The 72,089-nt window shown below is 36.0% G+C and overlaps 1 protein-coding gene, 1 long non-coding RNA gene and 1 other non-coding gene across 5 annotated transcripts; 1 reads left to right on the forward strand and 2 right to left on the reverse strand.

Moving 5' to 3' along the window:
• Window positions 1-2,369: 2,369 nt before the first annotated feature.
• LOC141605857 (uncharacterized) lies at window positions 2,370-5,572 on the forward strand. 2 transcript variants are annotated; one of them, XR_012526509.1, is made up of 3 exons: window positions 2,370-2,695; window positions 3,203-4,494; window positions 4,701-5,572. It is a non-coding gene; the product is annotated as an uncharacterized LOC141605857 (long non-coding RNA). The 2 variants fall into 2 exon arrangements; XR_012526510.1 differs by having other exon boundaries at window positions 2,374-2,695; window positions 3,203-4,042; window positions 4,701-5,570.
• Window positions 5,573-37,512: 31,940 nt separating this feature from the next.
• Window positions 37,513-52,813, reverse strand: LOC141605858 (villin-4-like). 2 transcript variants are annotated; one of them, XM_074424772.1, is made up of 24 exons: window positions 52,512-52,813; window positions 49,827-49,946; window positions 48,987-49,086; window positions 47,907-47,975; window positions 47,346-47,582; window positions 47,070-47,247; window positions 46,602-46,734; window positions 46,164-46,326; window positions 45,935-46,082; window positions 45,710-45,810; window positions 45,285-45,440; window positions 43,540-43,608; window positions 43,350-43,418; window positions 43,109-43,246; window positions 42,267-42,395; window positions 41,785-41,932; window positions 41,656-41,666; window positions 40,835-40,975; window positions 40,338-40,463; window positions 40,193-40,258; window positions 39,221-39,542; window positions 38,783-38,985; window positions 38,023-38,196; window positions 37,513-37,942 (listed from the first exon to the last, which is right to left on the reverse strand). In XM_074424772.1, the coding sequence occupies exons 2-23, from the start codon at window positions 49,880-49,882 to the stop codon at window positions 38,083-38,085; spliced, it is 2,877 nt and encodes a 958-aa protein (XP_074280873.1). In that variant the 5' UTR covers window positions 49,883-49,946; window positions 52,512-52,813; the 3' UTR covers window positions 37,513-37,942; window positions 38,023-38,082. The 2 variants fall into 2 exon arrangements, with proteins under 2 accessions (XP_074280873.1, XP_074280872.1); XM_074424771.1 differs by having other exon boundaries at window positions 41,656-41,669.
• A 4,537-nt stretch (window positions 52,814-57,350) lies between these two features.
• Window positions 57,351-57,457, reverse strand: LOC141610406 (small nucleolar RNA R71). Its single transcript, XR_012528316.1, has one exon. It is a non-coding gene; the product is annotated as a small nucleolar RNA R71 (small nucleolar RNA).
• Between the last annotated feature and the right edge of the window lie 14,632 nt (window positions 57,458-72,089).

The following is a 72,089-nucleotide window of genomic DNA, read 5'->3' on the forward strand; positions in this document are numbered from 1 at the left end:
TATAGTTGCATTTCGCTCTGAGATTGGACTCGTTCCAATTAGGTCCTAGGACCGAGTCTAGTTTTTGCTTGGGGACAAGCAAAGGTTTGGTTTGGGGAAGTTTGATGCGTGTCATTTATATGATGTTTTACACCTTATTTTACACGTATTCCAGAGCTCAATTATGTAGTTTATGCTACTATTTTCCCTATTTCCGTCTACTTTCGTGTTTTTGTATAATATTGCAGAAATGTGAAGAATCTAGCGGAAATCGAGCCGAATCCATCCCCGAGTACTTAGCATTGCATTTGACATGGAGTAGTGACTCGGGAAGCGAACTTGGTGCTCATTTCAAAGCCTGAAAGATAGATTTGCGAGAGTTTCTGAAGCGGATTACCAGCTACATTGGTCTATAGACTGACCTACATGGTCTATAGACTGTCAGAGTGCTGAACAGAAGTCTGCAGGAAAGAGAAGCGGTCGATCGACTGACCTACATGGTCAATCGACCAGAGCGCGATTCTTAAATAAGATCAGAAGCTACTATTCAGCGAGGGTCAGTCGATCGACTGAGGTCCATGGTCGATCGACCACCCCACGAGCTGACGGAAATTAGAAGACGTGACAAAGCCCATCGTGTTTAGGTTTTAGGAATAAGAGTTACGTGACATTCCTATATAACGTAACTCATTCCTACTCTTTTATTCATTCATTCATATCAGGGTTGGGACTTATCATTATCTAGTTTACAGTTTTCTTAAGTATCTTTTAATAAAGTTCTTCTTTGCATCCGGATTTGTTCGTCCCGCTTCCCTTATTTCTAGTATCTCTTGTTCTGAATTTGTTCTTTCTTTATAGATTAGAATTGATTAGTTAGAATCCCTAAGCCCTAATTCCTCTTTTATGCGGTTTTACTATTTATTTAATTTAATTATGAATTCTATCATTTGCAACTTTAGTTTCGTTTTTGTTATTAATTCCGGTATGAGTAGCTAAATACCCTTTGCTAAGATGTAGGGGAGCTATAGCGTAGATGGCATTAGAATAGGTGACCCCGAATTAGGGTTTAGTCGATCGACTGGCTTAACTAGTCGGTCGACTGAGCCGGTTTGTCGATCGACTGGGGTAGCTGGTCGATCGACCGACTTCGCGTCTGATTAGCACCGTTTGTTTCGTTAAGTGCAATATTTAGCAATGAGACCGAGAGGAGACTTGTTAGATGCTTAGTTTTGACCAACCCATAGATCGTGAGATAGGGAAGGGCATTAATTAATGAATTAAGACGACTAGATTGTTGAGATCGAGAGATAATGTAATTTAGGCTTTAGGAATCACTAATCGGGGCGAAAGCTAGTATTAGTGAGACTTAGGGACTAGTAGCATAGTCCGAAAGGAGCTACTAGTTAACTTGGACCGAGAGGACTTGTTTTACCCATCCTGCGCGACTATATTTCGGACTTACCTAGGATTATGTGCCATCACAGCTATAGTGAACCGACCGTCTTAGCATTTCTTTTATCATTGTTTGCATCCTTCATTACTTTTATTTGCTTATTTAATTTATGTTATTAGACTTAGATTTAATTCATATCAAAACCCCCTCAAATTGTTACCCTTAGACTAAAAATAAAAGCAACTATTATCTCTCTACCTCCCTGCGGATTGACCCTTACTACCGCTTGCTAGTTGTAGTTTGGAATTATAAATATTATTTTTGATACTCACATCGACAGGTATTAGTACTCTTTATTTTTATTACTCCAACTAGCTAGCTAGGATATGTTACCTTTGGATTTTTTATTGTTTTAAGGGATATTCTACATGGTACCCCTTAATTTTTCGACTTTCTACACGGTATCCCTACACTTTTTAAAACATACATGGTACCCCTAATTGTTGTCATTATCACTAAGTGTACCCCTAAACTTTATTTTCCGTCAAATAAACTCAGTTTTACGCGTTAAGTGATTACTTGGACGCGTAACCAAGTTTGTCATTTATCATCCCGTGACATAAGGATTTTATTAGGCTCAATATCCATCTTTGGATGTGATAATTTGGCAGGGGATCAATAAATTTTCCGTCAAATTTTTTTTTAGCCCATATATGTCAATAAATATTAGGATCGAGATGGATATCGAGCCTAATAGAGTCTTTATGTTATGGGATAATAAATGACAAGCTTGGTTACGCGTCATAGTCATCATTTAACACCTAAAACTGAGTTTAATTGACGGAAAATAAAGTTTAGGGGTACACTTATTGATAATGACAACAATTAGGGGTACCATGTATCTATAACCTCTTAAAATGTAACAACATCTAAAATCCCCCCTTAGGAATAGTGCCAAACTATTCATTCTTGTGCAAGGCACATGCCTCCTAGCATTTCCTGCGTTTTGTTTCTGGAGACTAAACACAACCACACGTGTGAGCTTTGTAGTTCTTCACACACACACACACTACCTTTTTCCTTCTCCTCCACTCTATCTTCCAGTCTCCCATATTTTTTCTCTCATTCATCCATTTCATTTTCCAAATAATACTCATAGCCTCCCTCCTTCCTGCTCCTTCCAACTGCCCTTGCTTTCTTCGTCTCTTACCACCGACCCGTCACCTTCAATGCTCGATGATGAGGCTCAGATTCCTTTTCGTGTTCGTGTGTATTGCATGTGATCTAACTCGATGAATGTCCGTCTTAAGTTACGTCTGCTAGGTTTGATCCGTGTTCCGTTTTCTATTAATTGTTTTTGGTGTTGTAAGTCTGGTCTTTCTTTAATCAACATTAATGCCTCTCTTCTTCAGGTGTTCCATTTTTTTTTACTACTTTGATCTACGGTATATCAATCAAAATTACTTAGTATAAGTGGGATTTTATTTGTATAGAAAATAGTTAGCCGGAAAATGGATTTTGATTACACCTCTACTATTAGGGATTTAGATGGTTCAATTTGGAATGGTAAATGTTCCTTAAACAATCAAGATTGTAGAGTCTGAATCTCTACTGATTTGAGCGAACTCCAACTAGAATCCGAAGCCTTTAACTTGGGCTGCTAACAAGCCATGGCTCCCACTTGGATTCTGATAATATTGTAGACAGCCTTGTATGTTCAACAAGGTCTTGATTTTCTTTATTTAATAGAAAGTGGGCATAAACTAAGTGTTATGTTTGGCCTCTATATTTACTTCATACTAATCATTCAGTTGTCTTTTATCCTTGTAGGCTGATCTTGTGAGTGGCCCGAGAGAGAAGTCACTTATACAAACCTTCAGTTCTTGGCTTGAATGGAGAAACCATCGACGATATGGGTGAACGGTGAAGCTTGGATACCTCGCTAGCGATCATGTATCTGGCTGAGCTTAATTGTATGGTTGTCTATGGATTTAACTATTCCTTTACACGTGTTCCACAGAGGTGAAGATGAGCTCGAATTATATTGGACCTGCTCGTGCTGTATGCAGTGTTTCTTTTTATAACTATTGCAGCAGGTGTGTTTGATTTTCTCGCCCTTATAATCTGGGTTTTGTCAATTTCTTGGGGTTGTTAATAGTATGTATATTAACAAATGAGATTGCGGTTTTTTGTTTGTCAAAATCACCTGGGATTGACTTTCCTTGTGGATTTTGTTTAAACTTACGTTTTCTTTTGTTCAGAGGGGAAATATAGGGTACATAGACTACATACTCCTTCCATGTTTTGTTCTTTTTGTGAACCTATTCCTCCCAGTTGTTCATTTTGTGAACCCATTTTGTTTTATATTCCCGAGTATAGGGGAACAAGATTGTTTAATTTTGATTAGTCTAAATGGGAAATTCTTGCTTGCAAAGTGGAAGTGTTAGATGTTGGGTGAGTAATCCAAGTTTAGCTAAATGAATTGCGCATCAAGTAATTCAAGTTTTCCTTGAAAAAGTATTTTGAATAGTCTAATGGAATTCAAGTTTAGCGGCAGCGCTACTGGCGATGGCGGCAGAGAAGGTGAAAGATGCAGAGAAGATGAGTAACTCAAAGAATGAGATGTTGTTCATGGAGATACCAGAGTAAGAGGAAGCAAAGTGAAAGCAGGTGATTTTTTCATATTTTTGTACTGACAATGATGTCAAGCATAAACTATTGGGATTAGAATATCTATTGATTGTAGGCGCTTATCATGGTAACACTGATTTTCTCCGTTACATGGTTATTTGAAACCATCTAACTATTGTTATAAATTTTTCTCCTTCGATTGTTTGTTACAACTGACAGTCACTCTGATGTTGTTAGTTTAATTTTGAATTATGGTTTAATTTTTTTACACTTTTCTTGATATTTAAATGAGTCGTCAAATGCAAACATCTACGCTGTAATTTGATAATGTAATCTGACTAGAATGTTTTAAATCTGAGTCTTATATTGTCTGGGATTCCTTCTTACATTAATGCTCTTGTGAGGCTGATCTTGTCGGGGTTTCTGAAAGTTAAACTTTTTCAATGTTGGCGATGCCTCCACTCTCACTGAAGTGGGCTCAAAACACCATGGTATGTGTACATTTCTGTAAATACAACCTTTTTCCACTCACTACAATGATTGTTAAAGGTTATGGGAATTACACCTTGTTATTGCTTATTAGTAATGATGAAGCAAAGAGCCTAAATGTCTTTCGTAGTCGGTGAGAGGGAGAGACCTATTCTCAAAGAGGGAATGTTGTCAATTTGCTAACAGCTGTTTGTTTTTACTCTATCAGGTCACGAACTCATGACTATATTCATTTCTGAGCTTTTATTCTGCTCTGTGCACAGTTTGCTGCAATCCACACATATTTGCTGATATTTTTCTCGAGAAATCAGTTCTCTATTGTTGATTTGGAAAAAATGGTGTTTTAAACTGATTTTGAGGTTTACCAGCGGTGTTTTGAGTTAGACATGACAATGTAAAGATGAGAAGGGTTTGGATAATGCTGGACTTTTAGTGCAACAGTTGTGTTTGATGTGAGCACTTTGTTCTTTGGGGACTGGGGAGATATGTGATCATGGGTTCCTAGCTATCCACCGTACAATTGTCAATTAGGTAGGTTATCGATCTTCTGATAGCAAGGGCTTCTGAGGTTGGAGAGTTTACTGTTGGGGATCTAGCGGCATGTGATTCTTGGTGTTTAGAACGAATGTTCTTTGTACATTGGAATTGAGTACCTGCATGTTTTGGTGATAGGATTTTTAAATTAGCATATACATCAATCTTTTTCTTTAGTTTTTTTTTAATTGGTTTTTGACAATTCTGCTCAATTCGATATGTCTAATTTCTCAACGCTTATTTCGTTTGGAACTTTGAAGGATTTAATTTCCCTTGTTTCCTGCATGTTATCTTATCTACTTGTATGTATAGTCTAATGGCCTTGTTTATCATTCAATTTAGAGGAAAACTCGGGACTTTAAGAACGGGAGTAGCTCCTTAAGCATTTGCGGATTTAAGTGTCTGGTGATTAAGGCACACGAAACTTAGCTTCTTAGATGAATGAGTTAGATGATGAATAATATGGAGTGCCCATATGTCAAGGTTTGGGCAGAGGCTCTCCTGGTCTTGTTTTCATATGCATGCACCATTTTGTCGCATGTCAACCAATTCCAACGATGATAAGTCTTAATTTCATCTGGTTGGTTGGTTGGTTTCAAATTGAACTCTGGTTGATAATCTATGCTACTACTTTGACCAAGAGTACTTGTTTAAACTATAAACTCTTAGGTTCACCAACTTTTGTATGTGTTGAATCGTGTATATAATCAATACGACTAAACTGGTATTTTTCGTCGATATTTATGTGCGAAACATTTGGATTACGATTAACACAACCACGTAGGTTGACATTTTTGAAGGACTCTATCTTACTTCACTGTATATTGAAGAGTCCTTGTTTTTTCTATTTCTTATGGAGCTAAAATCACATTATGGTTTGGTTCCGGATTATGATGCAATTATGTATTATGACGCACAGTACGAATCATACTTCTATTTACTGCAAAGTAGCTATCGTTTATGCAGCTCTGGGTGCGAATTTCACAATAAATCAAATGTTGTGGTCTCTCCTTTATGTTAACACAGGGGGGGCAGGCTTTGTACACCCATGTCCTTACCTCATCGTTGGCAAGAGAATGTGTGGCACTACAGTTATATTGATGTATTGTCGATTCCTCATTCTTACATCTACTTAAAGCTATAGGGGGTATACACGCATACTACTCATAAACTGGAGTGATATTTCTATGTACCTGATTCCCTCATTTAATCATAGGGTTAACAGTGCGATTACTTGGTCTGAAAGATAAGTATCAAAAATTGTCTCTTCTTGATATATGTGCCAATGTTTTATCACAAGTTTGTCATAACATTGGAGTCAGTGAGCTGTTTAGCAGTGTAAACATGTTTTTTTAGAGAGAATATTTCCAATTTTTAACTATGCGGCTAAACAAGTTAGTTAGCCAGTAATGGAATTCTTGAACATAGTAACTAAGGATGCTTATATGTTATTCGGGCGAAAGCCATGGTGGAAATTGTCTTCATGTTGTAGTCTCTGTTAAATCGCCTTGAGATTCTTAAAATTTAGGTAGTATTAACGTTTAAGTCGCCTTGGTTTTTAGGCGGCTTTAAAAACCTTAATTGTCATCCTCACGCCTTAATGGAAGTCAGTCCAAACATTTATGAAGGCTCATAAACACTGAATGAAGCAGACCACGTGTTCAACATGTCACATGTCCGAATCATGTATAGATGGTCAACATTCCTGATTGGTTTGTGAAATGCAATACCAGATGGACAACATGCCATGTTTCCTGATTGCCTTGTGAAATGCAATACGGTGGCCGGTTTGGCTTCTAACTGATGTGGATGAAGCTCCTGAATGCAGTACCATGGAAGTTATGGAGGAGTAGTACGAGGGAAATGCGTGAGAAGAAGGGGTAAGGTGAGAAGGGTTAGCAATATGAGGAGAAGGGGGCTATATGGACTAAAAAGAATAGATTTCCTAAATTTCTCGAACTTCCTTTTAATTGAAAAACGTCGTCGTCATCTTCCATGCTCTTATGTTAATGTTAAGGACACCTTTCTCGCGCTCTACCCATGATCTGTTTTTTTAGCATAACTAAGCGTTAGCGTTAGGGTTGCATGAGACTAAGCATAACTAAGCGTATTGTGTTTTTGTTCGTCAGCGTTCATTTTGTCATCTCGTATTGTTATCATGTTCTTTAGGTCCGTTTGTCAACAAAAACATTGTTTGTCTTACTAGCGCGGCCATTATGCCTTCTATTCTCTCACAATTGTTCTCTAATTTTTTGACATTAGACACCGTGTTTTCAAGGAATTTCGTCATTTATGTAATAAATACTATGCTTATTCCGCAAATTCTAAATATATGCGGGATCATATTCATTTCTATTAAGATAATTCTAATTTATGTACGCTTATTATTGCGACAAATTGGGGCACCGCGCCCGATAGGGCGTGGTGCAACAACTAGTGTTTTAAAAAGTGTAGGAGTACCATGTAGAAAGTCGAAAAATTGAGGGGTACCATGTAGAATATCCCTTATTTTAATTATCTACATGTGTAGGCTGGTAGTAGTAGCACAAAATCAAAGAATCATTATTTCCCCGAACTGAAAGATGTTAGGAGTTTAAACTCCACAAATATTCTGGGAAGGATTACATGCTAAAAGTAAGAACGGTGACGATAAGGAAACTGCATGAAGAGGCTTGCAATCGCATAGAAAACGAGCAATTGATAATTATTCCGCTCGAGGAGCATATTCTAGGGGTTGAGCGCGAAGCAATGATGTCATGGGATATGCTAGCCATTTGGGCTGGCCTTGACGAGATTGATGTCCAACATCTATTTGTTTGGATGAAGTAAGTTTCTTAATAAATAATTTCATATTCTAATATTCTGACTACTAGATAGTGTTTTAAATACCGGAATTAATACCGTAATAATGTAGGATATTGAAATTAAGAGTGATCCCCGAGAACAAGATTCCATGTGATCAATACAGATTCTTGTGCCCCTATGTTTTATCTATGTTTATCGCGATTTTTTCGTTCGAACATCGGGTAGATTATATTGCTCAGCAATTGGCGACAACCAAGAAGTTGGTTTTGCCCCTTATAATGAAAGCGGGTAATAAACAAATTAATATTACGTTTTCCCCTACAATTGCATTTTCATAACTAATATATGTACTTGTTAATAATGATGATGTCTCTTGATGTAGGACTCATTGGGTGCTAGCGACCATCATCATGCGACGAAGAAGAAAGTTTTTTGGTTGGACTCTATACATAATCCACCAAGCGAGACTTTTAAGCGCTTGATTATTAAGTAAGTTTATAATACTAATTTATTTATAATAATATTTTCAATTTTTATTTATAGCAAAAAGCTCATTTTTGCCCCTAAAAAAATGAGTTTCTGCCTTCTTTTTTTTTAAAAAAAAAAAGGGTCTTTGAGAAGAAAAGAGCTAACGAGCAGGATCAACCCACGAAAGATTCTGATGATGGCCCTACTTTTATTACGATAACAGGGGTACGAGCTCAAATACAATACCTTAAGTGCAAAAATCTGTGTTTAATACTAATACAATACCTAAAGTTCAAGATTCTGATGTGAGCCTTCTCTCGTCTGTTTGTTTTTATGTAATAATAGGTCCCTCGCCACTTGATAATAACATACAATGTGGATACTACGTTTGTCGGTTCATGTTGGAGATTATTATGCGAAGATATATCCTTATTCCAGAAAAGGTTAGTAATTTAATAATGTGTTTATTACTTTTTTTAAATTAAAGCTGATGTTGTCTTGCTTGCTGCTATACCATGATGTTGCTATGCTGAATGATGTATGTTGTTACAATAATGTCTTGTCTTTGTTTTTTCCGCAGTATGTAATCAACGCGTCCACAAGACCTTCAATGGTACAAATGGCAACATATAGACGAGGTAAGGGACATGTTGGGCAAATACGTCTTAGAACATAGCAATGCTGAAGGCTAAATGCATGATACTCAGAGCTTAGATCAACTTATTAGTAAATTTTTTGTTGAAGTTAGGGAATGATTAGTTCATGTAAATTTAACTCCTTGTAAGTATATATATATATATATATATATATATATATATATATATATATATATATATATATATATATATATATATATATATATATATATATAGGTCGAGATCCTATGAGAACCACCCATATAATGAGAACCATGAGAACCACTAATAATACTACAATCCAATAATACACACGCTGTGTATTATCTCGAGACAAACCAAATTTTTTCGCGCGTCCCTCCCAAACCCACCTAATCTCGGTCATTTTTAAATTTTGCTTTCTCTCTCATCATTTTTTCTCTCTCTCTTCAACTCATATGTCGACTATTAAAACCTTCCGCCATCGCCTCTTCGTTAATCAAACCTTAACTTTCTCTACAATCGAACTATAAATTCTTCGACAATCAACCTTTCGACGTTGCTTCAATCAATGACGCCTTTAAATTCGAGGTAAAATTTCGATCTTTATGATTATTTGTTGTGAAATTAGTTGATTCAACGATTAAATTAGATTGTTCGTGAAATTAGGGATTGATTAACCGATTAGAATTCTGAATTGAACAATTATGCTTCTGAATTTAGGATTTCGTCAATTAAATTGGGGAAACTGAGAAATTAGGGTTAGGGGATTTGAGAAATTTGTTGAAACCATGAAATTAGGGTTTGATTCGTCTCTTAAGTTTCTGGATTGATAAATCATGCTTCTAAATTTAGGGTTTCATGAATTAAATTGGGGAAACTGGGAAATTAGGGTTGGAGACCGTTTATGTGCATCAAAATCTTGTTTATGTGCATCCAAATTCCTGTTTATGTGCATCAAATTCCTGTTTAGGTGCATCAAAATGTGATTTTGTGAATCAAATTGGCCTAATTGAGAAATTAGGGTTTCATGAATTAAATTGGGGAAACTGAGAAATTAGGGTTGGAGACCGTTTATGTGCATCAAAATCTTGTTTATGTGCATCCAAATTCCTGTTTATGTGCATCAAATTTCTGTTTAGGTGCATCAAAATGTGATTTTGTGAATCAAATTGGCTTAATTGAGAAATTAGGGTTGGAGAAATTGTGAAATTGCCTACATTTGTTAAAATCGGGGACTCAATTTCATGAATTATCTTTGTTGTATTGTTGCTTATTTAATTTTTGACATTTCTTGTTGCGTGAATAATGACAAAGACAACTCCTCAATACTATCACAAACTTCTTCAAATGTCATTACAAACGAAGGAGCGAATGTTGAAGCTAATGCATGTCAGCCTATATTAGAAATATCTGCAATAGCAGTTGAACATGATGTTCCTGAAGTTGTGACTTTCGAATTTGTTGAAGGTACAATTCTATTCATCCTGGTAGTTGCTTGATGTTTTCAGCTTTTTAAAGGTACATTTCATATGCTTTTGTATCCCTCGCCTTTCTTACTTTAATTGCACCACATATGCAGATATCATAGTAGAGGAGGCAGAGGACGAGGAGGCAGCAGAAGGTTCTTCAAGCAACACGAATCGGGTTTTTGAGTGTCTCAACCATCTTAAGCCTGTTATTGGTATGCTATTCGATAAGCTTGAACTAGGTGTTGAGTTTTATGAAGCATATGCTAAAGAATGTGGATTTGTGACTAGATTAAGCTCACAAAAGACTAAAAATGGTGTCGTTACGCATAAAAAAGTTGTGTGTAATAAGGCTGGAGTATGTGAAGCGAAAGGGAAAAATCACAGGAGGTAAAGGACTAGGATAGAATATCCTTCTTGTATTAAATTTAAGCGAATTTTGGAGGAAGGTCCTGATATGGGTAAATACCAAATATATGATTTTCATGAAGGTCATAATCATATGCCACAAACACCATCAACAATGGTACATTTGACACAAACGAGAGAGTTGAATGTAGTTCACAAAAAAATGATAATTGACAACTCCAAAAATAACATAGGTCCAGTTAAGTCGTATAGGTTGTTCAAGGAGTATGTTAGAGGTTATAGAAATGTGGGTGCGTCATTGGAAGATTTTAAGAACTTTTCTAGAGATATCAAAAATTATTTATCAGAGGGGGATGCTCAAATGCTTATTGAGCATTTTATGAAGATAAAACACATGTGTCCATCTTTTTATTTTGATTTTGAGGTAGACGAGATAGGTCGATTGTCACATGTGTTTTGGGCTGACCCTATTAGTATTAAAAACTATTTGCTATTCGGGGATATGACCTCTTTTGATACGACCTTTAGAAAAAACAAGTATAGGATGATATTTGGTCCTTTTACAAGCGTGGATAATCATAAGAGATGCGTGACCTTTGGGGCTGGACTTATTATAAATGAGAGTAAGAAGTCCTTTGCTTGGCTATTTACGAAATTCGTAGAGGCTATGGGGGGTCGGCATCCAGTTTGTATGATAACTGATGAAGATGCAGGGATAGAAGAAGGAATGAAATTAGCCTGGAAAGACAAGGTGCAACACACATATTGCATGTGGCACATACTAAAAAAGTTGCCTGAGAAAGTAGGGCCTGTAATATGTAAAGATACTGAGTTCCTGAAAAAGATAAACCGATGTGTTTGGAGCGAAGATGTGGAGCCGCCCAATTTGAGGAAAGGTGGACAACAGTAGTTGAATCTCATGGGTTGTCGGATAACAAGTGGCTTAAGGAGACGTACAACATTAGAAATATGTGGGTTCCGACTTACTTTCGTGATCCGTTTTTAGGAGGCTTGATGAGAACGACCTCCAGGTCGAGTCGAAAACCACTTTTTCAAAGAACTTCACTAATCCTAATTTAACCCTAGTTGAGTTTTGGATGAGATTTGAGAGTGCAATGGATGCTCAAAGATGGACTCATTCGAAACTTGTTGCACAATCAAAAAACTCCTTCCCCCGCTTGTCGACTCCATTAGCCCTAGAAAAGCATGCATCAAAAATCTACACTCCAACAATTTTCGGCGAGTTTCAAAAGGAAGTCGAAGCAGCTTGCTATTCATGTGGTGTTGGGGATAAAGAAAAAGATAAAACCTATCCAATTCTATACACAGATATCATAGATCAAGTTCGAAATAAAACGTATAAGGTTGGTTTTAAGAAGGATGATGTTTCAGTGCTATGCACATGCAAGAAGTTTGAAAGACATGGAATGCTCACGACATGCTCTGTGTGTCTTTAAAGATCGGGAATTCGAGAAAGTTCCAAGTGACTACCGCTTAGTCGGTGGATGGAGCAAACTAGAAACTGCCACCAATCGTCGACCCTAATGGCCGATTGCTTGCGATTGTACATCAATGGATGTACAGAAAAACAAAGTTGGCGAGTTATGGTCAGAGTTGTTTACTTGTGTGGCACTTGTTGAACAGAGTCCTAGGCATTGTGATGAGTTGCTTGGGATTTTGCGTGAGTTCAAGGAAAGGGTAAAAATTACCCCTGATGAAAGTGGAAATACTGGTATTACAAAGGTAAAGGACAAGAATGCTGAAATTGGGATGCTTTTAGGAACAAACATTCCTAGTGAGATTAAGGTTTTGCCTCCAAGACAAAAAAAAACAAAGGCTCGGGAAAAGGCCGATCTCAAAAAGAGAACGAGCTGGGAAGTGACGAAGAAAGCGCTAAGAAAATGCGGGGGGCTGTGGGGAGATGGCGAACCACGACAGTAGGAATTGTGACCGAAGGACAACCGACAATGAGTAGAGTAATTTTTTATTTTACCTTAATTAAAAATTCGGGAATTTTATTTTATTTGATAGATATTGGACATTTGCCTTATTGAATAATTCGGGAATTTTTATTTTATTTGATAGATGTTGGACTTTTTTTCTTAAAACGAATGAATGTAACACTTATAGAATGTAAAGCCTGAGTGTTTCTGTCACCATTATTTCGTGCACATACAACGGTATTTCATGCATGTGGAACAGTTTTTCATGCACACATTATGCGAGTATCAAGGAACCTTACCGCGATTAATTTGATCTACCACTACATCCTTCTTTGCTACCACATCCCCAACCGTCAAAGTTAATAATAAAATTCCAAAATATAAATTAAAATGCAACATTTTAAAAGTTCACTTGAGATTACTTTAAGATTTGACCTTGGACACATGAGTTACATATTTCATGCATGCACACTGTTATTTCATGCATGTGGAACAGTTTTTAATGCATTTACGATGTTTTCATATTTCATTACAGCCTTTTCGTTGTCCAAATTTGGAAATTGTCTCTCGTTTTCGTTGCCTCGTGACATGTTCGTTTTCCAATTTCGAAAATTGTCTCTCGTTTTCGTTGCCTCGTGACATGTTCGTTATCCAAATTTGAAAATTGTCTCTCGTTTTCGTTGCCTCGTGGCATGTTCGTTATCCAATTTTGAAAATTGTTTCTCGTTTTCGTTGCCCCGTAACATGTTTTTAGAATTAGTCCAGAAACATGACTTCATGTCTTACACGCCTTACATATTCCAAAATCTAATATGTACTCTCAAGACTTAGTGTACTACATATTCCAGAATAAACTCCACAAGAATCTAATATTCCAGGGTCTACTCCCTTTGTACATCCCTCGACTCAAGGAATCATATCAAAAAATGGCAGTGTTTCGAATTTTGGATTAGGTCATCTGCCACTCCCTTTGCACATCCCTCGACTCAAGTGTTTAGAAAATATCACCTAGGGATAATCCTACAAAAAAACGGGGGGGGGGGGGAATCTTTGTTACGTAAAAGTCACTCCGAGACAGAATCTAATGAAAAGAAGATTAAAATTAGGCAAAATTTAAATTAGGCATTCAAGGTTCTTTATATTTACCTTTCCCTTGTTTCGCTTCCATTTGATGAGACGTGCAATCATACTCGTACCATATTCATCCAAATCCTGCGTAAAAATTTTATTTAACAACAAATATTGAAATGCTTGAAATAAAATATACTGAATAATGTTTACAAAAGTTTGTTGAAAAATTTATACCTCGTAAGAACGCTCATCACTCCATGATGCTTGATCACACAAATTTTCTAGCCACTTTAACAAATAAACTCCACAAGAATACCCATTCTTTTGTTGAGGCACTTGCACAACCTCCCATTGAAAAGTCTTGATCTCCAACAACCTTGTGTATCTTGGAGAGTCTCTTGCGATGATCTCCAAAGCAGGCAGGAGCTATACAGAAACAAGTGAGTGAGTAATTGTGATTGTGGTATAAGGCTATTTAATGCACATGCAAGGGTATGTCACGCACGTAGAAGGGTATTTCATGCACATAAAGATCACCAACAGTAGTTTAATTCGACAATGCATTTTGGGCGATCAAAAACTGTTGAGCGACCTTCCGGATATAATAAGTGAGCGGTAACATGTTTTTGTGCAAAAACTAAATCATACCTGTTCAACTAAAAAATTTTGCCTGACTTCACGGCGCCTGGGCAGGTTGGAGTCGAGTATGAAGTTCATCCTTTTCCCAAAGTCAACAACGCATGCAAACCAATGTGATCTCTCCACACAATAAGGAAAGAAAGCCTGAAATATTACAAACTAGTCAAGTAGGATTTATCGACTTCAAATGAAAAAAAAATGCATTGGAAAAAATTTGCATGGAAAAAAAAAAGTAAGAGAATATTTATTTACCAGTTGGGTTGTGTTTAGATTGAGGGGCAAGTAGTCAAGTAGGACGTATTGACTTCGAAACCCCTTTTTACCGACAACTCCCTGAAATTTGAGAACATTTGTCAAAATTCTTTGTCATTTCAAAAACCAAAAACAAGCATTTGACATAATAAGGAATCTGAATACCTTTATGATTGTCGGAAAATACACAACACTTGGGTTTTCGATTGTAGTACGAATACCAACAAAGATCAATAACCATATCCATTACCCAATTTCCTGGCAAAGTGGTCTGCAGCGCGTCTTGGGTAACTTGCAACCAATCGGTTTCTACAACGACCTCACTAATGATGCACATGTTGCAATTAGATTAGAAAACACGGAACATCGGAGAGTGGACAAAAATCAAGTTTTTAGAAAGTCAGTATGGTCGATTAGAACTTACTCCTTGTTCTTCTTATTATTCCGAATATAATTGATCAAGTGTGCATCTGTATATGATAAATCATCATGTGGCGCTTGATTACTAAGAAAAGGGGAAAATAAAAGCTCCTTTATTAACATGGAAAAACGGAAAAACGGAAAACAAAGCTACTTAAGATTTCGCATTACCGAATCTGAACGCCATTCTTGTAGTCCTTTGCTGCAGCCGTCACTTGAAGTTTATAAGAGTTGTATCGCCAAGTTAGTATTTCATTGCAAACCCTCACAACATAACGTGTAACATCAACTCTCTGAACAATAACAACAAAAGAAATCATCAGTGACTTCATATTTAATGCACATACAAGGAAAAGTTGAATTAAATAATACAGACTTACTCCCTTTACGACCCACCTTTGAACCTAAGCGTCCCTTAGCCCCATTGTACATCTCCATATGACGCATGAGGTAGATTCCAGTATCATGCTCGACATCAACGGCAACGTGCGGAATATACAACTTAGGAATCAAAATCCATGAAGACACCAAGTTTGGAATCTTACTTGAAAGTGTACCCAACAAGTTCTTCTGATAAAGGTAAAACAATGACAAGTAAATAATCTCTCACAAAAATTAGACGAAAATCAGGCACTTTATTGCAAAAAGATCTGAAGATATACCACAGGTCTAACATGGCGGGAATAGTCAGTTGACGGAGGCATCAAGTGCATCACTTCTAAAAGCTTCTTACTAACATGGTAACAGAAGACAAATGGCAAGGGTGTAACTATAGGAATGAAAACCTGTACGACATTGAAAGCAAAGACAATAATGAAAAGAAAGACACTTAGTTGAGAACAACCATGAAAATGTGAAAATCTTGAAGGACTTACCAACTCCACATCTGCAAATTTGACATCCAATGAGTCAATCTGTTCATTAAATTAGGTGACACGTATTAGAGAATAAAAACTTGTAATAATTGGGCACTTATTTGATGCATGTTCAGTGTTGTTTAATGCACCTAGATTGGTATTTCGTGCATCTACAAGATTATTTCATGCATTCGAAAATCTAATGTAGCCCAAGGTTGAGAACAGCCATGGAACACTTACGTCAGTTGTCTCTGTGATAAATAGACGGCAAGGGCATTTACGATTTCTGAATTTGTTGGCCTCATTCAAATAATCACACCACACAGAAATGACATCTGTATGAACTCGACGATCAAGAAGCAAACTCTTCATATGACTTCGTGTGAGAGTCTTGCCTGCACAGCTAAATAAAATCTCCCTATACAGTTATGATAACATGAAACTTAGTGTTATACAAAGAAAATGTAATACATATATGCCGAATAAAATTAAAATATAGGAGAGTGATACATACTCTTCATCTAAGTCCTCTGAAAATGCATAGTCTCCTACCAGTTTTTCCGATCGACTCAAGTCACGAACCATGTCCACGTTTCTGATAAAGTAAGGTGACCGGTAAACATTCGCTACCTCAACACACCTCTTAGGGAGCACCCTTCTACCAGCCACCGCCTCTCAATGGCATAATCGAGGGGGCGGTTGGACAAGAAGGCTCAATTAGCGATTCATCCAACGATACTTGAGAGGAGATAACTACAAAGCGATGGTTGGGATGGTTGGGATGAGATCGAAATCGGCGATATTGGCGATAAAGGACGAACTCATCGGAACAGGCGTCGTAGTTGTTGTGCTTGAATGAGGAACACTTGAAGCGACCTGCAACCTGGACTCAAGGAACTCTTGAGAGTTATATGGTGCATCATCACCACTAAAAAGGCTGAAAGACGGTCCTTCCAGAAGCGCCTTATCCCTCTTTTCCTTTTCCTTTTTTTCGTTCCACATATTTTCATGATGTGAATCAAACACCTTGCCAACATGAGTGTATGCATTATTAAGGATCCCTTCTAATTCAGCCATGGCGACAAAGGGGATTGTCTAGAAACGCATCATCTGCACAACTCATGTCAACCTCCTCCTTCAACTCCTCCTCCTCCACTTTACCCTCATCCTTCTTCAACTCCTTCTCCACTGCCACCTCCTCCTTTCTCTCCTTCAATACATTCTTATCTTTCTCATTGTCCTTTTCTACTTCATCCTCCTCCATGTTCTCCATAGTAGCACCCTCCCTTTCACAATCAAGACCTTCCCTTTCACCTTCTTCTCGTACTCTCTGTGTGAAAGGGAAAATCCTTCAAATAAACAATCGCCAACTTTGACATTTGCGTGACAGTAGGAAATGCGGGAGCCTTACACTTAGCATTTCTAATTGCTTTGGTAAAGTCACCATAAATGTCTGCAAGTCGAATGGCTGTGCTTGCCAAAACCTTGATGGATTCTTTCCTCTCATCAACCGGTTCACTTCAAGTTCGAGTTCGAGTTTCGGGTTGAGGTTGAGGTTCAATTTGAGGTTCGATTTCGAGTTCGGTAAACGTACAGGTTCACGTTCATGTTGAGGTGCAACATAAGCAAATATGGGTTCAACAGAGCCCTTGCCAAAGCCACCCCCCTTCTGCTTCTCCAACTTAACCCTTTCTCTAATTTTCTCATCCGTCCAATTCGCTAATAAGGGAAATGATCGACGCACCGTTCTCGTCATGAAAACACATCTATCCAAGTAGATAATCTGGAAAATCAGAATCGGTCCCTTAAAATAAGTTTTAGGGGAATTAGCTATAGCCGCCTTCCACGACATGACGTTGTTGATCATATGGGTCCGTGCAAATTTGCACCAATTCATGTTAGGGACATCGGCGAGATTTGAAAGGGAGCTTAATATCCGAGGGCTAGGATGATCACCTACTACCCCCATCAAGAGAACATTGACGATATAGATGAGGAAATTCCTCTTGAAATCGTCTCCACCATCCCGTTGCTCCATCATCTTATCTAAGAGAACCTTTTTCGTAATATCTCGGGTGGTAAACCGAGCCTTATACCTCTTGACCTTCTCTGTGTACTCCTTTTCCTTACGAACATTCCACCGCAACAATGTCAATCGATCCCATAGGAAGTCCAAATTTACGTGGACATCCTCATCCGAGATAACAAGATCGCGGTTCATCAATGAACAATTGAACGGATTAAATGTCTCCACAATCCATCCGGCCGGATGGCCATTGATTTCTTCGACTTACGTTGTAACAACCCTCCGAACCCCATACCGTGTATGGCTTCACTTCTTTGTTCGGATGGCCCCAACTTGATGAAATTAGTGATCAAGGAAGGACTCATCCGAGTGAGGAGAGGCTTATACTTGTCAGAACGCTTTCTTCTTTTTATACTTTGCGTTGGCTCTTTGCTTGTTGATGCTGCTTTCCTCTTGTTCTTGTTAGGAGACAACTCTGGTGCAACTTCGTCGTGAACTTTGGCTTTAACACGCGGACTCCGTTGCCGCGGTGAAATTTGTTCTGCCTCTGCTTCTTGGTAGGGTTTGGTTTGGGAGAATTATCTCACAAAGTAGTCGCATTAGTAAGGTAGCTTATTTCATGTATATACTAAATTGTTTTATGCACATAGATAGTTATTTGATGCATATACAAGGTTGGTCAGTGAATTCATAAGACCATTGTACGCCAAACCAAACAGTGATTAGTTTCAGGAAGACAGTTTATTTCATGCATGTACAGAAGTTGTTTAATGCACTTAAACAGTTATTTGATGCATATACACTGTTGGTCCATTAATTCATAAGACTATTGTACACCAAACCAAACAGTGATTAGCTTCAGAAGACAAATTATTTCATGCATGTACAAAAGTTGTTTAATGCACTTAAACATTATTTGATGCATATACAAGGTTGGTCCATGAATTCATTAGACTATTGTACGCCAAACCAAACAAAGTGATTAGCTTCAGAAGACAAATTATTTCATGCATGCACAAATGTTGTTTAATGCACTTAAACAGTTATTTGATACATATACAAGGTTAGTCCATTAATTCATAAGACTAGTGCACACCAAACAAAACACCGATTAGCTTCAGGAAGACAGCTTATTTCATGCATATACAAGCTTATTTCAGGAAAACAAGATTTTAAAAAGGGGCCCGGGTGTCCCAAAACGGGACGGGAAAGGGTTTAGGGTTGGATTAGGCGGACCGCTACCGCGGGTCGCTAATCCAACCCTAAACCCTTTCCCTTGCTATTGTCATTCGAACACGAAAACCTAAAGACACCCTAGAAGGGGACGAGTGAACCCTTTTTTGGGGACGGGATTTTGGGAAGGGGCCCGGGTGTCCTAAAACGGGACGGGAAAGGGTTTAGGGTTGGATTAGGCGGACCGCGGTCCGCCTAATACAACCCTAAACCCTTTCCCTTGCTATTGTCATTCGAACACGAAAACCTAAAGACACCCTAGAAGGGGACGAGTGAACCCTTTTTTGGGGACGGGATTTTAGAAAGGGGACCGGGTGTCCTAAAACGGGACGGGAAAGGGTTTAGGGTTGGATTACGCGGACCGCTACCGCGGGTCCGCCTAATCCAACCCTAAACCCTTTCCCTTGCTATTGTCATTCGAACACGAAAACCTTAAGACACCCTAGAAGGGGACGAGTGAACCCTTTTTTGGGGACGGTATTTTAGAAAGGAGACCGGGTGTCCTAAAACGGGACGGGAAAAGGTTTAGGGTTGGATTAGGCGGACCGCTACCGCGGGTCCGCCTAATCCAACCCTAAACCCTTTCCCTTGCTATTGTCATTCGAACACGAAAACCTAAAGACACCCTAGAAAGGGACGAGTGAACCCTTTTTTGGGGACGGGATTTTAGAAAGGGGACCGGGTGTCCTAAAACGGGACGGGAAAGGGTTTAGGGTTGGATTAGGCGGACCCGCGGTCCGCCTAATCCAACCCTAAACCCTTTCCCTTGCTATTGTCATTCGAACAAGAAGAAAACCGCAAGGCATGGTTGTTTAATGCATATGGATTGTTTTTTTATGCATCTACAAGGCTACTTGATGCATTCATAAGGGTATTGTACCTTAAACCATCACCATTAATATTCGAACAAACGACATATACTGGAAATCTTTAAAAGGGACAAGAAAAGATAAACCCTCACCATTGTTGTTACCAGAAAGCATATCTGGTGGTACTTGCTCAGTAACTCTTGGTTGGATACGTGGACTCTGTCGACGTGGAGGAGGAATTTGTTCTGGGTTTGCAGCTGGAGTACTTGGGTTGGGAGGATTATCTGACAAAGTAAGTAGGTTAAGAAGGCAGCTTATTTGAGACATATACAGGGGTATTTTAATGCACTGAGATTATTTTTTGATGCATCTACAAGGCAATTCCATAGATCCAAAAACTTCATGTAATTATGAAACAATGAAAAGCTCGATGATTAACAAAATAAGGAAAAGAAACTTCATTAATAAAACATATATCATCCATACATGACAAAGCTTTACAACATTGAAAATGGGAAAACCCGACTACATAATTATACAAAGGTGGCTTAATACATGGAATTATACAAGAGTACCACAAAAGATCGAAAATAGGGCAACTTTAAGACTCAACCGTTAAAGGCCTAAATAGAGGAAAAACCGAAAAAGGCAAACCGCCCGAGTTGCTAAGTCTGTTGAAATGGCAACTGCTGTGTCACATGCAGGAGATGGCGTGGCTAAAGCATGAAGCAACTCATTCACATGTACACGTTCAGCATCATCAAGAGCATTTAGATGTTCTCTTTGGAAAATATTTTTCTCTTGTTGATGATGCAGGAGCAATTTAGTCACTAAATCTTCATCATAAAGCATTTGCATCTTTTATAAATTATTTTAGGACCCCTACGAACAATTCTTACACCATTGATATCATTGGTCCGTAGAGAAATGACATATGCATGTTCAATGCGAGGTGCAGTTGGGTGTATGAGGAAAAGCTGAGACCAATTCCTACAGACCAACGCCATATTTGCCTTATCTTCGTTAAAATCTAGTTGGTTAAATATGTTAGTCACTAGATCTTGATTATTGAAAAAATCATCAAGTTGGGCTTGATAACAGTTGTCGGTAAGCTGAACTTTGTCTAAGGGAGCAAATGACAAACCCATAGCCTCTTTTTTTTCTCTTACGTAATTCTTGACAAAAAGTGCTTTATCTTCTTCATGAATATTGACTACCCACCCCTTGCACCAATTGGTCATACTTGACTATGTATAAGTAGTTGACCAGTAAGAGAATGACCTACAAGCATCACAAATTGAACTCTCGAATGAAAAAACTAGAAATAGGAACTAGTAAGGAAAAGAGTACAAGCAGTCCGTCATTTGAAAATCACATAAAGCATGCAGGAAAACACTAAGATAAATTCAGGAAATATCACATTAAGCAAGCAATACAGGTATTGCATCCAAGGTTAGAGAGAGCATTAAAATGTAGTCTATCATTATTTTGGGGTAAGGAAGGGATGAAACATAAAAACAGACAAAACTAAGCAGATTTTCTTACAACATACTTTGGTCAACAACATCATTTAGAGTTGAATTTGTTGGGTTTGGTGGGAAATAATCTTTCACTGAACTACCTCCTTTTATTTGTGTAATTTTGACTGGTGTGTTTTTCTTCCTTGCAACAGTCTTTCGCCTCATATCTGTGAATGTATTGACTGATGTTAACACAGGTGAAATTAGAAATTTCGGCCAATGCACAACCGAGAACATTTAAATTTTGGTAAATATGCAGATTTTCCGAGTCAAGGGCCCTCTACTAATTAAGCATTGGCACCTTATCGACAATGAACGTACTGCTAATTTTAAAGTGACGCCGTGTTTGATGCGGACAGGGCCTTATTTGATGCACATTGAACCCTATTTTATGCACGCTGGACCTTATTTCATGCACGGACAGAGGACGGGTATCCTAAAACCTCACTTACTTGGCTAAAAATACCGAAAACAACAAGCAACTCGACTATTTTTTCAGATCCAAACAATATAGATCATTTAAAACCAAAAGACCCTCACAAAATACACAAATTCAATTATTTAAAAGTACTTGAACATGCAATCAGAATAAAAACTCACAAATCCGCAAATTCAATTATTTAAAATTACTTGAACATGCAATCGAACAAAAATGCGAAATCACTAAACTATAAGCAACGTATAAACTCGATTTTCTATGCAAATGTGTTCAACACATTAAAACTCAATTTACTGTCCCGAATCTAAGAATTCATTATAGAATAACAATTAAAAGACCTTAATTAGGGAAATTACTGCAAATTAGGGTTAATAGTTTAATATGAATTGATGAATCTCGGGGGAATTGATGAATGTCGAAGGAAAAAATACATGCATGATAAAATTACAGTACAATCGCCATTATCGGAAGCATAGTACCTGAATTTGTAGGAATGAGATTGATAAATCTCGCGAAAATGCTCCTGATGAATGGATTGAACCGTAATATGAGAAGCAGATGATCGGAAACGATGAAGGTAGGGTAGAGATGAGCAGCGACGACGATCGGAGAAGACGAACGGAAATGGCTACGGTTGGAAACGGGGATGATGAGGGTCGTAGAGAGAGAAGAAGATGAGTGAGAAAGGGAAAATTGGGAAATGATTGAAGTTGAAGGGTTTGGGAGTTGAGCGCGTAAAATTGTAATATTATTAGTATTATTAATTAGTAATGTTAATATTAGTAGTATTATTAGTGGTTCTCATGGTTCTCATCATCCTAGTGGTTCTCATATGATCCCGAATCTATATATATATATATGATGCTGCTGTTGTGGTTGAATTGAATCTATTGAGTTCTGATAAACCCAGTTATGATTTATGTTGGTGCTGATATATGGTGTTGCTGATATATGCAGGTTTTTGAATGGCATGAAACAAATTTAATTTTTAAAAACATTAGGAGTTCGTAATAAAAACGGTTACTAAAACAAAAACCGTTGTAAATACCTTTCACAAATATCCACCATAATATTCAACAACAGGTTTTAAAATAAGAACCGTTGTAAATACCTTTCACAAATACCCGTGCATAATATTCAACAACAGGTTTTAAACGAAGAACCGTTGTTACTACCAATTTCAACAACGGGTTTTTAGCGTATACCCGTTGTTAAAAGTCTTCACAATTTTGGTGGGAAAGTTACAACAACGGTTATTCATATGATAACCGTTGTTATATTATTACCACCATATTTTTGAAACACTTTCCACAACGGCTTACACGCAACAACGGCTTTTAACCGTGGTGAATACTTTCGACAACGGTTTAAGTAAATAACCTAACCGTTGTAAATACCTTATACAACGGCCGCTTTAACAACGTCCACCTTTTGTTTTTACAACGGTTTTTACCCGTTGTTATAGACTGTATCTGTAGTAGTGTAGTCAGAATGTAATCATATTAGTCAGAGAATTTAACCATTTTACGAATATGTTTTAATTATATTTAATTAAAATGGTAACATATAAGAATACAAATGGTAACATGAGCGCAAATATATAAAATGTTACTAACTTAGTCAAATATGTAACCAATTTACAATATATTTGATTTGATTGCAAATAATTTTAAGGTAATGACATATATGAATACATATGGCGACATGAGTAATGTAACAATATTAGTTCATAATGTTACCATATTAGTAAGTATATGTAACCATTGTATAATATGTTTGATTAGAATTGAATGAATCTTAAACTGGTAACATGTAATAATTAAATGGTGACATGAGACTATGAGAGTATATGTATAATATGTTACCATATTAGTCACAATATAAAACCATTTAAAATTATATTTGATTTGACTTGATTTGAACTCTAAGCATTTGTTTGTATGTTTCCATAACTAAAAACATTAAATATTGCTGTAAAATATGAGATTGTTTAACTTCTTTCTTCCACATTGGTAACTTGTAACTTGTATCCACATTGGTTATTCATTGTTATTCTCACCCGTCTTATATGAGAACAATTTCAAACTACATTGATACTTCTTTAGATAAGAATTGAGGTACAAAAAATAATAGTTGAGCATCATACAAAATGTTCAATAATGTATACGCATTCTTATATTAATAACATGAAAATAACAATAGTTTTAGAAAAAAAGTGCTGATAAAAACCAAATGTATACTTCCACATTACAATTGTTCACTAAAATCCAATACTTAAAACGTTTATGAAAATATAATTAACTTTAAACCCAAATCTTTCTTTAATCCAACATCAACAATATCCTCTATTGCACCTTGCACTATGTTGCGTTTCTTGACTTGCCCGTCGACATGCTCATCATCAATGTTAGGAACAACATGGCTCTTTTATGTTCTTTTTCTTCAACATGCTTGTTAAACTACATGATAATAACATTTTTATACAACAACGGTAATATTTGATACAATGATACTTTAACATATAATTTACAAATGTTGCGGAATTATATTTGCATCGTACATGGTAACATAGTGCACATATTGATGCGTGTATTTTATATAGGTATTTTGTACTTCGTTTGCACGCATTTCTATGCATTTTGTGTAGTTTTTACCTACAAATGTCCCCCGAATTGTCTACTTTGGTTTCTCTTGTATTATTTACAGGTATGAATCGGAAAGGAGTATAATCAAGCTTAAAACATGTCCTTATACATGCATTTATGAGGTGAGTTGAGTCGGAGCCTTAAGACTACTATTTTGAGATGCGCAAAGAAGTAAGTTAGCTAGGCGAGCAAAGGAAGAACTTCAAATTGCTTGTGCCTAATTTGAAGAGACATATCTCGAGTTCTACAACTGAATTTTAGGTGATTCTAATTGGAGATGAAATCTTGCCCTCTTAGCTTTCCAACGCCACAGGAAAAGCCCTGTTTGCCCAAGTAACGAAGAAATGGCAGCCGTTTGAAGTTTAGTGCGCGAAGCAGAAATTGTGCGCTGGAAAGTACTCGATCGAGTACAATTGTGTTCGATCGACTCCTTTTTCTACTCGATCGAGTAGTGCCTATTTAATAAGTGTTTGATCGAGTACCTAAAGTAGGTACTCGATCGAGAGGTTTTAGCTTGGATTTGTTCGATCGAGTGATATAAAGTTACTCGATCGAGTGACTAGCTTATATACTCGGGATTTTTAACCCGTGTTAGGTTTATTTTATGTTAATAATGACTTCCCTATATAAAGGAAGTCGGGATTAGGTCATAAACACACTTTTACTTACGCTTCTCTCATTTTCTGAATCTCTCTAATCTCTCTCCATTGTAACTTTGCTCTTCCTTTAATCTCTTGCTAGTGGATTTGTTCTTTACGCCGGAACTCTTGTGATTGTAATCTTTCTTCCCTTATTAATCTTAATCTATTATTTGTTGGAATATGTGTCCTCCGACAATAATGCGATCACGACTGTTGATCATGAAGATCACATGTTTAAGTCTCATTAAGATGAATACAATTGGGAAGTAATATTGTTACTGTCAACTGGTTAACATATATCGGTAATGATTGGCTAACTAGAGTTTGACATTACATGTCGTGTGACGGTGGTGATCGATTGACCCCTAGGTCATACCTAAAGGGCAATACTCTTAATTGATTATTTAATTAATCGTATAATGTTGCGAGTTAATTAAATTACTTGAAAATTGACGGACGATTTTGGAAGTAAAATTTACGTATCAAATTGAAATGTGATTAAATGAGATACGGTCTGAGTAATTAAATTGTATAATTACTCGGATGAAATAAATTGTTTAATGTAACAATTAAATTTGAATGAATTGTTATAAATACAATCTGTTGTGATTTATAAATGGTAAAATATTTTGGCACAGGTAATTATGAAATTACTAAGTCGATTTTTGTATGTGACGTATTTTTATCAATACGTTGATTTTTAATATGTTAAAAATTACATAACAAATATATGTGACATATGAAATGTTACATATAGACAATTGACAAAAAATAATATGGACACCATATTATGATTGTACCGAAATATTGGGGTATTAGGTTAATAATTGTGTTGATTAATTTATTAACTAAACATAATCATTACCTAATTGTCTAGCCATGCATGCCTATGGACTTTGTTTAGAACAACAACTTCATGCATTGGCTCCCCAAAAACCCCCTCCTCTTACCCGGTTTTGAGAAGGCAAAAGCCATCATGGCTTTTGTTTTATTTTTACCTAATAATTTACAAAAGTGTTGTAGATTATAATTCATTCATTCCTTAATAAAATTTTAGAGTTTTAGTGAGATAAAAAGCTCTCTTCTCCTCCCTCTCTAAACCGAAAATATTCAAAGTGTTAACAATATTTTTGGTTCAATTTTCTCATAGATTAATATTATACTAGTATTGTAATATTAATTAGATTAAGTGAAAGCCTTGGGTATTAAGCTTAGGGAGAGATCTTTCTCTTAGATCTTTGTTCTTCCATTGGAATAGCTCAAGAACAAGAAGAGATAGGTGATCTCTCTTGTGCCCTAATAGCCGAAATCCATTTTGTAAGGACATGATTTCTCCTCTATTTACATTGATGTTTGCATGCATAAAATCCGTTTTAATTTTATGACAAATTTTAGACATATATGAGTATGTTAAATATGTATATGAATCTACATTTCCTTCAATTGGTATCAGAGCCACGGTTGTTTGCATGCAAATTGGTTAAAAGTTTTTCCGAGTTATATGAATAACAAAATAAAACTTGTAAAATTTGTGTTATTATGATATATCACGAAATAATTACATGCATGTTAATATTTCTGGTCCTAAAATGTTTTAGGATATTTTGGTTAATTTTTCCGGATTTTTATTGTTCATATTTAATTATAATGACATTTAAATGTGATTTTATGAGTTAAAATGTCATTTTTGGTCGAAAATTAGCTATACTTCGAATTTTCACTTGGTTTTTGGATATGTTGTTACATATATTATTTTGAGATAACCTGTAATTTTTCATAATTTTTGCATTTGTTATGCTCGAAAAATGATTTTTCATTATTAAATATGGATTTAAGAGAAAAATAGGTTAATATGAGTTAAATTTCGAATCTGGTCATAGAAAATTTATATGTTGTCACATGCAATTTTACAAGATGTGTGTAAAATAATTGGCTATAAAGAAGTCTTTTAGCATGATTTATGAATTTTTGAAGAAAAATGACATAAATAGTGACATTATTAGTGAAAATTAATAAAATATATTCTATGACTTAGGAAAAACGTCTAATGTTGCATTTTAGTCACTTTTTCAGATCTAAAATTGAAAAGTTAGTGAAAATAATTTTTTTTTCATGTTTCTATGATTATTTTATTAAATATCGATAAACCGCAACATTGTTTTTCCGGAAAATTTTCGAAATTTTTAACCTAAGATTTTGAACATTATGAGTGTCATGGAATTTTTCCAGAATGTTCATGAATTTAAATTTCAAATTTTGAATTTATTTGAAATTTTGTGATTTATTTGAAGTTTAATAGCTTATTTTTGTAATTTTGGTCCTTTTATGAACAATTTTTGTAAATAAAAGTTAATTATGGTCAAATTACTAGTGGAGACTATATTTTGAGTCCTAAGAGGTTAGGGTAATTAACTCATGCATAAATATGAGTTTATGCATTTTTGTGATTATAAAATGTTGAAATCACGCAAATCCGTAAAAACCGAGTAATATACGATATTGGCTAATTAAAAGGCGATTTAGCATAAAAAATTGAGCATGTTCATACATATTATAATGCTGCTTTTTCTTTATGATTGTCATAATTTTAATTTATGTAATTTTGAATTATGTAATTTTACTTAGTATGGCCTTAGATTTTAATTGGTATTTCCCGAAATGAATGGGAATATCGATTCGGTTGTAATTTTTATTGTGATCTCGTATCACCGTTTTGTAATTTAATAGATTTATTTTATTTTAGTTACAAATGTATAATAGGAATTATGTAATTTATTATATAATTTTATTCATTCCGGAGTTCCTAAAGACGGATTTCTTCAAGAATGGCGATACATAAAGACGGTGTTACCTCGAGATGCGTGCCACAACCGAAGTTCAAGGGACCAATGGAGTTGGTTTCCGAATTTGTAATAGTTAAAGAGTTTTTCTATTTTAGGAAAGGCCATACTAGGATTTATTTATTCTTTTTGCTTGCATTTTATTTTATGTTACATGCATTGCTAAATCGCCATAACTAAACATGCATTGTCTTGTCTTATCGAGTTCATCGACCGTGTCAATTAGAATTATCGTAGTTCACCGCTTTAGTTCACTTAAAACGTGATAGATAATAAATTGACATGACCTCTCGCTAAAACAATTAATTGAGATATAGCCTTGCCAAATAGTAGAAACCATGAAAACCTATTTCGCGAGGGAGTGCACTCGGCCCTACCGGGGTACAAACCTTGTTACGTAGGGGAAGTGGGTGATGAATGTTAATCCACCGAATTCATGTTGATAAGGGATGTATCGGCCCTACCGTGCCCAAGTTGATATGGATTTGGATCATGGACACATTTATTCGAAATTTGGATTGACCTCAACAAAAGTTTTTGATAAGGGATGTATCGGCCCTACCGTGCCCTTGTCGAATGTGTTTTGGGCTAAAGATATATGTTAATGTAATATTATCGACCAAGAGTTCTAAGAGTAGAATCGATTAAACGTTAATCCACCGAGTTATATTGATAAAGGATGAATCGGCCCTACCGTGCCTAAATCGATATGAATTTGGGTCTTGGAATCATTTATCTAGTTGGGTAGAGGTCACTAGAAAAATGCTTAAAACTTGTTTAAATCATACATTTTTACGAGTATTATTAAAACGACAATTGTTTTACTCCTTATATTTTGTTTTGTAGACCACTTCTTTTTCATAACAAATGGCAACACCAACTCCTAATGCTACACCTCTCGCTACTTCATCTTGGCTCCGATCCTTTATGGATCGATGTAAACTTGAAAAGAATGGGTCAAATTTCTCCGAGTGGGATGCCCAACTCAAATTAGCCGCTGAGGGTGACGACAAGCTTCGTTACCTTACCGAGGCTTCTCCACCCGAGCCCTCCACTAGGTCCACCGCGGCCACTAGGGAAGCCTATGAGGCTTACCAAAAGGAGTCCGCCGCAATGAAAAATGTATTGATATTTGCGATGGAGGCGGAACTCCAAAGGAGAGCCTTCAAAATGGGCAATGCTAATGAGATTTACTCCAAGCTTGTGACAATGTTTCACAAACTCCGCGGATCGTCCAATATGAGGCGGCCGCGGCATTCTTTGATCTCGACTTCAAAGAGGGCCAAAAGGTTAGCCCTCATGTGCTCAAACTCATGGAGCTTGTCGAGACCTTGAAGATTCAAAAGGTTGAAATCCCCAAAGAACTCATCGTAGATAGGATTCTACACTCCTTGTCTAAGGTTAAGGCATATGTGCAATTCCGGGTGAATTTCAATATGCAAGACAAGGATGTGTCTCTTGAGGAGTTGCACAAGTTACTTGTGCAAGCCGAGAGGGACATGGGGTTAAATGTGAACCCTCCCAAGGATGTGCTTAACATAAGCACTAAGAGTAAGGGGAAGTTCAAGAAGAATGGGAGAAAGGGCAAGAAGCAAGCTCCCACATTCACCAAAGCTAAGTCTTGTGAAGCTAGCACCTCCAAAGTCAAGAAGGGTCCTCTTGACAAATGCCATTATTGTAATGGCATGGGACATTGGAAGAGGAATTGTTCCAAATACCTTGGTGATATCAAAGCTGGAAAGATCACTCCAGTAGGTAAATGACTAACCTTCTTTTATGTTTCTAATTCAACTATGGTATTATGATGCAAAGTTGTGATAATGTATCTCCCTTTTTATTGTAAATAGGGCCTCCACCAAGCAAAGACAAGGGAAAAGAAAAACAAGCATGATAAACCATGGAGAAGCTAAGGATAGCTTTTATGGAGCTTTGTTTTTCATTGTCTTATTTTAAGTTATGTTTTGAATTTTTAGAACTTTAAGTTTCCATGTTCGACATGGAATGGTATTTTGGATAATGGTTTGTATTTTGGATGATGGTGACTTGGTTTGCAACCCAAGTCACCCGTTTTATCATTTATCCTTTTAATGTTCTAAATTTCATCTTTAAATTGCTTGCGTTTTGAAACATAAGATTATTCACTTAAAGTGATCTAATAGACAAATGTAATGACGGGTTTCATTATATGTCCACATGCTTAATGCTTGTGTATGATCATTTATAAAGCGATTTTGAGTCTATGAACTCTCTTTAAGGAATGTCAATCACCAAGTACATATATGAAATCCTTTTTCTTTATTAGTCAACCTATGAGGTAGTTCTCCTTATACTTCAACATCATTAATTTGTGTCTCATATGCTATCTTTGAATGTTTAGTGTATTCATTCTAAAGATAGAGTGGGAGAAAAATGAGGACACAACACAACCCACAAGGCAAGAATTGTGTACTTGTGTAAATGAAGATCTACGCAAGAGAGAATGATTTGAATGAAGGTATATCTATTTACATAGTATACCAAATAGATGAGATCTATAGTCTCGAGTTAGTTCTAAATGACTTAAGAGACCAAGTGAAGTAATCATAAAAGTTTATTCTCAAGATTACTACACGAGGAGACCAAAAGAAGTTTTGGAAGAAAAATGACTAATGTAAAGTCTTAACAAGCTTTTGACTAAGGTTATGAATCAATTGACCAATAGTTTCAATCATGAGTTTTACTTAAGAGCCTAAATGAATCATAGTAACCTACTAGTTATGATCAAGTTGCAAAGATTGATATTCCGATATCTTCAATAGCCAACGTTTTAACCACGCAAATGTCATTGTTTAACCTCGCTATGAAATGGTTAAACCTCCTTCCGAAAGGGTATTCCAAAGGACCTATTCTAAATATTATTTGTATTTGAATAATGACATTGCTACACATCATTATGACATGAGTGAGTTAGAGATTTAAAATCTCTTTCCGTAAGGTTGAGATGAGACCACTTCAAAATAGGCATTTTGAAAGGATATGATGGGAACATATATGGTTTTATCCTAGTAACTTGGCAAAGCAATTTATATTTATATTCTTGACAAATTTCGATTGAGAAGTCAATTTTGAAATATGTGGAATTGAGTGGGAGTCAGGAAATTCTCATGTGAAGACATGGAATTTAGTGGGAGCTATCATCCTTGAATGTATAAAACTCATTACTCATTAAAGAATGACGAGCTAATACCTTCTTTCATAAAGAAGCTTTTGAGTTTTCAATTCTGGATGAAAATGGACAATGATGAATCCAATTACATCATGGGATGTTGGATTAGTATTAAGAGATACACATCACATCAACATACACATAGGTTATTCATATGAATGAAAATGAGATTACCATTAGCAGTCATGGTAGTTCATTGAACCTGAGAGCGGTTGATCTCATGATTATTAGTAACTAATGTTTCCGCCATTAGAATAATCATGTGCATGTCCAATTTTGAATCTTATGCATAAGAGCATGATGATGGTTGGTGAGCCATAAAAGAAACGTCATGAATTCTCGAGAAGAATCCGATGAGCGATTTCAGTGTTTGACGGGATGTTCTATTATGTTTCAAGAAGTTGCACATATTATAGAAAATCCGAGCACATATGAGGATTTATGAGAATCGCAAATTCTTTCAAGCCTAGAAAGAGAAATGAGAAGTTTTGGAAAGATGGTTGGTTGAATAAGAAGTTATTCAAAGATAATCTTTCCTAGTCAAGCTAGGACTTGTGAGAAGTACTAAGCTAATCAAGATTCTACAAAACAAACACCTAGTGCATTGTGTGTGGATGGAATACTTGATCGGTACAAGTTGTATTATTCATCGCAAATTCGTTCGTTATGAGATGATCGATAAGAAAGTTCTTTCAAGTTAAAGAACCAAAACCAAGGTCGAGAACCTTGATGTGTGCTTGGTAAGATTCATGTTATGAGAGAGAACATGAATGTAAAGGAAGAAGCAAGTGTAAGAAGTTTGAACACATGGACACATGGGATGTTAAACTTCTATTGCAATCAATGAGTGTTTACACTTATGATAAACATCACAAGGTTGTAATATGATATTGACTACCCGAGTGTGATGTCGACACTTGTCGTTTGAGTTATTATTAACTCACCTTGAACATTGTTATATCCAAACGGGTTGTAGAGACAATTGAACCCCGTTAAAGTGAACATGGATTAACATTGTTTTTGCCCATAGTTACTTATATGAGGTGACGTCTCGAAGTGACTAGAGTGTGAGGCGATTGATGGCAAGTTCAAGTGCCATACAGTCATGAGAGATGACTAGTCGATCACATAGGCAGATTGTTAGGAACATTTTGTCGGGCCTAATGACCGCTTATAGAGTTCTGGCAAATTTATATAGCCTGGTCGTGGCGAGAGCTACTATAGTATTCAAAATGAGTCGATTCTTTTGACTAAAGACTATTCACCTAAGATGGCACGATTTGATTAACTTTGATTTGTGTTACTACGACCTTCGTAAATGGGGTCAAATGGGCATATTTTGGGTTATGATGGCTGTGGCTAGTCGAAGGGAATGAGTGCGATAGGAATTGTCCACCCCTAGTCGTGTCATAACAATATCTCGGGGCCACTCGAGGAGTAATGAATCGAAATGCGTGGCCACGCTCGGAAGGTATCCGAGTGGATAAATCCGGTCAATCGCTTATTCTCCGGATCGAGGAAACCACTCTCGATATGATCACTTGCAAGTACGACACGAAAGACACCTTGCATTGAGTGGGAGATAGTAATAGGACAAGAGAATTGGTGACGCACACTTGTCGAGGACAAGTGGGAGATTGTTGGAATATGTGTCCTCCGACAATAATGCGATCACGATCATTGATCATGAAGATCACATGTTTAAGTCTCATTAAGATGAATACAATTGGGAAGTAATATTGTTATTCTTGTCAACCAAGTTAACATATATCGGTAATGATTGGCTAACTAGAGTTTGACATTACTGTCGTGTGACGGTGGTGATCAGTTGACCCCCTAGGTCATACCTAAAGGGCAATACTCTTAATTGATTATTTAATTAATCGTATAATGTTGCGAGTTAATTAAATTACTTGAAAATTGACGGACGATTTTGGAAGTAAAATTTACGTATCAAATTGAAATGTGATCAAATGAGATACGGTCTGAGTAATTAAATTGTATAATTACTCGGATGAAATAAATTGTTTAATGTAACAATTAAATTTGAATGAATTGTTATAAATACAATCTGTTGTGATTTATAAATGGTAAAATATTTTGGCACAGGTAATTATGAAATTACTAAGTCGATTTTTGTATGTGACGTATTTTTATCAATACGTTGATTTTTAATATGTTAAAAATTACATAACAAATATATGTGACATATGAAATGTTACATATAGACAATTGACAAAAAATAATATGGACACCATATTATGATTGTACCGAAATATTGGGGTATTAGGTTAATAATTGTGTTGATTAATTTATTAACTAAACATAATCATTACCTAATTGTCTAGCCATGCATGCCTATGGACTTTGTTTAGAACAACAACTTCATGCATTGGCTCCCCAAAAACCCCCTCCTCTTACCCGGTTTTGAGAAGGCAAAAGCCATCATGGCTTTTGTTTTATTTTTACCTAATAATTTACAAAAGTGTTGTAGATTATAATTCATTCATTCCTTAATAAAATTTTAGAGTTTTAGTGAGATAAAAAGCTCTCTTCTCCTCCCTCTCTAAACCGAAAATATTCAAAGTGTTAACAATATTTTTGGTTCAATTTTCTCATAGATTAATATTATACTAGTATTGTAATATTAATTAGATTAAGTGAAAGCCTTGGGTATTAAGCTTAGGGAGAGATCTTTCTCTTAGATCTTTGTTCTTCCATTGGAATAGCTCAAGAACAAGAAGAGATAGGTGATCTCTCTTGTGCCCTAATAGCCGAAATCCATTTTGTAAGGACATGATTTCTCCTCTATTTACATTGATGTTTGCATGCATAAAATCCGTTTTAATTTTATGACAAATTTTAGACATATATGAGTATGTTAAATATGTATATGAATCTACATTTCCTTCATTATTTCCTTGCTTTAATCCTGGTTTCTCTATATATTAATTTCTGCCCTAATTCATCTTATGCATAATTATTGTTGTTTTATCATGCCTTTAATTAGTTTATTCATTATTATTATTAGTATTGACAACATTAGTAATATGAGTAGTTAATTTCTCTTATGTTAGGACTAGGGAATCCATGGTAGGATTGCGACGATGTAGCGAATACACTAGATGGTTTACTTGTGAGAATCTGTCCCCATAGCAATATAACTGTACACCAATTTAGTTGAATGCATGCTTCTAAATTACATTAATCTGGTTAATTTCGTTCCTGGATCGGAAGATTGGAATGAACAGACCTGTTATGAACAGTAGACTACCCTAATGAGGACGGAAGTTAAGTTAGCGGAAATCTAGGATAGAAAGTGGACCGGAAGGACCTTTCCTGTATCTTTCTCACAGTAGATTGTCTAGGCTATTTGCAGCTGAGTCGATAGACAACCATGGTGAACCGAAATCCTGACATACCTCTTTTATCTGATCACTTGTCTACTATTTTTCTGCCTTATTGCTCTTTCCCTATTTCTCTTTCCCTTAAACCTTTAGTAGTTAGAAAATCAATTACAAAACTCCCATTTGTGACTTAGATAGACGGACTTTCAGATAGATACCTTGCCTCCCTGTGGAGATCGACCCTACTTATCACTAGCTTCTGTTAGTATATTTAGGTATTTATTTTTGGTACAGAAACGACCGTATCACATATACAAAAACATATTATAAAAAAAACACTCATAGCATTTTAATTACAAAATTTTTTGAGGAAATGGTAACATATTATAAATAGCGAGTAACATAATTATTATACTACGAGATATTAATAAGTGGTAGATAATATATCAAAGACTTTATTAGGCATTTACTAAAAAATGGTCACCAAATTACACAAATATGAAAACAAATTAATATATCAGAATATGAAGAAATCTAAAAACAGAACTGCTAACAAATACTTCAAAAATCACTACAAATTAAACACAGATGATAACAAAATAATAAAAGATGAAACAACAATAAAGTGTCTAATATAATATAATAACCTTGATTATTTAAAATTTATCACAATTTTAAATACGGTAACATATTTACTATGTGTTTATATACAAGATTATATTTGAATCGTAAATAGTGACATAGTGCACAAATATAATAACATATTTTACAAAAAAATCCCAGCAGTTTAATTAACTATTAAAATCTTCTAAAAAAAGGTAACATATTAGATAAAATCAGTAACATAACTATTATACTATTTAACCAGTGATACCTAATTACAACCACAAAAAGTCATTTAAAGTTTTTTTCCCAGGGAATGAAAGAGAGGAGTTTTAGTGTTGTAAACAAAATTTATTAAGTTGAATACTAAAAAAAGTCATGTCAATATTCATGAAAATGGTGAAACAAAATAAATAGTAATAAACAAAATTGATCAAACCTTCTTCTTTTCTTACATGTGAATATTGAGCTTTTTTATACAATTGTGATTTTGCTTGTGATTTTTTTCCACCATTCTTTAGAGATGGAAAAGGAAGAGAGAGGATAAGAGAGATAAAATTAATTTTTACGGTTTTGGGAGAAACTCATATTTTGAGTTGTTTTGAATTGTGTGTGTTAGAAGTCTTTGAGTCTAGTTACTGCCAAAAATAATTCCTACCCACCTACTCACTGCGCCCCTGCCCCTACCTTTGCTTATATCATCATGACCCTCCCCACTTATATGATCCGGTTTTACCATATTTTACAATATGTTATTAAATTGACCCGTCTTACAATTAAAACGGATACTAGTGGTCTTAAGGAAGACCAATTGCTCATGTAAATGATTCTAACGTATAATTTATGTTAATTACAAATTTAATTTATAATTTATTTTTAAGATCTTAAATAAAATTTTATAACTCATTTATTAGATTTACAAATTAAAACTTTTAAGCAGAAAGTTGGAAGATTTTATTACTTTACTTTAAAATTTTATTTATGAAGATAATTAATTTTGAAATGAGATAATTAATTAATACTATATAATTTGATCTTGATTATTTACATTTTCTTATAGTAACAAAATCTTAAAGAGCATATCCGTGCAATTTGCACGGGTTTAAGACTAGTTATATTCACAAAGGCCTTGTTCTTTTGGACTTAAAGTCACTTAATTTAAGTTCCCTTCAGATTCTATAAGTTCAGTTCAGTTCAGATCCTATAATTTCAGTTTAGTTCAGATCCTATAAGTTCAGTTCAGTTCAGTTCAGATCCTATAAGTTCAGTTCAGATCCTATATGTCACTTAATTTTAGTTCACTTCAGATCCTATAAGTTCAGTTTAGTTCAGTTCAGTTCAATTCAGATCCTTTAAGTTCAGTTTAGTTCAGATCAGACCAGTTTCAGTCTAAAAGAACCGGGCCAAAAGTAAAACTTACATACTCACATTTCGGGTTCTAATTGTTCGAGTTTGCAAGAATTCGGGTCGGATCGGGTCCTTTTGCCCTAAGACACCCGTTTAAATCCACCTGTTAGTGAGAAAATTTGAATTCAAAGTTAGTGAGAAAGCGAAGCGTAAAAGTGGTAATGACTCTTTAAGTTTGCTATGACGTGAGATTAAACCCCTTAAGTTTGATTTGGAGTAAACAATCCCCTTAACTTTGGTATAAAGTGAAATCAAACCCCTTTTATTTTTCCGGTCAAAATCTCACCGTATTTTTCAATTTCTCCCCAATTTCTCATATCGGTGTAAATATTACGTATAAATTTCACTCCTTATTATACTTTATACATGTATAACATATAATATGTACGTATACAGCTATGCAGAGTCGAGAACATTTTTTTGGTAATGGAATGGTCGATAAACTTGGCTTTATATTTAGAGTAAATTATCAATAACTCCCTTTTAAAATACACTTTTTAAAATTTACTCCGTTTTAAAAAAAAAGTTTAAAAATTACACCCAAAATATTGCAAAAAATTAAAAATTACTACCAAACCCCAATAATTGGATTTTATGACAAAAATACCCCTTATTTTTTTTTTTTTTTTCATATTACTACCCAACTCCTTTACAACTATGCCCACCCTTCAACCACTCAAGGACTCCACGGCTAACCACCACAATCCTCCGCCCGAACTTCACCACCGTACTCGTTATATAAGAAATAAAATAAGGGGCATTTTTGTCCTAAAAATGCAAAAGTAGGGGTTTGGTATAGCCCCGAACTGAAGATTGATTGAAAATGATCAGTGATAATGATAGTACCTCCTGAGAAAACAAATCTAAAGAGCACACATTAATATTGTTCTCATCATATATATAAATACAAAATGACAACTCTAGGTCTGTTGAGTCCGATCTACATTTTACACACTTCTATACAAACTTTCAACCCTTTCACATCCAGTAAAGCCTAAAGAATCAACCTCGAAAATAATCTAATTCCTCCTCTAAAAATAGATGTTGTAAATAGAACTCCGGCGAAATGTAATCAAAATAGTAAGCTTGTGACCACAAAGAATATGACCCAACAACGTTCAAGACACCAAACTAAGTACCAGAACACCTGATACGTCGCATCAAAAAACCCGGTAAACATTCCGGCGGATATTTCCTATATTAGACTCATCAATTATGAATACTTCTTTTCCGGGAGCAATATCAGCCAAAAAACACTGAAGCTGCTCCTTCACACCAGCACAAATACATGAATCTGCAGAAAGAAAGCGAATCAAGAGTTAGGATTCTCGTGAAGAAACGAGTCTTAAGTCTGAGGGAGTACAGGGTTCTCACAGATTTCAAAGGCAAGAATTCCGGTTGTTGGATTTAAGAAAATGGGAATGTTAGTAATACTCAAAATAGTTGCAATGCCACTTTCAGCTTATTCTGTTTCCATTTTGGTAGTTTATAGAAAGCAACTTTCGCCATTCCAAATTTGTCCTTGAATTCTGCTGCTGACAAATAAGTCTGCATATATGCAATGGGGATCTCACGTTAACTCGATTCATTTTCTCCTATAATATGCAGATCTAACTAAGCATTGAGTTGAGCAATGGTACACGGGGTACTCATTACCTAGGATTGAAACCCGTCAATGTAGGACTGAACTTGTGGCTTCTTTTACCAAAAAGAGATAAATAAGTGGAACAGCTAGAATTGTGCTACAGTCTATATTATAATTCCCTTTTTTTTATTAAGTTGCATTTTCCTTTTAGAGTGTTGTGTTAGATAAATTACGCCTCCTTTTGGGTATTTTTAGGGACAATTAATGGGACCAAAATATCCCTATTTTTGTAAGCACACCTTTACTCGTGTGCAAAGTGATCCCTAGTCCTACTTGAATCACTACCCCTATGCCAGAATTTGGTTGCACCTTTCCCTAAAGGCACGTGAGTAAATAAAGAAAACATAAAAAATTGGAGTTGAATGCTTGAATTTTTTCCCCTCTTTACATTCTATTGTGATTGTTTCCACCTTTTCCCCCTAAGTGGGGGTGTCATTTGAATCGTTTAATGTGAACATCAACGAAAGAGAAGAGGGACAAGAAAATAACCTCTCGCTTAGTGAGATCAATTTCAGCAACAGGATCCGATGATGTTGTCGTCAGACGATCATACGGGTATATTGAGAGTCCTTCTTCGTCTTCAGCCTCGTCCTCTTTGGCATCCTCTCGTATGCTATCCATGGAGTTCTCCTTGGGCGTCTCCTTAGAATTTGAATTTGGTGTTGGCAGTTCTTTAGGAGTTTCTGCATTCACTTTTAACACAGAAAGGGAGCTCCAAACATGTCAAGATGGGTGTTTGTTTACACAAGTGTACAATGTTACAAAGTACAAACACACTCCCATGGTAGCTGTTAGCTAGCTTAGATGGTAGTCGTTGAGTTGTGGTACACACATGCCCTGAGCTCGAAGCCCGTCAACATGAAAACTCAAATTCAAAACTACCCTTATGTCTCCCTCAACAACCAACTATAATTAAGCACAACTCACCTTTACGAATACGAGGTATTATAGGTTCTCTTGGCGCTGTATTAAATGAAGCGGTAAGAGCTGCAATAGCAGCAGATTTTGGCGCTGCTATAGTGGAATCTGAAGGTGCTGATTTGGGATATAGCTTCCTTATCATCGGTGGCGGTGTTGACATATTTCTCGTGTTGGCATTCTCAAAAGTAGCAGCAAGTGCATTAAATGCTGGAGATCTGCCTCTCACTCGGACACGGTCTGGACTAAAAGACATACTCCTTGAACGCTGTGATTTATCCGGCACACTAGACCTTCCCCCGTACGATACAGAAGCTCTCCTCTTTGGTTTCTTCATGCATCAATCAACCATACAATCAGATGACATATAAAAGATGTGATTGGTTTAGTTAATTATTAAGTAAAGCCTCATATTCTCATGAATTCACTTAATCGGCATATCCATGAGTACCATGACTGACACGGGACATTTTGTGCCGATACGACATATGACATGCGTCCTATACACCAATTTCAGACATGACACCGACAGTTCACTAATGTCACCTGATTTAGTTTCGATTATCAAAGCAGAGTAAGATGTGAACGAGTAAAAGGAGAATGATATACTAATAATAACCCAAAAGCGCATTTTTATCTTCTTAAAAATTGGCCTTTATTTATTCAACTTTGTTATACTTTTCTTCTCTTCTACTGTAATGCTGTTTTCATCTCCCGTAATAACACATGTCAAGAGATTTCCTTAATATAATAGGGTTCACAATAGAAAAATAAAATGAGACGTGTCGTATCCGTGTCTGCAAAAATTGGTCAGACACACTAGTGTGAGTGTGTGACCGAGGTCACGTATGGCCAAATTTCAAAGTTCCGTGTCAGACACTCCTATACGCGTTGGACACGATGCTTCTCTGCCGAGTCGGAGAAACAAGGGATTCATTACAATAGTATCCTCTTGGTGCACTGAATTTAGAAAATACTCACATCTATAGGTGGGGTCCCTCCATTCTTCAGTAATGCTAACTTCCTTTCAAACGAGTTCCCATGGATCTGTCAAAAATAAATCCATTAAGTGATAGCAGAGCTATGGTTGGAATACTTATCTTATGAAAATATACAAAATACTCACCCCAGATTTTGCAGAGTCCCATGTGAAAAAGCGAGTGAAGAAAGGAGGTTCACTCCCTTCCATGATAATATATATAGGCACCTTTGGAGAGAGTTTCTCTAGAAGGAAATCATGTTCCACAAATTTCTGTCACAAACAGAACAAAGAGCAAAAAAGAAAAACTCAACATGAGTTCTTAGCTGCATGGCACAGTGAGAGCAGGTGCAACTATCTAGCTTGACCATAGAGTCAAATTTAAAATGACATGAAGCTTCACATGCTTATAAATTCAGGAGATGACTGTCGGTAAATTTCACATAATCAGATAAGGTATCATGCTTCAAAAGCTCATATATAATATCTTTTTAATATAAACTCAATCCCTAAAACCAGTAGCATATAGCGTTCAGCATTCAAAAAACTCTGTTTAGGAATATTACATCATCATTTGACCAACTTAAAGACGACTAGTACTTAAAATCCACCACCGACTCAAAAGAACATCCTAATATTCTTACCTCGCCAATAGTCAAAGCTTGCAATTTGATCTTAGAGTCCACTAGTTGTCCAACCCACACAAAAATATCTGAGTGACAATCCAATATAAATGTATCTTCAGTCATCAAATCATCTTGAGTGAAATTATGAATTTCTATAACCTGTAACAAAGTAGTCAAGAGATGAATCAACACATCATCAAGAATGAGTATGAACGAAGTCCATCAGTCATCTTATAAGCATATGATACATATTACGTTTACAGCAAAATCAGTGATGAAGTTTTGCATAAAACTGAATCAAAGGTTCACCATTCCCCTGAATCAAAAAAAAAAAAAAAAAAAAAAAAAAAGAAGGGCCGAGTCTTTCCTTGTACAAGAATAAAATTATGTGACATTGGTACTTATGCACTCAAAAGATGATTAACAGAGATACACAACGCAATGAGGGACACAAAGGATAGTCCCACAACTGGGTGAGTTTCTGTCTAATTATTGATATTTTAGAATGTAAATGACTTTAAACTCTCCTTACAAGAGCTTTTTCATTGTGTTAGGATACTTCAGTAGAACAGATGACATTACAAGAAATGCAGTCACCTTGTTTCTACAAATTTACTGAATGTAGGATTAAAAGTAAAAATGACTTCACAGTGATGAGATATTTCTCTGTTTCTACAGTCTTACTGAATATACTTGTTTCTTCTAAAAAAGAATTTCAGATATTTCTCTGTTTCTTGGCAACTAGTTTCATGCTCGACAAATTGAAAACTAAACAAAAGGAGAGAAACATGCATGACGGGAAATGAAATTCTTCATATAAAGTTTTGAAGCCAACGAACCTTCAGGTCTCCTGCTGCAATTCGCCGCCGATTGATGAAACAAAGGAAAACAAAAAAAAAAAAAATCATCAGCCAATGAAAATGAAGAAGGCAGATTCCGAACTTCAGAGTAAACAAAAGACTAAAGACCTTTAGTGAAGCTGCACGAAAACAAGTGAGGATCACTTTCTGGTTCCCTTGCAATTTTCTGGCTTGGATATTCAGTTTTTGGTCCTAACAATTGCCAAAACTGTTCAGATTCTACTCCTTCTTTGTGTGTTCTGGACTGCAAATTTGGCTGCATAAAGCACCATGAAACAGTCAAAAACATGTTACCTGATAAGCGAGCAGAAACAAACCCTAAATGTTACTTCCCCCGACCCTCGTTCTCAACTCACTGAAAGATAATATGGATGACAGTGACTACCATAGTTTTAGGGTTAGTGTTAGGGACTGGGGTTTAGGGTAATTTATAAATCCCGCTAGAGCAGGGTTCAGACAACCAGATGTTCACAGCTTCACCCTCACTAGTTAAAGTTATATTAAAATTAAGATGATTAACATAGAATCACAAATGTCTTGTTACTTCATTCTTAAAAGGAGTAATAGAAAAGAGAATTTATTTTTAGTACCTTGATGATATCCAACTGCCTCTCAACAAGCTCCTGATCCTCAGGCGATGTTAGGTTGCCAGACCATGTAAACACAGTTGACCCGCTGTGTAATATGTAGCAGTATGACGAGTTCAAAGATGAAGGAACCTGATGGAGTTTACGACGGTTCGTTAGTGTCAGCAGAAGTTGAATGAAGTAGTCATAAATAATGATGTGAAATAGAAATATCCATGAAAAAAGTAAATCATACAATTGGAAAGCGCTAAGCAGGAGCTTAAAGCAAAAAAGATGTAGAAAGAAAGTAAAAGTAGCTTGAGGAAAAAAAGGGGGGGAAAATATCCAAGTAATTTATGGATGAAGTTTGAGGGTCAGAGGAAGGGGACTCCAAAGTTTGATCTTTAAATCGTTTTAAAACTGTATCTGAACCTTCGGTTCTCCAGCAGCCCTGAATTTAATATTACATCAACTGTTAATTTTGATTATGATTTAAACCTTTTCTTCCTCAAAATTCCAATCCTGCCACCTAGTAAGGAGCAGTAATGGAAGAGAAAAATTATAGTATATGCTTGTGCTGTTGTGCATGCAGTGCAATCAGACAATGGTATGTAATATCTTTGCGGCTTCCAGCTTTGAGAAAATTAACCAGAACACACTACTCCTCCAACCGTAGGATGTTTAAGAGGTTTAATCTCCACATACAGTAACAAATTACTCCAAGTTCATCCAATATGCAACTTTTACTTTTATAGTGACTGCACTAAGCCATTATGAAACGTTTAAAAATTTAGTCTGATAAAAGCAAACAAATAATTAAAATATACGTTCACAAATATAATACAATATAATTAAGAAATACATACTGCATCGACTTGTATAGATTGCATATTATCAGGTCCAGAACCCTGAACTCGAAACAATGCAACACCATCTTCAGCATATGTATCATCAGCACTTCCCTGCTCAGTAATGTACTTTTTGTATCCTTCACTAACTCCACCCTGGCAATTATCCCACTCAGGTCATACATTAATTCAAAGTACGGAGATCAAAATGTAATTTCTAAATCAGAGTAACATGGCATGGCTATAAAATGTAACTCACCTTGAAAACAATAAAGCTTTGAAAGATAGCAAAAAATTGGATTGGCTCACTTCCTTCATAAAAACGAGCCTATACATAACAAAGGAATTGGATTAGGAATTTCGCTATAAGCACAATCTTGTTTTGGCTGAGAGGTGTATACAACAATTAATTGGAAATAAAATAGTATCATATAACGACAAAATGTTACCTGAGAAGGCAAGAACTTCATTGATTCAATCATCTTGCTAGCCAGGGATATAGAGGATGTTTGTTCGTCCTGTGATTGATCACACATCATAGTTTAGTCAGGAAAAAAAAAAGATTGTAAAGCACAAAACATTGAGTCATAATTACGCATCTGGTTGAAAAGTATTGTAGGCAATATGTACAACATCCAAGTGATTTGTACAGTCCTGTTGACAGCTTACAATTGCAGGATGAGTGATACAAGCAAAAAGGAGAATGATAGAATGATAGAACTGTGCACTAAGCCTACTGGAGCTCCACCATGCCCCTCCTTGGCCCATTGTCAATGACTCAATGGATCTTGCTGTTTTCCTAAATAATTACTCCGTAGCTTAGTAGTTCTCCAAGTACCATGGAGGTGTTTGAGAGCATAGGGAACTAGGACTGACAAAAAATATCCGATTATCCAAACCCGGATTGAGTGCGATTCGAAAAAATGGATATCTGATCCAAACTCTATTTCGGATCGGATATCCATATCCAAAAATTCCGGATATAGGAATGGATTCGAATATCAGTACTAAATTTTTAGGTCTCCTATATCCCAAACTTTCGGGTCGGATAAGCATCCGATCCAAAATTATCAAATTCATCCGACTTATAATTGAGATTAGCCAAAAACCCCTATAATGAGTTTTCACGAACTGTCATATATATAAGACATCTCCATCTCAAATCTCAAAAGTAATTCCGTATTATTTCCATGTTCCACTGTCTTGCTCCCTTTCGTTATCTCGCTGTTCCACTTCAATCTAACTTCCTATTCCCGTGCTTGTAATTTACATGGCCTAATAAACTTAGTAACACCATTGCCCACACCGCCACATAAGGCATTTGATTAATATGCACAGATCTCGAGATTCTCAACGCCTTTACTTCCACACACCCAGTTCGTGATAATCCTCTCCCTCGCTCTCATACTCCCCATCAACAAGCCTTATCAGCCTCGCCACCGGCCTTTTGTCCCATCGGCCTCATGTTCAACCTCTATACTCTCCCTTTACGAGAGGAAATTTATAGTTGAAAGATTTTAATTCACTTATCCAATAAAATTCTGATTTTTGTGTGAAGATTGATCAAACTTTGGACCTTTGGTGTGTTTAGATTGTATTTAGCTATTAGGGGTATATGAGACATTTGAGAATATGTGAATAAGTATGGAGGCAGCCTCCTTGTATCTTGCAAATCTTCGAATGGAACGAATTTTTTATTTCTGGCCATTTGTTTTGATTTTCAGAGAACTATTGTAACACTTGTGCCACTTTTGGAAATGAATCAGATATTGGTTATTCAGATATCCGATCTGTTATTTCGTATACCTAAAACCGGATATCTGATCCGTGTTGCGCCTTTCCAGAGCGGAACAAGAAAGGGCATAGTGTTTTTTTTGGGGGGGTTCTTCTTGAGTAAATGAGTTTCCGTCTTGTCTTTTGTATGTGGGTGTCATACACTTGGGAACCACATCTATGATCTATCTATATGTTCAGTTTATTATTAGTCAAATAAAAATGAAGATTTTCAGCGGGGTCTTGGATAGAAGGTGGTCCTATATGCTACCATATATCTAGCTAATATTCAAAGTAGGACAAATAGAGATTGCTATTTACCCTTGAGGTCCACAAATCTTTTATAGAGCATCATTTCAGTCAAAGAAAAGCTCAATATGCAAACATTAAGGTGTGGTGTAGAGGGCCAATGTGTAATTACCTCAACACTCTGTTTGCCAAACCATGTGCCTATAAGGTGCTCCTCTTTCTCTTCTCCGGGATATGAATACTGAAAGATGTAGCAATCTCCACTATAAAATTTTGACTGTTCAGAAGCTGAGAGGAGAGTCTTCTCATTGCTGTTTACACGCCACACCTGAACCACCATTTAAGACCATTAGAAACTACTCAATTTGCATTTGAGTTCACAGTGTAATTATAAATCTGAGAACGGCGACATATTTTCATTTTCAAATTGATATTTATCGATTATGTCTTTGTTGTCACGCACAATTAAGTACCTGAAATCCCTCTAAAACAAGAATTCATATGAGCCATTCATCACAAGACCATATATCTAGATTACAACTTTTATTTACTCATAAAAGATTACCACATTAAAGACTGCATCTTTATGCACTGTACCTGCAAATTTCCTGTGCAATCAATGTAAGGTTGAGGTTCATCTTTTGCTGGACCAGCTTTCATGAGGCCCTTCACATTGATGCCTTGACGTTTAAGAAGAGCTGGAAGAGAATGAAGTTCAATGATTGGAATGCAACATCACAGAAAAAGTTGGAAACCTTAAGAAAATACCTATACTATTTGTAAAAATACAGAATACGAACTCTTTGTCTTGACATCACTTACCTGCAACCTTGCCTCTTCCATCTTCAGAGACGGCCACTTGGGCAGCTTCAGGCCACGAAACAAATTTTGAACGAAAGGCTACTGTCTCAAATCCTTCAATTATACGGATTATATGAGATTTTGGTCGATCGAGACTCTGAACCAATTCCTGTGAGATGTTGAGAGAAAATAAATAAATACAGCTTCACAACAAAAAGATAGTAAAGCTGAGGAAAAGGCAGGGATTTACTTCTGCTGCTCCACTTGCACTCTTTCTCTCATCAAGAGAGGTGGTCCTTCCTATCCATACAAAAACCTCCGTACCACAATCCAGAAGGTAACATTTACTAGTATTTAGCAGATCCCTTGTTAAAGACTCAGCTTCTTCGGGTTTTGGCTGTCCCTTCTCAACGCTTTAAAAAGAAACATATGACAATGTCAACAGATTTAATTGGCATATAGCCAAAAAACAGCACCATGGTATTAAATAAAGTTAAAGACACCGCATCGCAACCATGTTGTCAAGGTTTTGACAGTTACCTGCAACCGCATTACTGGCCCAGATACCTAGATCAGACAATCGGACCGCACTAACGATTCCGATTTCAAGTATCAAATCGAGATTTAATACCAAGAACAACACATCAGATACAGATTAGAAGCATCTGAATGACAAAAGAAAAATTACCGGTAAAGCTTGGGAGGTATAGGATCAGATTTCTTATTCCCATTAATGGCTGCTTTCCTTGGAAGGGGAGCAAAACCACCAAAGAATCCCCAGAATTCACCAGATTCAGCATCAGCCATCAATTTTCCATCCTCTGGAAAATAAACCCATCACAAATTCAGAAGTTAATGCAGCCATAGTTTAGCTTTTTCTTTTTTGAGATCAGACATGCAAACGTGATATAAAGTATGGCCTATTACTGCTGACACTGCATTACGATGAGTTATCAAGGTTTTGAAGTATACTGCGACCCTATTTTGAGTTGGCCGTATTTAGGGTAGCATGACCAGATATGGCCACAGCAAACAATTACGAGATGAAATCTCAAACTGAGATTTAATACCATGCCGGCAAAACAAGCTGAAATATAAACTTCATTCTATTATACATAGCTTGAAAATAATCATCTGTGAAAGAGATCAGACTAACCAATAGCAGCTACATCACATTTTCCATGATGATAATTGTCTTTAATATACTGGACAACCCCCAATGCTTTAGCTCGCTCTTGAATGGATGAGTTGGAGCCATTAAATTGAAATATTTTCGATTGGGTGTCAAGAATGAATATATCATCGTGATTAAGGGTGGATCGCACGCAAGGAACCTGCCATTCATAGTGTTATACATAAGACATAAATATATGTAGTCTACTCTTGACAGTTCGATGTAATTTATCAATCATAGAGGTGATGGAGAACTTGCCTCATTTACATGGACGACGTGTTTACCCCTGCAGACAAACAGTCTAGGTTTGTATTCTTCAGCTTCATGATGTTTGAAACCAGAAGCAATTCCACCTTCTAAGGGTATTATGCATGGTTTAAAATATGAAAGAAATTTCTCTGTTTCATGGCCCTGCACTTCACGATATTGAACGGCACGACCTCCTAGAGCTGCATCTAACTCCACAGTTTTAATGGCTGCCGCACCAGCTTCATCCTACTTAATGAGAATCAAAATCCTCAGGCTCTTGATGTAAGCAACAACCTTCACTAATTCAACAGTATTTATAGCACCAACGACCCAGATAGAGGCCGTGGCGTCCAATGCCGACATAATGCGTCAAACCGTGATTTATTACCATGCTTAGGTGTCCTTAGATTGGGAAGAACAAAAAAGTTTTCATGAATATCAATCTATCACTTGTTCATTACTTTAAGATAGGTTAATTCAAAAGAATAAGTCGGGGCAATACAACATTCTAATAAAAAAAGCATAGCAAGGGAACAGCTGAGTGAGCGGACAGTCTAGCAAGAGACTTACTTGAGAAGTATCTTTACCAAGCCAATAATGGATATCATGCCGTAAGGCCCCACTCTTTAACGACGTTGTCTGAAGAAAAGAATTGAACAAAAGTTTATCAGGATAGCCAGAAACTAAACTTTACTGGGTAAAAAAACGTGCATGCAGAACATGCAAGAGAAGCATACAGCCATACACAAAAATCTCTAGCTATCTACAGATATTCTACACTTTACAGGCTAATCAAGCAAGGGTATTATAGCAGGACAAGAACAGCCGGGCGCGAAGGTTGACTCACATACTGATACAGACAGTCGTGTACTCATTGACAAAAATCAACTGACCAATGCAAAGAGTAAGGGGACAGCTTGCAAAAAGTTTTTCTGCAACAACATTCTATGTTGCAACCACGAATTTTGTCAATCGCAAGCAAATGGATGGTAAGATTTCACATACTGACTTTTCTCGTTGAATTTGCTAAATATCATGACTTATAAGATTCCGCATGATATTCCAGATCCTATCCAAACATATACTAACAGTTCAAATACAACTATCTAAAGGCTAGTGTTCGTGGCTTTACATTAGCCAATTTTCGAAGTATCATTATCCTCAAACCTGTATCGAACAACACTACTTAATACAAACCCAAACCACAACGCCCACATATATATAGATACAAAAACAGGAACAATAGGCTGGCAACTGATAGATGGGCATGTCATATTTATAAAATATATAAACAAAATTTCACTACCATCATAACTAGACACCTTTGAACTGAGTATGCGTCAAAGTCATAAGCATAGTTGAATCAAAGCCATCCTAACATTTAACTCAAGCTCCAATCCCACATATCATTTAAGTACCCATATTTGTTTAGAGCAACGGAATTGCTGGTCAAATAAACAATAATAATTGCTGTCACTAGCAACAATTTAGATGTTAGAGATCACTAACAAGCATTGCGGGTAGCTGATACAGACAGTAAGGCACGGCGAGAGCTGCAAATTAAAATATTTCAAGCAATTGGGGGCCCCAAGAAGTAAGCTCATTTGTCGCGCAAGTAACAGTAAGCTGCTTATTCTGAAAAGTCCATACCTTCAAAACAATATAAGAATCCCCTGTATAAAATTTCCCAGAAGAATAGTCTGGCACGCGTGCAGGACGAAAGTTTTCAATCCGCCATATCTCAAGTCCTCTAATTTGTAGTAAAGGCAAACAGAACAGATGTGATCTACAAAGACTATATATCTTTGTCTTTATCTATGGAAGTAAACTCATATTAAGTCATTCGTAGCTCATGACAGAATGGGAGGGCCTAACCATGCCTTGATAATTCGCGTGATATCTTCAAGGGTACTCCCTACGTTTTTTTTGTATGTGCTGTTTTCCTATGTTACTCCGACACTTCAATTTGGTTGCATGTCGCGTGTCGACACTTGAAGTGTTCGACACAACACTTCCACGCGACATTTTAGATCAAAAACTTGAAAATTTTGCAGAAAATAACCGTATCTGACACTCCGACACTTGCAGCCGAGTCAGAATAACATATCTGTTTTCACATTTTTTGCTACAAATATAATGATAAAAGTTCACAATTTTCTGAAGTACTTTTTTGTTACATTGGAACTTAAAATCCATTTCTTGAATCGAAAATGTAATATATAAAATTGGAAGTGTTTCTCAGGTAACTAGCAAGAAAACACTTGGAACGGCTAAATTTTAGAAAGAGAGGCAAGCAATATACATTCTTCAAGAAAAATTATCCATAAATTTATTGGCAACCCTAAAAATTTATTATTTGCTGGTATTTTTACCATGAAAGACAGGTAAGTTTACCAAAATAATGACAGAAGTCGTAAGGTTGAATATAACATTTTTTGCATTTCAGAGGTGAAGTATAAGCAACACTAGATCCATGAAATAAAAGGATACACTTTTTGTCCGGCTCCCTGGAATGTTGGATCGAGATCTTTCAGCGAAACTGACATACTTCAACAAACCGGCAAAAGTGGGAGATTCCAAAACTTCTGTAACAAGGAGCAGCTATGGAACCTGAGAAAACGAGGATCAGGTGATCAACAAATAGATACAACTCACAATATTCTTCCTCTCTGTTTAGTCTCACTGAAAGATTGACATACAAAAGTTCAAGATTACACCCTAATAAAAAATCAGCTCAGGAGAAGCATAAGAACAAAAGGACGCATGCACACAGAACTTAAAGCAAGAGAGCACTAGAGTGTTCTAAGAAACCGAGTTAAGGGCTTGCAATGCCATCTTAAGTGTGCATATCGGCGCGATAAACATGAGAGGTTTATCAGAAAGTATCTTGCCGTTAGCCATTTTATCTCCAAGGCTTCTAGCCTGAGATAAAATTAGACGACTTCATGTACCGAGGATAATTTTCAATAGATAAACACTTCACACATGGCTGATAGGATATAAATGTAATTCTGAGGAGTAGTATTGCCAATCCTACAACATTTCACATTGCTCTCATCAGCAATCCTGACTCTCATCAGCAATCCTGAAGCAGTATTATTTTGAAATAGCACAGGCTGGAGTTTCTTTTGGCAGCTAGCTATCTATCTCCAGTCGTTTTTCAATAAACCTAAAGGTTTCTTTAGTGCAAAGAATGCCGTAATGTGACTCCAACACTCCAAGAGATAACCATCTCATATGTCTCAAGTACTATCAAGGGGAAGTTTTGGTAGAGTGTAGACAGTAAAGTGTCAAAATATTTCTAGATGCAAGACCTGACTTGAACTGCCATTTTTCAATACCAATAGGTAACAAGATATCAAAAGGCCTTTGTAAGACGGCCTCAACAAGATAAGGTAGAGCTACTAATAACAAACGCCTCAGATTGCATGACAATTGCTTGTATGCTTATTTCATCAAACAGCCTTTGTAGTTGTTCTCTGCTAATATTGCTATCATAAAAATATATCTCCATTGCAAAGTTTACCAACTCCGCTAATTTGAACAGTCAAAAGTCTATAAATGTCTCCCTAAACCCCTTCTCACCATGCTCACGTACCATGCATTGGACGAAAAAGAAGCTTACACTTAACATATATTATCAGGTCCTAATAGCAGTGTACGAAAGTAGTGCAGCTTCAGTCATATGCACAAGCTCTCAAAGGTAGAGCCTACTGTTTGGGTATCATAAGTGAAAATGTGAAATACCACAAGCCTCACAAGGGAGAAATAACTCACGAGAGGGGGAACTGATTAACAGGACCATAACAATTGACACTAAAGTCAAACACTCCTATATTCAGTAGTAGACTAAAGTCAAACACTCCTATACCACAAGCTTTCCATTTTATGATATTTCAGTAGCAGACTGTTTAAAATCAAACACTCCTATATTCTGAAGTTACGTATGTAAACAATTGACACTAAAGTCAAAGCAAGGACCCAAAGCTTCAGAAAAGGTGATATTAAAATAACTACGGCCTAAACAACAACAATACGCTGCCCACTTCCTTCATTGTCTTTGAAGATACCTTGTTCTCTTCTTGTATTCTCTATTTCTTCACATAATATTTTTATATATCAAAAATAAATTACCAATGGCTCAATGGAATGACACACAATGAAAATTGCGACTAGAATGCATTGGGCAACTGCTATTAACAACAAAAGAAGTGAAGATACTTTAGTGAACCATTTTAAGCCATATCCCAGCTTGGAAAAGGAAAAAAAAAATAGAACTAAATTTTTTAAACTTAGATATGGACTTCTGAAACGCATCAATGGTTTCAAGACGGATTCTAAGCACTCTTTGTTAAAACTGGGCAGAAATTACAGTAAAGTCTAGAACCCTAAAAAACCACTCTAATGCTATGAAAACTAAATTCAGTCAAAGTTCTTTTGTCTCTTCAATAAATGGTATCGCGAAAAACTAAGCATATTTGTTGAATACTTATCCAAGTACCAATAACGGCAATAAGCATTGGAAACCCACAGAAAAAACGCATTCACACCTAGTGCAGTAGAAGGCAACAACGAGCAATGCTACCGACCTCCTTTGATCCTCACACAAATCAATAAACTACAACGATTTTTCCCGTTGAATATCAATTGACGGAGACGAAATATACACTCTAGTATTTTATCCAGAAACAATGCTCAGACAACACTCAGAAGACAACGGATGAAAAATGGAAAATATCGACCAAAACGACATCTACATTGGATCTCAACCTGATTAAAAAAACCCCACAACAATCTTACTCCCAAGAGACAACATTTTATTCAAATCCACTATCTCCACAACTTCACCTCAATAAAAAGAAGCACGAATAAAAAACTGATAAAATCATTGAAATCCACACCCAACCCACCAATGTATATATCAAATTGAGCTAAATGGCATTCATCAAATAAATCTAATCCATTTCCTAGATCAATCAAATCCCAAAATTCAATTAAAAAAACATAATAAACACAAATGTTTACATAAATCAATGCACACACAAATTACACTTAACAAATCCCAAGAGGGTCATCATAACTCATAATTAAGCAAAAAAAACACATGAATTAAGCAATGCCCACTTAACAAAATTAAATAAAGTTAATAACTTTACAATAATATCAATCAAATACCTGGAATTTGTCACTAAAGTGAAGAGAGAGAAACAGACAAAGAAGAGAGAGAAAGGTGTATGGAGGGAATGTTGGTGATGATGATGATGAAGAAGTGCAAGAACATGCTTTATCACTAACGGCCCTTAATTACACACTTAACACTGCTTTTATCTCTAATTTAATTTTATTTAATTATTTAATTTAATTTAATTATACGTATTTTTAATTTGTTGCAATTTATAGGTGATTAATAATGTGGGTAAATGATGGTAAGGTAATTAATCAGAAATTAACCATACGTTTTTTGGAAACAAAATGTTGACAAATTAATCCAGATAATATAATAATATAATAATAAAAAGTATGGAAAGTGAGATAAACTAATGCAAAATATTACTGTATGAAAAATGCCATATTTTTGGGTTGTCTTACTTTAGGATAAATCATTACAGATAGTGATTTGTTGTTGGTTTGTTTTTGTTTTGATTTGTTTTCAAGTTAAGACAAGATATCTCAATTTGTAGTATATTCCCAAATATTCTCAATCTTATCTATATTAATACAAAAGACAATACTCAATCCTTAGCGCGCCACGTCATTAATGCAGTTTTTTTTTTGTGGAAATTCATGTTATGGTGGAACCCGTGAGTGTGCAATGTATTTATTTCTTCAAATTCAAACATGCGATAAATTCCGTCTTACAACAAATTCTATGAAATAATATTATGAAAAAATTCTGTGAATTAATATTATGAAATAGTTTTATACATTCCGTGTAAATAAAATTTATAACATATACACAGAATGAATTACAAATGCGAGTAAATGAAATTGAATTACGGAGTACATAATTTTTAAAAAAAAAATACATAATAATAAAATTACATAATTTCAAGAAGGAATAACATTTATATACGCGATCGAACATAAAACGCAAATGTATTACATACATATGTTAAAGTTGATTATATTAGATTATATTTCTTTTATCCGGATGTAAAGTTTTTTATGTATGCAATTTTTATTTACAAGAGTAAATTACGTTATATTTCCTTATAAACCAGTGTATGTGAAAACGTGTTTGTAACAAATTTAAACATAAATTATGTAAATCGTAGATTTAGACCAACTAGATAAGTACAATAGAAATGCAAAAACAAATATACATTCAAAAACATTAATACTGCCCCAAATACATACTCGTGCAATTTTGCACGGATTTAAAACTAGTGTTAAATCTAATTGGGCAGCCAAATAGCTAAACAACGATATGCCATTCTAAAATAGATTTAGAAAAAATAATATACTCCCTCCATTTTTCTATTTTCACCCCATTTATTTTTTGGAGGTCAAAATTTTCGAACTTTGACCGTCAATAAATTGGAGAATAAAAATTATTTATTTATAAAACTAAAACATTTACAATTAATATCAAGACATTTCTCACAAAAAAAAATTTCAAGAAAAAAAAAACATATAGACATACGATCAAAGTGGCGTCTTAAAAACCGCAATAAAGCAAATGAGGTGAAAATAGGAAAAATGAAGAGGGTACGTCAAGTAACTCAAATTTAACTTAGTTAAGCTTTATCTATTTCATTTTATCTTTAATTACACCCTTAATACTGATTTTATCTTTAATTTAACGTAATTATAATTATACATATTTTATTTTGTTGCAACTTATAGGTGATTAATAAAATGTGATGTGGGTAAATGATGGTAAGGTGATTAATCAGAATTTAGAAATTAACCATGCTTTTGGAAACCAGATATTGACAATTTAATCCAGATTTATAATAAATACTTATTGAAGATTGAAACATGTGAAAGGAATTAATTATGGAAAGTGAGAAATTTGCCTTAATTTTCACAAATAGGATCTTATATTGTGAAATATCCCGAGTTTCGCACGGTCTGTCGGTATACTTAAGTAATTATTATAATTGTCAACAAATTATATAACTGATATATGTCATTTAAAAGTTAACTTATTTATAAATAAAATAGATAGATTAACCTTTCTCTAATCATATTTGTAACTTTAATTATATTTCTATTAAATTTGCATTTATAAGAAATTTGCACGGTTAAACAAAAAAATTTGCCAACGGAAGAACTATAAAAAAATTAGTATTAAGGTTTGTTATAATACTCTCATTCTCAACCGTTTACCTATATCTTTAAAATATGAAAAATCGTCAATCAACGATATCCAAAATTTAATTTATTTAAAAAATAACATTTTCTAAGTCGACAAGCTAAAACTATAAATTTGTATATCTATATATTTTTTTCAGATTACATATTTCTTTTATAAATTCACTCTAAGTCAAATGACCCCGTCTTCCTGCTACCAAATTGTAGGGAGGATGGAATAAGTCACAAAAAGACCGCATCTTATCCCTAGGGGATTAAGTCGATAAGACCCCCGTTGTAACAACCCGGATTATATAACAAAGAAAAAACGTATTATAAGAGAATAATCAAAGTATAACACTGATAAAGTGATATGTGTTTATATGGTCATAATTTTCCGTTCTTTTCTATGCATTTTGATCAGTTTTGAGACGGTTTTTATACCTATTACTTGCATTTTGTTTCACTATTTCTCGTTCTATGAATTTGTGTCTCATGTTGTAGGGTTTGAGACGGAAAGGAAGAAATGGGAGCAAGCTAGGTCGGTTTGAAATTTGCATAAGAAAGAAGAGGAGAAGAAGCTGAAGGCAATGTCCCAGCCGGTTGGCTGGCAGCCGGTTCACCAGCTGGGAATACCCTCATTGAGCCAAAGAAAAAGAAAAGGAAGAAAACTTACAGGAGACTCCCAGTCGGGTGGCCACCGGTAGCCGGCCCACCGGCCATGCATACCTGATGGTGTTTGAGAAATTAATTTTCGAAGAAGAAATACAGGGAGCTCCCAGCTGGGTAGGCCACCGGCAGCCCGACTGTACGCACCTAAGGACTCCAGAAATTGAAGAAATCTTCCAGGAAACTCCCAACCGGGCAGGCCACCGACGGCCGCCGGTCCACCGACTGGGACCCTTTCTCCGCATTTTCAACTCCTTTGTAATTTTTGATTTGATCTTCGTGTAACCTATAAATACCCCCTCCCTAATTTTATTTGGACACATTACCCTAGATAAAAAAAACTTAGTATTAAGCTTGTAGTATTCAATAGTTAAGACTTTAATCTTTCCACAATTAGTGCTAATTACTCAACAATTCTACTTAGTTCTTCCTTTGTTGAACATTTGGGTTGTAATTTGAAGAAAGGTGGAGACTCTTCTCCTATCTATTAATCCAAGTTTGCAACTTTATTTGAAGATTGGCATAATTCTCTTCCTAGTTTCAATTATTTGTCATTTGTTTACATATACAGACTTGCTTAATTAGTTTATCCTTGCAAACATGTTTCCTTCTACTTGTTTTACATCAAAATTTACATCTTTTGTGTTTGTTCTCATCAATATGTGTGAGTAGTGCCTCCCTAAGGTAAATGGGAGAACTTGTGTAGGTTCCATGGTTTGATTGTGGTCCTTGTCATAAAGGTTGAGTCTTTGGGTTGGTACCTTTGTTTTGTGCACACTATTTGCATGTTTAAGTGAGAGCTTGAACTTGTGTCAAAGTGGGTGTGTCTATTGCATGTTTGGGAGTGGTTAATAAGGAGAGATCTCGACCAACCCTAGACTAAGGACCGTCTTACACCGAGAGGTGGAGACCTACCTTCACCTTACCCTTAGACCAACCTTAGTTGTGACCATAATCGACCTTGACCTACCTTAGTCTTTTAATCTCTTGAGTTAGATCAATTTATTTCCTTACTTGTTAATTGCTTCTCTTGATTTAGTTGTAGCTTATCATTAGTCACCAATCAATTGCTTTTGGCTAGAATTAAACTAAAACAAGTTAGACCGTCTTAGAACCATAGATACCGTCCCTTGGGATTCGACCCTTGCAATATACAACGATCACTCATTCACTTGTGAGGTATAAATATAAGACAAAAAGTTTTTGGCGCCGTTGTCGGGGACGACATTCATTGGATAAGATAGTTTAATTAATTTCTAGGCTTAGTTCATTTGTGTGTTTGTTTTCTCCCTTTGTCTTAGTGCAAACCTTGCATTAAGACCATTTGATCTTTTGTTAAGTGCATGAATAGGTGCTATATCGGACCTCTCTTCCCTCTTGATCACGAGAACATTTCGGGTAAGAAGACGACAAGCTCTATCGGATATACGAATATAACTACCCTTTGTTAATCCGTCAACTACCCCCAATTTCACAATTGAGCCTCCAAATACAACGCCCTCTTCCTCCCATCTTCATCTACTCAACATCCCACCACGTAATTCACCAAATCCATCTCCCGAAAATTCACCTACCCATTCACAACACTCAAACCACACTCACAACACCGAGTCACCAAGGTCACCAAATACCCCAAATTCACCCATTTCACCAAGATATAACCTTGTGAACGATAACATGGTGGACCAACCCATGGGCTACTACAATAGGCTAGACCCTAACCGGTCTTGCTCGGCAATTAACTATGGTACCATTGCTCCCAACACCTTTGAGCTAAGGCACCAAGTAGCCTCTTTCATTTAACATGACGTTTTCCATGGGATAAAGAATGAGGATGCACATGGGCATCTTGTTATGTTCAAAGAGAAGGTGGGCACAATCAAACATAATGATGTCACCGAAGACTAAATTCTTCTCATGCTCTTCCCTTTCTCCTTGAACGACAATGGAAGGAAATGGCTGAATTCACATAAACCGGGTACATTCACAACTTGGGCCAGCCTCTCTAAGGCTTTCATCAACAAATTCTACCCACCCTCAAAAACCGCAAGGATAAGGCATGAAATTCAAACCTTCAAACAAAAAGACCTTGAGACCCTAAGTGAAGCTTGAGAGCGATTTTGGGACCTTCTTACCTCTTGCCCACACCATGGCATCCCCAAATGGATTACTACCCAAACATTCTTCCAAACCCTTGAGCCGAGGTTTAGGGACATGATTGTGGCGGCTTCCGGTGGAAAATTCGATGCTATGAATAGCGCGACTATCACGGAGATGATTTAAAACATCTCCGAGATGGAAAATAGTTATGGTACAAGAGAAAGCGAGGGAAAAGGTGAAGGGCCCACTAGAGCTGAGTTGGAAACAAAGCTTAAGTTGGATGAATTGTCAAAGAAGTTCGACAACTTAGGATTGGACAAGAGCAAATCCCAAGTTCACCAAGTCCAAGAGGAGTGACCAAGTCACTCTAGGGTGTACTATGTGCAAGAGTCAAGATCTCCTCCAAGAAACTACATCCAACAACTGATATGTGACAATTGTGGTGGTGTTGGTCATGTCCATGACATGTGTCCATCTTTCCAATAAGATGACCAATACCCACAAGAATGTTATGCTTTGAAAGGCCAACAACCAAGGTACTCTTATCAACGTCAAGAGACTTTTTACCGTGCTTTCCCGAATCAAGATCCGAGACTTTCATATGAGAGTCAACCTTTGGACCCTAAATATCAACCACAACCTAAGCCGGATCGTTTAAGGCAATACAACCAAAACCAATGTCAAGGTTCCGATTTTCAGAGATTTCCACAAAAAAACAACCAAACTTATGTTCCTCCACCCCTAAGGAACAACAATCGGAACAACAATTAAAATTTTCAACCTCAAGGCAACTTCCAAGGAAACCAAAAATTCCAAGGAAATCAAAATTACCAACCCCAAAATCAACCACCCCCTCTCATTGAACCACCAAATCCAAATGCTTCTATTGAACAAATGTTGAAAAACATGGACGCCAAGGCATTATAAAGAGAAGCCATTTCGGATCAACAATTCAATCTCCTAAGGTCCGACATTTCTAATGTCCAAGCACACCAAAGAACACTTAATTCTTACATGGCTAACTCTAACCAAGGAGCTTCTAATCCTCCAAAGGGATCACAATCTCTACCAATGCAAGGCTCACACCCTAAAGATGGACCACCTCAACACCAAAAAGCTCATGCGGTCACCTTGAGGGGTGGGAAAGAATTGGAAGACCCTTATAAGGATTATGATTACGATTCAAAGAGAAAAAGGGATGTTATGAGAGGAGGAGTTGAGAGTCCACCCTTATCACTAACAAGTAGAGGTGAGAACTCCAAGAAAGAGAAAGTAAGTGATCAACCCATGGATGATGAAAACTTTGTCTTGGAAGAAATTGAGGTTGACAAAGTGGGTAGTGAAGAGAAAGAAAAGGAAGCCAAAAAGATTGATGACACCAAGCAAGCCTCACCTTCTAACAAGGCTTATGTCCCTCCAATACCTTTTCCTAATAGAGATAGAGTAATGAACGAGGAGAAGAAATTCTCTAAGTTCTTGGATATATTGAAGAAACTTGAAGTTTCATTACTTTTCACCGAGGTAGTGATACAAATGCCACTCTACACCAAATTTCTCAAAGATGTATTGACAAAGAAAAGAGGAATCGGAGGATATGGGTTAGTTGCCTTGACGGAAGAATGTAGTACGGTATTGCTTAATCACATACCTAAGAAATTATAAGACCCGAGTAGCTTCTAAATAATCCCGTGTATGGTAGGCAATGTGAAACATTGAAAGAGCTTTGTGCGACTTGGGTGCAAGTGTTAGCATCCTACCTCTTCCCATTGCCAAGAAGCTTGGTCTCCAAAACATGATTCCCACTTCTATGACATTGAAATTTGTCGATCGATCGGTACAATATCCTAAGGGCGTTCTTGAAGATGTCCCAGTAAAAGTGGGGAATTTTTATATACCGGCGAATTTTGTGGTATTAGATATTCCGGAAGACCAACAAACTCCAATTAGTCTTAGTAGGCCATTCATGGCAACCGGAGGGGTAATGATTGATGTGAAAAATGGAAAGCTCTCCTTCAATGTGGGAGCAAATGTGGTTGAATTCTCTCCAACGAGGGCTATGTCTAAGTCAATGTTTGAGAGTTCTTATTCGATTGACATTATAGAAGAGGCGATTGGAGAAATAAGAGATGAATGCTCGGGGGAAGATAAAGAAGAAGACTATGAAGCTCTACCACCGCTTTCATGTGAAGATGAGGGTAAGAACCCTCCCAAGGTAGACCTTAAACCCTTACCCCCCTCCCTCTCTTGAATATGCTTTTCTTGATGATGCAAAAACCTTCACCGTTATTATCAATGCTAACCTAAAAGTAGAACAAAAATAAAAAAAATTGAAGTGTCCTTAGAACCAATAAAAAGGCAATTAGGTATAGCATTGACAATCTTGTGGGTATCGATCCTAGAGTGTGCATGCATCGCATTATACTAGAGGATGGATACACCCCCTCCGCTCTACCTATGGGGAGATTGAATCAGAATTTTAAGGAGGTGGTAAGGAAGGAAGTTGATAAATAGCTTGAAGCCGGAATTATATACTCCATCTAAGAAAGCGATTGGGTAAGCCCGGTTCAAATTGTCCCTAAAAAGGGCGGTATGACCGTGGCTGAGAATGAGGATGGTGAACTCATCTCCACCCGACCGGTTACGGGATGAAGAATGTGAATTGATTACCGAAAATTAAATTCCACCTCAATCAAAGATCACTTCCCTTTGCCTTTCATTGACCAAATGCTCGAGAGATTGACAAATTATGAGTATTTTTGCTTTCTTGACGGTTATTCCGGGTTTTTCCAAATCCCCATTCACCCAGATGACCAAGCAAAAACTACTTTCACTTGTCCTTATGGTGTCTTCGCATATCGGATAATGCCATTTGGACTTTGCAATGCTCCCGGGACATTTCAAAGAGCTATAATGTCGATTTTTTCGGACTATATTGAGAAGTCCGTGGAAGTGTATATTGATCAGAATGCCACTTTATGGTGTAAGAGGGAGTGGTTCTTGATCATGTCATTTCCAAAAGAGGGATCCAAGTTGACAAGGCCAAAGTTGAGGTGATTGAGAAACTTCCCCCACCCACCAATGTCAAGGGTGTGAGGAGTTTCTTGGGTCATGCGGGTTTTTATAGGAGATTTATAAAAGATTTTGCAAAAATTGCCAAACCCCTCAACTCACTTCTTGCCAAAGACACTCCCTTTCTATTTGATGATTCTTGTCATAAGAGTTTTTGTAGGCTCAAGCAAGCTTTAGTAACGGCTCCAATTGTAATCACCAAATTGGGACCTCCCCTTTGAACTAATGTGCGATGCGAACGATTTTGCACTAGGGGCGGTTCTAAGTCAAAGACACGATAAGAAGCTTCATGTAATAGTGATAAGGCTAAAGTCGTGTCACCTAAATCAAAATAATCCTATAATACTACTAACAAGTAGCTAGTGGCAAGACATGTATCGATCCACATGGAGGCGGTAATATTCAGTTTGTCAATATTTAAAGTGTCTTAAAGTAACCGTTTTCTTGATGGTTTGGTTTGTTTGTTTGCTAAACACTAATTACAATAAAGTAAAGATTGTAATAAATAATATTAAAAAGTCTAGGGAGCGAGTTCACTAGGTCAATTATCCGGGAGTGTATTTTAATCAATTGTAAGGTTAATCGAATTACCTAAGGTCACAAGATCAGTCGATTCAATTATGCCCTTTAGATTCAGTTTAACATGAAATCGCTATAATTAAATTTTACCTATCTGATTATCACAGCCTATATTAATTCTAGCCCAATTGGTAAAAGTATTAATTCGCTAGACTAATTATCAATTCAGGCCTAAATCAAGTAATTAGAATAAGAACAATAATCAAACGATAATTCATGCGATGTTACTAACAATTAAATCATTAACCCCCTTCTAATCAACCTAGATCCCGTTTACCCTAGATAAAGGATTTAGCTACTCATGTTACGAGAATTAACGACAATAATATTAATAGGAGACATAATTAAAAGCATGTAATAAGAACAATTGAGCAATTGAATAACTAAATTGAATAATTATTGAAAAAGATTAAAGTACCGTTAACAAATGATTGAAGGACAAAGTATAGATCCGTAAATAATGCTAGCCGACTAAACTTAGGAGTGTTAGGACTTCTGAAAGTAATTAAGACGTAACCTAATAGCATAATACGAGCTTAGTATATATAATACAAATTAAACGACTTTTAGGAAATATCGGAAAAGTCCTCAACGAAGTAGGATACTCGATCGAGTACACGTCCACTCGATCGAGTACAGGCCAACTCAATCGAGTACACAATCTTTTTAGCTTTCTTTCGTGCAATCTTTACTTCTTATCTTTCATTCTTCTAGTTTTCCGTGCCATGCTTCGTGTATTCCGTCATGCCAATTCCGCGGTGCCCCACTTTACTCATTTTACTTCATAAATGTGTCATTCCTGCATTTAAACACCAAGTAGCAGCAGTATCGATATTCTAATGTAAAAGGCATATAAATGACGTAATTAGCACGAAAACCGTATAAAAAACAACTTAAAGGGAGTCATAAAAGTATATATAAATATGATTCATCAAACTCCCCCAAACCAACTGATCTTTGCTTGTCCCTAAGTAAAGCAAACACACAATACAGAATAACAATCATAAAAATGGTGAATGAATAACTTAGAGCTAATGTTGATGCACATACAAATCCCAAACTATCCATATCTATAACAAAGTAACGACCAAATTGTGCCATTAGAACAAATTCAAAGGCACGGATAATAGAAAACGCAACTCATCTCAAGATGTAACGTGATACCGTAACTCAGCCAAATACCTTTCAATCTTGCAAGACAAATTAGTCGGATTCTTGCGGATTCACTCATGCACTCATAAAGGGTGAGTTATATGTATGATAGAAAGAATTAAGACACTCATTCAACTTATGAAACATGCATGCATTCTAATGTGATAGAAATTTCTCCAACTATTACACATCCACAATATAGACAAAAGTACATGTATCAAGGACAACAAGGTGGCAAATGGGTAAATGGTATAGAAGTGGTTTATGCCAAAGTATGTATGGATATGTGAGGCTAAGACGGTAGTCGCAGCGCTAAACCAAGACCAAATCTATAATAATAAGCATAAATTAACCCAACTAGAGAAATTATCTCAACTTTGACAACACATGAGAGACTATGAATCACTCTCAGAATCTAGCAAACCACCTTATAATCTCTTAACAAAACCAAATGAAGCAATCTTTTTTTTTTTTTTTCTTTCTCTTCCTTTTTTTTTGAAATCTTTTTTTTTCGGTCTTTTTTTTTTCTTTTTTCTTTTTGCTTCATATTTTTCTTTCTTTTTCCGTCATAAGAGATTAACATAATTGCTAAAAAATTTAAGCTACTACCACTTGACATCAAAAGTCCTATTCCCAACCAAAGTAGCAAAAATAGACATGAAACTCAAACAACTGCGACTTGATTAGTTGAGCTAGTAGCTTTGATTAGTTGTATTTGGGTGCTCATTTGAGATTTGTTCTATCTTGAAATATCATTGTGAGTTTGGTCTTAATGCTCTTGGAGAAAAGAAATGAGAAAAGAAAAGAATTGAAAAAAAATGAAAGAAAAAAGAAAAATGAAGAAAAATGATGGAAATGAATTGAAAAAGAAAAGATGAGGAAGAAAGAAAAAAAGAAGCATGAAATGAAAAAAAAAAAAAAAAAAAAAAGAGAAGCATGGTTTATGATTTTGGAAGAGAAGAAGAAGTTGGTGTAAGAAGCTCTCATGTCTTATTCATATATTTTGGAGAGCATGCTTATGATTTGTACCGGAATTTTTGGGACTATTTTTGGGAATTGAGCATCCTTGCATATGGTTATTAGCTTGACATAGCTCCACATACCATAAATCATTTGTTCCCCTTTCTTACTCATTACTTATTTGCCTTCTTCTTACCCATATGGCTTCTTTTTCATGCTAGCATTTGAATGTTTTGACTTGTGGTTTTGAAATGATTACCATATTAGATTGCGGGCACATTCTCATGAGTCGAGGATAAGGGAGTATTTTCACACAAAATGTCCTCTCACATACAAATGAGTTTGAGTGCATCGTGAGAGTCCATTAGTCAAAAGATCATACAAGAGCTTAAAGGTTCGTTCAAAGTTTTCCATGCTACGCCGCCATGTAAATCGCATCCATGTTTTTATATTAATCCTTATGCCCATGTTGTCTCGGGGTTTTGGATCATTATGCTTAGCTTGTTTTAGGATATTGCAATTGATGGGATATGGTTTCTTGCTTAGGGACAAGCAAGAGTTTAGCTTGGGGGAGTTTGATGCGTTTATTTTATATATACTTTTACCCCATATTTGAGCTCAAATTTATATGATTATTGCACTAACCTTAGTATTTTTATGAGCTAATATTGTATTCTAGTTTTCTTTGCATGGTTTGTCACATTTTGTTGGAATTTGAGCTCTTAGGAAGTTATTTCTAACATATTTGATAGAACTAATATACAAGGCTAAGTGTGGAAGCAAGATGGACCATAGTAAGATGTTTTGGGAATAACAAGTCCAAGCACGAAGAATTGTGAAGTGGGTTGATGCACAAATGAAATCACAAATCAAGCCCAATAATACAAGTCCAACTAGGTGGAAGCTTAGGATGCTAAATTACATTGGATGCTATGTTTTTAGAGCTTAACCGGGTGATTAAACAAGGAATTAAACATCAACTTCAGATTCCTTGAGCATTGACTAGAGGAATTAAGAAGACGGAGATAGAATCGCACGAACCCGATCGGGGCTTAGGAACCCCGATTGGGGTTTCTTTGTTTTACGTGCATACGTTTCATCCCTAGCTCCCTATAAATAGAGAGCTAGGTCCGACCTAATTAGTATCTTATTTTCACCATACAATCTCATATTTCTTGTATTCTTAAGCACACAAAAATTCTCTCATAGTTTTCATTTTAGTTTTAATTAGTTAAGCATTTGGTTATTGTTAAACATTTGGTTCTATTTATTCAAGCTTTTGGTTCTCATTTGTTCTTCATTGCAAGTTCCTAGTTCAAGTTACATTTGGTTTACATTTTTATTTTAGTTATTACATAGTTTTATCATTAGTATTTAAATTCTACCACATAGTTAATTCTCATATTTCATAATTCACCCTTTAGTCTATATCATATCTATAATCATGTTTACCATTTCATACATCAAAGTTTTTAGTTTACATTTCAATATGAGTAGCAAAATTTCCTTAGTCTAGGGACTAGGGAAGTCATGCAATAACTAATATATGTAAAATGTTAAATTAGGTTGATATAATATTGTCTAATTGTTTCTATCACATGTTTGTATCGTCACGATTAATCTTTGTTTAGTGGCCATATTCATCTATTGAGTTTGTTAATTCGTTCTATAGGTCGAGAGACACGAAATTGAATTAGACTAAGCATGTGTAATAGGACGACCTAGTCATAACGAGAGTTCTCTAGGACCCGGTCTATGGTTGACACTAATATCGAGAGGTGAGTGTCTTTAAGCCTAAACAATTGACAATGTTATTTATTCCGAGTTTAACATGAATATATATTTACAATTGAATGTATGACCCAACTCCCCTAGACTCCTTTAATCATATATTGTGATCATTTTATTTGCTAATCATCAAACCAAACAAACCCATCAATCGTTACCGACCTTGATAGAAGTCTACTCATAGCATTTCATAGCGCAATTCCCGTCTCCTTGTGTTCGACCCCTCGTACTCCATTAATTTGTGTCAAGGGTAATTATCTTTGTTAGGTGTGCGACATAGCCTATCAGGTATAGTCAAGTGATCCCCACTAGTATGAGGATCGATATTCAAAAACTTAGCTATTTGAGCAAATGACAAAACTACGGTCGACATTGAACATCCTAAACCGAATTTTATGTCGTAGCTTATCATCATAAACAAAGGAACTCAGAAACTCGAGAGTCAACAAGCGATAAGAAAGCTCATGGAGATCAAATAAACCTGACAACCCAATTTGATAGAACATATCCTCCATAGTAGTCTCAATCTTATAAGTATGCAAGATTGAGCGATTAACACACCTAGTAGGAGCCATACGTCGACGTTCCATCAACTCCACGAAATTTTCCCTTTGGTCTTTATCCCGAAACACAATGAATAGATACTCGGAAATTGGCTTAAGACCCTCATCTTCCTCCTCGGAAGACTCAACAACCACCGGTTGACAGACGGGAACGTGCCTCTTCCGCCCTCCTTTTGTTGCCTTGCTCTTGGTTAGACATACCTAGTAGGAGCCATACGTCAACGCTCCATCAACTCCATGAAATTTTCCCTTTGCTCTTTATCCCGAAACTTAATGAATGAATACTCGGGAATTGGCTCAAGACCATCCTCTTTTTCCTCAGAAGACTCAGCAACCACCAGTTGACGGACGAGAGCGTGCCTCTCCCGCCGTCTTTTGTTATCCTGATCTTGGTTAGACATACCTACAAAAGACATTCATACAATTACAAACCAATTTTATTGCCAAAATAGCTCACGTTTTTAAGACAAGGTGAGTCGGAAAATTCGATTTTGAGGTCGAAAATCACACTTAAACTCTGTAAATGGCAAGGAAATTGCAACTATATGACAAATAATGAAGACGATGACCTACGCTATAATGGCAAGGAAATTGCAATTATAAGGAATAGCTATAACTTTACTTACCAAAACTATTTCTTTAAAGACCATTATAAGACGATGACCTACGCAATCTAATCTTCCTGAAGATCTTCAATGTAGGATTCATCTTTTGTATTTGATATCATGAGCTCCTCTTTAGCTTCACTTGATCATCAATTTGAATATAAGACTTCAATCTTGAACTTGATCATCACTTGTATTCTTAATCATGAGATTTACTTGAATTCACTTGGATCACAAATCATCATTGCTAAATTGTAACGGAGTCAAATCTATAAAGACTAACAAACAATTACAAGCAACATTTATATACAATTTATAACACACTTTCTATTATCAAAACATATCATACAACTATATGGTCCAACACTTCCATTCACACTTGAATTAGACAGTTTTATAAGCGCGGTCACGCCCATTATAACACATCTCAAATATTTCCTCGACTATACCATAATAGTCATTGTCATCAAGAGAAGAAATAGTGACACCTTAATTGCATCTAGCCTTATTTTTACCGTAGTTGAATGTATAGAAATTGAATCCATTAACTAGGTATCGATTCCAGGTTCTAACCATTCGTGAAGGACCAGAAGTCAAACTCCTTATCAAATCATCTTCGATATTCAACTCAATAACATGCTTCTTAAACCATGGTAGAAATTGCTCATCATGTTTATTCCAAACATCATTCTTGCTCACATTAGGATGTTCTTTCATGAAATCAGTCACAAATTGCATTTCATATGGCTCTAAGATTTCACAGTTAGATAGAACGTAAAGGTGAGCACGGTTATATTCTTTGTCATCCAAATAACTTGTTCCCCCAATTGTTGAGCAACCTTCATCATCATGAGTTTGAAAAAACTCGGGTAAACTTGCATAAATTTCATCCTCTTTGTCAATATTCAAGTATTTTGCCTTGGTTTCTATATGTTTTTCAAAGTAAAGAGAGCAAAAATTTGCAATCTCTTATGTTAAATAGGCATTGCATATCGAACCTTCTACCCGAGCTTTGTTACCAATTTTTTTCTTCATATATTTAAGAAACCTATAAAATAATTGTAGAGCTTAATTAAAAGTTGATAAGGTTACAAAATTGTATAAAACAATAATAGTCATAATTTCAATAATACTAGTTAACTTTTATTACCTTTCAAATGGATAAATCCACCTGTATTGGATGAGTCCTCCAATTTTAGCTTCGTAAGGCAAGTGAACCGGTAGATGCTCCATGGAATTAAAAAATGTAGACGGTAAGATCATCTCAAGTTTACACAATATTTCTGGTATTTTCTCTTAGAGACGTATCATGTCATCAACGCATATTGAGGAGGAACATAAATCTCGAAATAATTGATTAATCTCAACAATTGCATTCCACATGGTAGTCGGGAGAAGATGTTTCAAAGCAATGGGTAATAATCGCTCCATGAAGACATGCCAATCATGGCTTTTCAAGCCTTGCAACTTTAGCTTCTTCATATCAACACATCGTTTAAAATCCGATGCATATCTATCAGGAAACTTCAACTTTCGTAACCACTAACACAATACCTTCCTTTGAGCTTTGTCAAGAGCAATAATGGATTTTGGCTTAGAGCCATCTTTGCGAATGTGCAATTTCGGACGATCACAAAATTTCTTTAGATTTTTTCTTTCACCAATAATAGTATCACATGACTTTCCTTCTTCATCCATAATCGTGTGAATCAGTAGCTCAAAGAAATTTTTTTCTATGTGCATTACATCCAAATTGTGCTTAATTAACATTGTTTTCCAATACGAAAGGTCCCAAAAAATGCTTCTTTTAAACCAGCCGTTCTTTTTTTTTTTCAACTATTTAAACTCTTCTTCTGTACCATCAATAGTAGTTGGAAAATCACATATAAACTCCCATAAATCATCTCCCGGAAGTCGATCCGGAGCATCGTCACGCACCTCTTTACCTTTTAAGAAAGCTTTCTTGTTCCTCCTATGTCCATGTCTTTCCAATAAGAAGTATCTATGGCAATTAAACCAACTTATTTTCTTGGAATTAGGGAGATAAAATGTTTTACTCTCTTCCATGCAACAAAGACATGCCTTTTGTCCAGCAGTAGACCAACCAGATAGCATTCTATAAGCAGAAAATTATTTATTGTACATAAAAGTGAAGCTCTTAATTGAAAATTTTGCTTTTTGGACACATCATATGTTTGCACACCAACTTCACACAAATATTTCAACTCTTCCACCAATGGTTGTAAATAAACATTTAAGTGACTTTTTGGATTCTTTGGACCGGGAACAATAAGTGACAAAAAGATAAATTGTTTTTTCAAGCACAACCAAGGTGGTAAGTTCTATGGAGTGACCATTACGGGACAACATGAATAAGGTTTACCAAACTGATCGAATGGAGAAAACCCATCTGTACACAAGCCAAGTCGCACATTGCGGGGTTCACCGGCAAAATCAGGATACATCATATCAAAACCTTCAATTCCTCCCCATCACTCGGATGACACATCTTTCCCAGAGTACGAGGATTTTCTTTGTGCCATCTCATTTGTTTGGCAATATTTTTTGTTGCATACATTCTTTGAAGTCTTGGAGCGAGAGAAAAGTAAATTAATGGCGGGTTTAGTGATATTGGTTTCCTACTCTTTTCACCTCTCTTATTACCCTTCTTGCCTTTTTTTTTTCCTTCAAAACAATATCTCCCTCACTTCTCTCATATCTATCTCTTTGACTTTTCTTGCACTTGTCAAGCAAAGCATCATCTTTCCAAAAGAGCATACATCCTTCGGGACATGCATCAATCTTTTAATGCGAAAGCTAAAGACCTTTAGCTACTTTTTTGGTACTGTAGAAACTTCGGGTCATGACGTTATTATCGGGATAGCATCCTCAAGCAAAGAAACAATGTCATCAACGGCATTAAATGACATATTAAACTCACAATTGGTTACTATTCTAGAGGCGGCTTGTAACAATGACATTTTGCTCCCTTCATATAATGGTTGTTCAGAAGCTTTTAACATGTCAAAAAAGGCCTTTGCTTGTGGATTTTTGGCTGTTCTTCTTCATTCATTGCTAGATGGTCGTCATTATTGAAAATATTAGACTCTAAGGTATCAACAACCATATCTCTATATGGGTTCTCATTTTGTTGGATTTGAGGTTGTTCGGGAGAATATGCTTCTCCATGAGAAATTCAATTGTAGTAATTTGGACAAAACCATTTGTATAAAGATGTTTTTCTACCTCTATGTCATGTAGATATTTCAAGTTTTTGCATTTAGTACAAGGACATCTAAGTTTATTTTCTACCAAATCATATTCATCATGTTGTTTAACAAATTTAATAATCCACGAACCCCCTTTATAAATCTAGCGGTATGACGTCTTTTCTTATCTACTTTTTCTTCGTACATCCATCCACGTTCCAATCTGTTCATTTTAATCTAAATAATATATAAACCATAGTTTTAACAATAATCCATAGAACCATCTTTAGCAATAATCCATACAACATTATACTAATTATACTTCATTACTAACTTCAACTATACTAATTAACTAAAATTATACTAACTATACTAATTTACTACCTTTAAGAATACTCCACAAGTCCACATCATACTAACTATAATAATTTACTACATTCAACAATACAAACTTTATACTAACTTATTACATTCAACATTACTAGCATTATATACTAACTTCCACCTTCAACCTTACTAACATTATACTAATTAACTAATCAAAATCACCAATAATAACAATACTAATAATAATCAAAATAAACAACACTAACGAAGCTAATACTAATCAAAATCAACAATACTAACAACACTACTATAACCACAATCATAACTATCAAAACCCCCAATTTATATACTCTCTCCGTCTCGATCAATAATTATCTATTGTTTTTGGTACAAAGATTAAGGAAAGAGAAATGAGTTAATTTGGACCACACAAAACCTATAACCCCACATGTACATGAAAGATGCCCACAAAAAATGATCAAATAAGGAAATAAATAATTATTCACTGAAACACCCCAAAATAGAAATAGATAACTAATGACCGGGATCAAATCATCTTAGTACTAATTACAATAACAAATAAACTAAAATTAAACTAAGAAATTGAAATTTAAAACAAAGAAATTTTGCCTTCAAATATGAGGATGAAACGAAGTAATGGAGAAGGAAAGAGTGCCGGCGTGTCTTAGTGGTCGCAGTGGTGGTGGTCGGAGATACGACGGCGCCGTTTTGTGTGGTGGTGGTCGGACGTTTTTTGTTTGGTATGTGTTTGTGTTTTAGTAAAGTAAGAGAGAGGGGAGAAAGAGTCCCGTATTTTCAAACATAATAAAAAAACGGGCGACAGATTTGGCGACAGAATATGGGTAGTCGCCATTTTGGCGATTGATTTCAGTCGCCACTTCTGAAAATCAGTCGCCCGCTCTAATAATTGTATGGGATATGATAGTAACTCTTAATCCCAAATTCACCAAAACCTAATTAAATAACATCTAAAAACCTAATAATCAACACAAATGTTTATATAAACATATCAAATCATCTTAGTACTAATTACAATAACAAATAAACTAAAATTAAACTAAGAAATTGAAATTTAAAACAAAGAAATTTCGCCTTCAAATATAAGGATGAAACGAAGTAATGGAGAAGGAAAGAGTGCCGATGTGTCTTGGTGGTCGCAGTGATGGTGGTCGGAGATACGGCGGCCCCGTTTTGTGTGGTGGTGGTCGGACGTTTTTTGTTTGGTCTGTGTTTGTGTTTTAGGTAAGTGGAGAGGGGAGAAAGAGTCCTGTATTTTCAAACATAATAAAGTCGCCATTTTGGCGACTGATTTCAGTCGCCACTTCTGAAAATCAGTCGCCCGCTCTAATAATTGTATGGGATTTGATAGTCGTCAAATTGGCAACTGTCGTCAGTCGCCCGATTTTTTATTCAGTCGCCAATTTGGCAACTATTTTCATCAGTCGCCATTTTAAGTCGCCCGAAACAAGAATTCTTGTAGTGCGAGGTGGTTATAGATTAATTAATCAAAAACTTGTAAGTACTTAATTATTATATTAGCTGTTTTATTATAATGTTATATATATGTTCATACTTGATACTAGTGCGGAAATTTTTTGAGAGGATATATCACACTGTGATGAATGAATAATAAAAGTAAGAGCGTGGAGAGTACGATCATCACGACACTTGGTTGGCTGGTCACACTCCTAAGACTGGTCGGACATAATCTGAATATGATAAGACTGTCAAAGAGAACATTGTAAGTTTAAATTAATTTATATTAGTAAATATGTCACTCGTAGTAGTGGTGGTCGGTCAGAATCTCAATATTAGTTGCATTTATTATTGGTGTATTATATATGATGTGGAGGCAGTACGAGAAAGAGGCTAAGGAGGGAAAATGGAAGCCTAAAGGACGTGATTACATTCTTGCTAGGGCAATTGGCAAACCAGAGCATCAAGGTCGCGTAAAAGGGGTATCGACGCATGTTGGAATCACCAAATATTTTGCGAAGACTCAAACGAAGAAGGTGAATGGTGATGATTTCGAGAAGGTAATTATATATACTGTATTTTATTCAACATAATTTAAAACTGACACCATTATTAATTTAGATTACGTAAATCATTGTAATTTCTACGTACTACATACGCATGCAGCTAGAGAAAATGGCGAGGTTGATAATGAGATGGTGGAAAAGGGGGAACAGCCATCTGAAGAAGAGTTGGTTATGATTCGTGAAGTCATAAAGAAAGCAGAGGAGAAGGTAAACGAGGACATGAGAAGTGATGATGATGAGGTGTTATATGTCGAGAATGAAGCCGAGAAGGACATGGAAAATGATCAATATCAGGTAGTTGAGGAAGAAGATCAGGTAGTTGAGGAGAAAGTTTAGGTAGTTGAGGAGGAAGCGCTGGAGGTCATGCCAAAGG

This window comes from Silene latifolia, chromosome 10, assembly GCF_048544455.1.
Source record: "Silene latifolia isolate original U9 population chromosome 10, ASM4854445v1, whole genome shotgun sequence".
NCBI classification, from domain to species: Eukaryota; Viridiplantae; Streptophyta; class Magnoliopsida; order Caryophyllales; family Caryophyllaceae; genus Silene; species Silene latifolia.

What these genes read in the sequence shown, in the direction of transcription:
- LOC141605858 (XM_074424771.1), bottom strand. Translation starts at nt 49,882, where the DNA reads ATGTCAGTTTCGCTGAAAGATCTCGATCCAACATTCCAGGGAGCCGGA. An exon ending in AATCTATACAAGTCGATGCA is followed by an intron (nt 42,396 to 43,108) that starts GTATGTATTTCT and finishes AAACTCCATCAG; the next exon opens with GTTCCTTCATCTTTGAACTC. An exon ending in AAGCTTTGACTATTGGCGAG is followed by an intron (nt 40,464 to 40,834) that starts GTAAGAATATTA and finishes TGTTTGTGACAG; the next exon opens with AAATTTGTGGAACATGATTT.